The sequence below is a fragment of the Phascolarctos cinereus genome, unplaced genomic scaffold (genome assembly GCF_003287225.1).
Source record: "Phascolarctos cinereus isolate Bilbo 61053 unplaced genomic scaffold, phaCin_HiC Scaffold_9;HRSCAF=440, whole genome shotgun sequence".
In the NCBI taxonomy this organism is placed as follows: Eukaryota; Metazoa; Chordata; class Mammalia; order Diprotodontia; family Phascolarctidae; genus Phascolarctos; species Phascolarctos cinereus.
Window position 1 is genome coordinate 144,573,803 of NW_027556402.1, and position 72,089 is coordinate 144,645,891.

The 72,089-nt window shown below is 37.1% G+C and overlaps 1 protein-coding gene and 1 long non-coding RNA gene across 2 annotated transcripts; one reads left to right on the plus strand and one right to left on the minus strand.

The window, feature by feature from the left end:
* Positions 1–5,607: 5,607 nt before the first annotated feature.
* On the minus strand, positions 5,608–21,702 carry EXOC1L (exocyst complex component 1 like). The gene is made up of 3 exons (XM_078148115.1): positions 21,582–21,702; positions 8,725–8,855; positions 5,608–5,874 (listed from the first exon to the last, which is right to left on the minus strand). Exons 1-3 carry the CDS (start codon positions 21,700–21,702, stop codon positions 5,608–5,610), a joined length of 519 nt encoding a protein of 172 aa, XP_078004241.1.
* Positions 21,703–49,312: 27,610 nt separating this feature from the next.
* LOC144454139 (uncharacterized) lies at positions 49,313–58,111 on the plus strand. Its single transcript, XR_013483802.1, has 3 exons — positions 49,313–49,418; positions 50,503–50,577; positions 58,020–58,111. It is a non-coding gene; the product is annotated as an uncharacterized LOC144454139 (long non-coding RNA).
* Positions 58,112–72,089: the final 13,978 nt, after the last annotated feature.

Genomic DNA, 72,089 nt, shown 5'->3' on the forward strand with positions numbered 1-72,089 from the left:
ACTACTATAAATATTTTGGTGTATATGAGGACTTTCTTCTTATTGAAAACAGCATTGATTAAAAAAAATAACTATCACAGGCAAGGCTCTAGGATACAATACCAAAATGAAAAGCATTCATTGCTTTCATGGAGCTAACATTCTTATTAATAATATTCATGATTAAAAGTTGCCATTGGTAAATTGCATAAACCTATAGAGGGAATACAGTAGAGATACTAGAAGACGTATAATGTCCTTGAAGGTGAAAGGAAAAGGGGACAGTAGAGGATGAGATGGATATATAGTATCATGGAAACAACAAACATGAACTAGGATAGACTTTGGGAGATAGTGGAAGACAGAAGAGCCTGGTGACATGGGTGTACAACTCAACAACAACAGAATAGTTTAAATTTGTAGGCAGACTTCTGGCAACTTTACGTATCTAAAACACAGTCACAATCTTGGGAATGATCAAAAAAGGCCTATGTGTAAGAGGAAAATAGCTGTCAAAAAGTCTAAGCACTTTACATTTAGGAGAGGTACACAATTACCCTAAAGGTTTATTAGTTTAGAACTGTGGGTAAGAATTCATGTTACTGATTTTGCAAGTTTGGCTATCTGACTGGAGAGGAGATAAGAGAATCACTAACTAGAATAGCAAAGTATTTGGGGGGAGTTCTGTGAAAATGCAAGTTTAGCCCTACCTACCTCAGCAGTTGATGAAGAGAGCAGCATATTTTAGTAGCATGCTATAATTGCTATTTATGCTGATCATAAGATTAGATTGGAAGGGATCTTAGAGATCATCTGGTCCAATCCTTTTATTATGCAGATGAAGAAACAGTTCCACAGAAAGTTTATGATTTGGCCAAAGTTACACAACTAGTAAGCGGCAGAGCTAGAGTTTGAACCTTGTCCAATTTATTTAAGGTTTCTTTGCCCTCATTTCTTCATCTGTAAAGTGGGGATAATAACTTTTCCAGGGGTGGTGCAGAAGACAGAATACTGGACCAGGAGTTAGGAAGAACTGAGTTCAAATCCAGCCTCAGACACTTACTAACTGTGTGATCCTGGGCAAGTCATTTAACCCCATTTACCTGAGTTTCCTCATCTGTAGAATGAGCTGGAGAAGAAAATGGCAATTCATTCCAGTATTTTTGCCAAGAAAACCCCAAATAGGGTTACAAAGAGTTGGACATGACTAAAACAACTGAATAATAACAACAAACTGTTGTGAGGAAAAGTAGTTTGGAATAGAGTGCTATGAAAATGATAGAGTCAGAGTTATTGTTAATAATAATATTAGTAAATAGTTCACTTAACAAGGTCTCATCTTTAATTAAATACTCTGAAGAACTATTGAAGCAAGTATCTGACACTCACCATTTTCAGTTCCTTCCTTGCCTGACATGTTTCCCCTCAAAGTGACTTGTCCAGGGTCATAAGTGACCTCTAGCAACTCAGACAGGGTAGCATCCTTTGCTATAAATTCCTTGTTGCTACTGCTTTCACATGCTCTTGACTCTAATGTGTCCAAAATAGAACTTATTACTTTTTACCAAACCCTCCTTTGTCCTGGAAGAAAAGATAGAAACAAGCATTTATTAAGCAACTACTATGTATCTGGCACTGTGCTAGGACCTTTACCAATATCATCCTATTGGATCCTTACAACAACCCTGGGAAGTAGGTGCTTTTATCACCCCCATTTTACAGTTGAGAAAAATGAGATAGGGGTTAAGTGACTTGTTCAGAGTCAAACAGCTAGAAAGGGTCTAGATTTGCACCCAGGTCCTCCTGACTCCAGGCCCAGTACTCTATCTACTATGCCACTTTACTGTTACTGTTGAGAGTATATACCACTACCGTCTTTCCAGTCACACAGGCTCAGAACTGACTCAACACTCTCACTTACCCCACATATCCAATCTCTTGTCTACCTTCTTATTTCTATTTTCTCAAGATCTCCTGTAAGGATCACCACCCCAGTTCATGGCATTATCAACTCTCTCTTGGACTATTATAATAGCCTTCTCATTGGTCTCTCTGCATAATGTCTCTCTTCACCCCAACTTATTAACCACTCAGGTGCCAAAGTTATTTTCCTAAAGTGCAGGCCTGACCATGATCCAGTGGCTTCCTATTACCTCCAGGAATGAACAGAAAATCCTTTGTTTTACCTTTAAAGCTTTTCATTACTTAGCCCCTTCCTACCTTTTTAGTGGTCTTAACATTGATTCCCCTCTACACAATCTACCCAGCTATACTTGCTTACCTATTGTTCCTCACACATGACACTTTTTTTCCCAACTCCATGTCTTTTCCTGGGAAAAATCCTCTATGCTTAGAATGCTTTTTTTCCTAGCTTCCTTGGCTTCCTTCAAGACTCAGCTCAAATCCCACTTTCTTCAGGAGGCTTTTCCTATTTCTCTACACCTCCACCCCCAATGCTAGTGCCTTCCAATTTAGATTATCTTCATTTATATGGTATGTATCTTGTATGAGTCTAGTTATTTGCATATTGATTCCCTTGTTAGAATGTGAGCTTCTTAAGGGCAGGGATCTTTTTTTTTTTTTGGTATGCTCAATGCTTATCAAAGTGCCCAGCACACAGTAAGCACTTAATAAATGTTGGCTTACAGGCTGAATGAGAAACTGAGGAGAAAATAGCACCAATATGGATCAGCATTTCCCCACCTTGTATTTCTTTTGATGGGACAATAGATCACATAAATGAGCATCATTATAAAGCAATCACATATGTATTATCGCTCATAATCTGAACTTCCTTACCAAGTGGTAAATCCATAGTTTAAAAAAGATAAAATGTCCACAAAACTGAGTTCTGTTTCTTGGAGATGGCCAAGCAAGACCTTGCACAGGAGATAGGTGATTTTTCTAGCTCTTGTACAGTACAGGTTTTTATTATTTTCTTTGGAAGAAATGTTTTTAGTTGCTGCTCCCGAAAACATTTAATAATAGGCATAGTTTGTAAAATTCCCTTTACAGTATTGCTGCCTGGTATAAATTCTGACTTTATTTCCTCTCCTCCCCTTTCCACTTCTCTCCCAATGGAGGAATTCTGTACTATTTTCTCTTTATAAAACCATTATATGGTATATGCATGGGCAGCTAGGTGGCACAGTGAATAGAGTACTGGGCCAGAAATCAAGAAGGCTCATCTGGCTGAGTTTAAATTTGACCTCAGCATTTACTAGCTGTGACCATGGGCAAGTCATTTAATAATATTTGCCTCAGTAAAACGAACTGGAAAAGGAAATGGCAAGCCGCCTCAGTATCTTTGCCAAGAAAACCTCAAATGGGGTCACAAAGAGTTGGATACCTGAAACAGCTTAACAACAACAAAGAATATATGCATGCATATAAATTGCAGCATGCAATGAAATGTAGTTCTACCATTAAGCTCTGACTTTAGATCTGGGCACTAGATAGCACCTATTTCTTTGCCAGGAGAGAACAGAAGAGGAGATACTATCCAAACCCTATGTGTCTTTAGCAATCTTGACAACTGTGATTCTTTTCTAGTTCCAGCTAAAATCAGTTAATACCTTTGATCTCAGTGTATACACATAATGTATTTTAAGGAGGGATGTGTGTGTGTGTGTGTGTGTGTGTGTGTGTGTGTGTGTGTGTGTGTGTGTGTATTTCTCCCAGGTTTTGGCTAAAGATGTACCCTTTTTAGGGTTGTAAATGTCCCCTCCGTCTATAGCATAGTGGTAGGGAGGGCAAGAACTGTGCCCTGTAGTACTTTGGATCCATATGTTTTTGACATTCAGTTCTACCAACTTCCTTCCCTTTCCATGCCTTCCCCCACCTGCCTTCCACCAAAAAAACAAACAGAACAAATCTGTCAGTGGAGGGACAATCTGCAATGTCAGGTTCTAAGAAAAGCACTAACAGTAGTATCACAACTATCTTCTATGTCCTTTAAAGTATTATTGGAACTGACAAAAAAAAATTTGGATGTCAGAACAAGTGGTTGTTATTTTAGATTATTTATCTATAGTAGTTGATTATTTTATGGGTTTTGCTTCTTTGGGAAATTAATAGGTAACTTTGGTTTTAACTGATCTTTGTTTTGTTTGGTATAGCATAAAACATGATTAAATCTAAACTAAATTTCACTCAGTATAAACAAGATAGCTCTAGAACCTCATATTTATGTATACACAGGTGTCTATAACAATATTTGGAGTGTTTAGACTGACCTCCTATGAAAAAAGGTCTGAAACGTAACTGTAAACTCTGGGAATTATAGGTCTCCCTCCCAGAGAGACTTAAAATGTAGTGCTTTCTGAACAGGGTGGGAGTAAAAAGTGGGCAAAATTTCCTTCAGTTATTGAATGAGAGTGATGCTGGGAAAAGGAGATGCACAGAAGCAAATTCTGAAGGAAGAAAAAGAAAGTCAGATGGGCAGAACATGTGCATTTTGAATGAATGCACAAGAATACATTATTGAAATAGCTAAATCTTCTCTGCCTAGTCAAAACTCTTGTAAAGAAATGTGACTTGAATTGTTTCTCTCTGAAGGACTAATTAAACTGAAGTGCTTACTACCACCTCCCACTTCCAGAAAATGGCAGACATTTGCTCCCAAGTTTCTCTCTTCTTAGTCTTGTTTATAAAACCTCATTTAACTCATATCTTTGACAGTGCCTTACCCTTAACATAAAATTATGATCAATCTAAACTTCTCTATAATGCATGCCTATATATTAATTGAGGGCAGTGGAGAGAACAGTAGAAAATGCCCGTGATTATTTTGCTATAGTTGGGACAAAAATGGGTCAGAAAATTAGACATCTCTCTAGAATGCTAGACTTTTCTGGCTGGGGTAAGCCAATTGTGGTAGAATTTTAAGGTTCTGGTGTTTATTAATAGCTTTTAATAAACTCGTAAATAGCAGAGAGACAAGATCCACATGAATCAGGATCATTCCCTTAGGCTAAACTTTGTTGAATCAGATTTTGGTATAGCATAGAACATAGGCACATTGGGGAAGCCTATGTCTCAGAAGTGAGGGACTTTGGGTAGATATGTAGACTAAGAGAAGGTTATTCCTTGGTTCTATCTAGTGGGAAGAGAAAGGCATAGTTTGGAAAGAACTCCTCGCTTCTACATTACTATGGTGGGAATGAAAGCCCTCATACAGCCAAACCTCCACAGGTTGTACATATTTTCAACCACTACATACATTTCATTTAAATATTTTTAAATTACATAAGATCTACCCATTTGACAACTTTTATCAGCCTCCATTTGTCAGCACACCAAACTACAGATTGAACTGAAGGCATATCTTGATACTCTCAATACTCTTTAGTAATTAGATAATTCATTTTTCATTCAGTAAACAACTTTATTTATCATTATTAGTTGACTCCTTCAAAAGTTACTAAGGAGCAAATAGGTAGGCAGACAGAGAAACAAAATGCTGAGTAGTTAAGAGTAAATAGAGATCTCACCTCATTCAATCAATTCTTTTTCTTTTCATAAAAATATAAATACTAACAAAGGGAGAGGAATCAAGACTTAAATAACAATATTTAACCTGGAGATTTTTAAAAATAGGATACTGGTGAATGAAAGCAATATATAGTATCAAAGTGGCAGGGGACAGAGAGAGAGACACACGAGATTGAAAGCATAGAAGCATATTCTCATAAGGACTAGACAGTCCTTGTTGTTGGAAGACCAAATTGAATCATCATTTATGTAGGTAGCATCAAAGTTCACAATTTGTAGGTCCTTTTTAAGATAAGCATGATTCAACTTGTTTACGGTTCGGGCAAAGGCATATTTAGAAGCACAACTATAAGCTTCCAAACGGTAGACTTTCTTGAAATGTAGATCAAAAAATGGGTTATCCTAAAAGAGAGAGGGAGGAAAAGTCATTACTTTTGTCATAATCACTGAGACAGATGTTTCCCATTGCAGGGTCTGTCATGTTTACTAGTCATTTAAAATATCAACATTAGGGATACTTTTAAAAGCCAGAAATAATCCTTCTAAACATGTTCACTCCAAAATTAATGTTCCTATCTGATACTTCTTCCCCCCACCCCTTACCAATGAACTGTAAAGTAAAATAATTCTGGTGGTACACACTTTTCTTCCCACATATTTTCCCCCCTCCCCTCCCACAATATAAATAAAACATTATCTGGGACTATGAAATTACCAAACCTAGTCCTCCTTCCTTCTCAGTGTATGTGGATTTATTTGAAAATAGAAAGGCATGTAATATGAACCTCCCTAAAGAATCCAGGGAGGATCAAAAGGAGCATTCTCTCTTCATCCTCTGAATGGTGCAATACTTTACCCCTCCCAAGCTCAGAAATATATCCAGTGTGTCTTTAAGGCCTTTGAGAAATCCACTGGATTCAGTCAAAGGAGTTTTATGTTAACTTGGAAAAAAAGCATTGTGTTGCAACCACATATCCAATGTAGAGATAATGTAATTTATTCATTACTAGAAAAAGTTTTCATCCTGATCTAAAGAATTAAGAATGAAAACTACAAAATGAAACATAATTTAGGATTAAGTAGATGGATTGTTATACCTCAATAAAGTACACACATGATTTCATAACTATTTAGCCATTTGGATATAGCTGAGACACAAAAAAGTGGTGCTGACAAATTAGAAGGGAAATTAGTTTGCAATGTCATGGTATTGCAAATTCATTGAAGAATAAATTATTTTTTCAACAGGGATAAAAGGGACTGGTTTGTCTTCTAAAATAAAAACTTATTCATAAGATTGTCAATACCAAATTAATAATGGTTTGATTAGATCCAACAATAATGTCAAATGACAAATGAATTGGCTTGCCTTTTATGACAGGATTAGTCTTGTATCCTTCAAAGTCAGTAGATTGGTGGCGTATAATATAGAAAGCTTGATGCTCCACATTTGGGCAAGAAGATGAAGAAGGAAGGGATTGCCTGACAGATTAGGAGCAAATAATGTTCACAGATGATGGGAAGAAAATAAATTTTGAACTTTTTGCTTTTTTTTTTTAGCAAGGATAAATGATCTTTAAACTGGTAAAGATGGAGCAAATATGGTTAAAAGGATTGACACCCTTGATAAGAGGATGGGGAAGTTGCTTTAAATGACTCTATCTGAGCAAAAATTGTTTACATTTTGGATTATTGAAGGAAGTTGAGGAAGTGATAATACAATGATTGTCAGTAATGTCTGAGGAATTCTGGAGAAAGAGAGAGAAAGACTGTAGCTGAAGAAATTTATCCCAAATTTTAAAGAAAAAAAACATAGATTCTGTAAATTACAAAACAGTAACTTTGACATCAATCTCCTCCTACAAACCCTAAATTGGATTACCTAGCATTTAGAAAGAGAAATAGTGTTACTTGGAGTCAGGGTAGATTCATTATGGGACTAGTAATGCCAAATTATCCAAATTTCTCCTTTTTTAAAAAAAATAGGATTATTAGACTGGTAGAGTAAAAGAATGCTGTTAAGTATATCTTCATTTCAGTAAAGCATAAGATCACTTATTTCATAATATCTTTGGGGTCAAAAATAGAGAGTTCTGCATTGGTCCCTAGGAGAAGGTAGAAGCCAATTAAAAAGAGGAGAAATTCTTGACTGGTTCTGGGGACTTTGTATTCTTAATAGTGTAAATTAAACTTATTTTGTGTCTAATGCCTTATGAACTCTAATGCTTAAGTAGAGAGCTTGTACACTCCCTTTGGGAGGGGTACATAGGCTGATATTCCCAGGCATCCCTAAGAAGCAGATCAGCCAGACTGGCACAATGAATGAGATGTTGGATACCTTTTGGAAAGTGTCAGATACTAACATTCCCAGGTTCCATTTGTATGGGAGCAGTCAAGCCAGGGAAGAGAGAAGTCTTCAAAGCTTAGACCCAGGCCCTTTCTATCAGGAAAGAGCCTCAGATATAAGCATTATATAATCAGTTCTTGGCACTATATTCACATTGACAAACTGGGGCAAGTTTGAGGAGGGCCACCATGGTGTTTAAGAATCTAGAAACCATGTCTTATGAGACTTATTGAAGAAACTGGAAATAGATATTCTGGGGGGGGAAATGACTTAAAGGAAGCATGATAGCCATTGGATTTATTCTGTGTAGCTTCAGAGAGAAGCACTGATGGCTGGAAGGTATAGGGAAGCATATTAAAACTCAGACTGAGGAAGAACTTTCTGACAATTAGAATTTTTTTTAAAGGAAGTGATTAGAAATGTTCAAATAGAGGTTATATAATAACAAGAATGCTACAGATTCCTACATTGAATGGCAAGTTAGATTGCATGACCTCTATGGTTTCTTCCAGTTCTATGATTCTATTAATTTAGTTGTGATCCCTGCTGGAGGTAAGTGGAGGTACTGAAAGTTCATGTGGTTGTGAGGGGTGGGAATGAGGACAGGAAGCCCTATAGAGCTTACAGCAGAGGGTAGTAAACTCAGCTAACTTAAAAGTTAACCAGAGAAGACTTTGAGATTGACAGGGAGATTGATTGGGGAAATGGAGACTAGATATTATGCTTAATAGAAAAGGTTTGAATATTAATGCACAAAAAATGGAAGAAAAATACTGACAAACTCTTTTCATCAAAAGATCACCCACAAAACATAATATCTTAACAATTATTGAGTATCAGAAATATGTGTGGATACAGAAGTTTAGCAGGATATTTCAATATTTATATTATAAAACAGCACTTACAGTATCTGCTTCTTTTCCATCAATCATCTCCAGATCATTCAAAGACCATTTTTTGGTTACTTCATATTTTTCATCTAGACCTATTCTGTAGTGTTTCACGATAATTATTTTTACTTCTTCTCTTTTAGTCACTGCAAGATAAAAACTACTTAGTTTTCATAGGCTTTCACATGACAATGGAATAATTCAATATAATACTTTTCATTGATTGCACTCAAAGTGTTTTACTTTCTGTATTTTAATGTTTTTGCTGCAACTTTATGAATTATAGCAACATTATCATTTATTACAAATAGGGAAATTGAAGAATCATCAAGCTGGAAAGGACCTTAGAGATCATCTAGCCCAATCCCTTCATTTTCAGATTAGGAAACTGAGGCCCAAAGAGGAGAATGGATTTGTTCAAGTATTTGGTAGCAGCTGTCGGAGTCAGATTTTGAAACTGACTCTTAATTCAGCGAACTTTTGGGCATACCTGACTCCCTCTGAATTGAAACTTTTTTTAGTCCAACCTGATTTCATTGATGTATGGAGGTATTGGTAAGAAACTTTTTCTGCCAATACAGATAGATAATCGCTTTCTATGCAGCTTACAGTCTCAGAGATTTGCCTCATGGCACCTGAAAGTTAGATGACTTATACAGGCCTGCACCAGCTAGTATGTGAGTTGGGACCCAGATTTGGATCTTCTCAACTCTGAGAGCAGCTCTGTCTCTCCACTACTCATCTTAAATGTACTATATTATTTTTTAAATCTGGTGAGATATAACATTAGAAAATAAGAAAAACTTCAATTTCTAAGTGAACATCACCCTGGATGAAAGCTCACCAGGGGGATGAAAGCTAAGAAAAAGTCTTTGGATTTTCCCAGCAGGAAATCACTGGTCACTTATATGAAAGCCATTTTGGTATAGTATTGAGGACAGAAACTAGATTATAAGAGAAATGGAGAAGAGGAAATGAAGGTGATAGTATAGATTTAATATTGTAGAAGGCACACCAAAAGGTGAGAGTTAATGGAGTTAAAAAGGTAGATATAGGGCTTTGGATTCTTCTTTTTGCATGGAATGAATTGTGAATGTATGAAGGTGGAAGGGAAGGACTTTTTTTCCCCCAACATAATCAGTCTATTAACCAGTCAGAAGAATGGAATAAAAATAGAAATAAAAGCCATGCAACCAACTGAAATACAAAATTATAAACTGAGCTGGCTAAAATAAGTGCCTCGAAAGCAGGGACTGACTTCCTTTTCACTTTGCATCTGAAGACCTAGGATGTTGCTCACACACAATAATAAATGCTTTTTGGGTGGATTAGATTTATGAACAAGAAAACGTTTTTTTTCCACCAGGTCCTCACAAAATGTTTATCAAAAAACTCTGGTAAAAACAGAGAAACCAATATTTGGATTTTGCTGAACATAATTCCAAAGTCAGTCAATTCATCCCAACTCCATGGAAATCAGACACCATTAGAATAAGCGTGAACAGTGGGGACTGTTTTACAAGTTCCCAACAATAGGCAGTGGCTCTCAATTTACTCCTCTGATCAGGCCCTGTTGACTGCCTGTTGGGTAGCACACACTCACTTTGTCAGTGGCAACTTCTGCTCCTTTTTATCAAAAGGTGCTATTAATAGTTCAAGTGCCTTAATTGTTCATTAGGGCTCCCATGTGCCGTGTTCATCCTGCTTGTCCAGTACATGTGCTGGTGCTTCTGGTAAGCCCGCCTCACTATCTGTCTCCATTCTTGGTAGAGGTTGAGTCCTTCTATCCACTCTTGCTGTCCTCTTCTCCAGGAAGGCATAATAAGTCCTTTTGAAACCATCTCTGTCTTAATCTCAGTTTCACTGATCTCTAATATTTGGTTTTCCTCTAGTACATGGTGCTAGCTTTTAAAAAGCTGGGCCATACATGGGGAACATTCGAACTTCATCAATTTAGGTCTTTCTTTCTTGAACAGTATTGAATGCTGTCAGTCTTCTAAGTTGTCTTTGGTATTTGTGGGTTGAGAAGTCTGGAAACTACCACAGCTCCCCTTGATTCAGTCATCTGAGGCCTGCTCCAGGTTCACTGAGGCCTAGTCTTCACCCACACTGAACTGCACTCCTCTCCCAGTCTGGCACAATAGACCTTTCCAATTAACCATCCAGGTTGTCTTGGGCTGGAAATTTGTTTTACTCTGTCTTTTTGTGGGTCCTGCTGCTCTAGAATTTGTTTAGAGCCATTTTTCATAGGTATTTGGAGGGGTTTGGGAGAGAGCTCAAGCAAGTCACTGCTTTTACTCCACCATCTTGGCTCTGCCCCGCCCCCCACCAAGGAAAGGAGTTTATGGAGAAAAACACCTAAAGACCTTAAGGACCAAGAGGATAGATGAAGGGGCCACATCTTGGAGGAGATGAGAAGGGATTGGGTTCAAAGTACAGATAGCAGTGTTAGTTTTAGAAAAAAGATAAAATTGCTTTCTCTGAGATTAGCAATGCCCAGCTCACAGGCACTTAAAAAATGCCTGTTGATTTGGGTTAAAAAAAAAGTGATCAGAAGGCACAGCCAGTGACATTCTGAGATGAAAGTATGTAATAACTTTGATTAACCAATTAATTTAAGCATGCTTACTGACAAAAAGATTTTGGATTTGCTCCCAATGTGAACCAGTTAGTATTATATTTACAAAAACTATATCACATGTAGAGCTAAGTGTCTCATAAATATTTTCCCACTGGTCAAAATGGGGATAAAGCAGAAGGGTATGGATGGAATTGTTCAGAAGCACTGAAAAATGTACATGTTCAAAACACATATGCAATTAACTTTGGGTAACTGTATACCCAAAGAAAAGGATGTTATTATAAATAATTATTCAGAGACTTTTTTATTCAAAACAGTATAGTGCTTTAAGGTTTGCAAAGTACTTTCTGTATGTTATTTCATTAGTTTCACACTATAAAGAGCAAAACCAAAATAAGTTTTAAATTAGTTTTTTTCAATAAGCAGAAAACTTCTGAAATTTTAACATTTCTAAGGCATCTATTTTATTTTCCATTTTTATCTCTCAGATCTCTTTGGATAACATGTTCAGAAAACTAGTTTGCTAGTACTTAGCACAGTGTTCTTAAGCACAAAAATTACAGTTAACATTTATCTACTCTTTTAAGGTTTACAAATATTCCATATACATTATCCCACTTGGTACCATAAATATTATTGTCCACATTTTACAGATGAGGAAACTGAGATTTGATGATTAAATGACACCAATGACATAGCAGCTAGTAAGTGTTGGAGGCAGAATTTGAACCTGTCTCTTCTAATTCCATTCACTATACTGTACTACATCTATAAGTGCTTAATAAATGTTTGTTTAATTGAAATTGATCTTACATTAGTGGTTAATAGTACCACTGAGGTCAAACTAAGAAGAAACTAAATTCTGTGGCATAAAGGAAGCATAAATGCTTTAATTTGGCAAAATAGCCTCTTTGGTGCCTATGAGACTCTAAGAATATTCCTAAACCAAGAACCAAAGAGTCCACTTTAGCTGGAGTAGGCCCAATCTGTAATCTCCATGCATGCATTCTGCTGCCAACAAAATTAAATTTCAATAAGTGTATTAATGCAAGAGCAAAATGGAAATTTATCACATTGTCTTAAAACAGAAATGTGTTTAGATAGACAAAACATCATAGGATTGGTTTTAGTAGCATCAGAAGTAGAATTGCATAATAACTATCAGTGAGTAAAAGGGTATTCTCCCAGGGAATTATAGGATCAAGCTAATCTAGGTGCAATGTTTCAGTTGGCTTCTTTCTTTCTTTCTTTCTTTCTTTCTTTCTTTCTTTCTTTCTTTCTTTCTTTCTTTCTTTCTTTCTTTCTTTCTTTCTTTCTTTCTTTCTTCCTTCCTTCCTTCCTTCCTTCCTTTTTTTTGCATTATAACCTTCATTTCATGCTCATCATTTATCTTAATTTTTAATTGTAGTACAGTTTCTGCTTTAGAAATGCCTTTTGAAATGCCTATACTTTAGCATACTGAATTTAAAGGAGTTAAGTCAATTGAACAAAAAGGAGTTGACCAATTGGAGTAGAAGGTATTTCAATTTGTGGCAAGCTTTATAGAAATGCTCCTACCAAAATGAATGCCTGATATTTAACATTTAGCGGTTAGTGTGACATTGGACAAGAGTCTTTTGTGTGAATCTGACTTATAATAGAGGAATTTATATTTAGTGTTTGGACTACTAATATTGTAGTGGTTGCTGTGGTTACTTTGGTCACCAACAAATTAACCAAACCATCTGACACTAAAGTGTGAGGCATTGGGAAAATTGATGAAAGTGTTGGGGTTTATTGAAAATGTGATCACTGGAATTCTGCCAAGCAAAGCATTTTTTTAAAAAAATTTTTTCTAGAAGAGCCAACCTTGTATCTATGCTAGATTGGATCATCAAGTTGGGTTTATGGAGATTATAAACAGGATGAAAGAGAAGGGTGACTCTGTTGGGAACAGTAGCCCTAGGGGATTCAACTTGAACTTCCTGATAAGGCTTCTGAAAAGTGTGTTTCTTATATGCAGGGATCCAAAAGTGATCTTGTACTGTACTTGTTATTGTTGTAATTCACTCTAATTTAGTCCTTTATATCCACCAAAGTTAGGATAAAATTGGGCATGGTGAAGTGGGAGAAAAAATGTTGGATTTGGAATCAAGGGACATGGATTCAAATCTGCTTTGCTAGTTACTATCTATATAACCTTGGGCAAATCAATTAATTCTCTGCACCTCAGTTTTGTTATCTATGAAATGGGAGTGGAAGGAACTTGATGACCTCTGTGTTCCCTTCCAGCCCTAAGACTGTGATCTTACTGACGTGGCTTAGATTTTAGAATTGGTAGTTCATCATTACCACATGTGCTGAGGGTCCTAGTAAGTGTGTTGGTCTTTGGGAAAAGTTGGCTCATTTGTAATTAATTCATTGATAATCATGACAATGTAATCTATCAATTCTAAGATCTAAAATTATAAAAGTTAACAGGAGAAAGTAGTATATTAAAATGGAACCTTAGCCAAAATCAATGTTAATACCTATAATTTTATGTGTCAAATATATGTGTGTATTTTATAAGGATATGGGCTGGATCTGTGATTTGAATCTAGAGGGAACATTTAGGTAAGGAAACTCCTACTGATGCAGCCAGTCACTTTCTCTGAAACTTACATTGTTAGAGAGTTAGCTAGCACACTGAGAGGTTACACAATTTGTTCAGGATCATGAGGCCAATATGGGTCAGACAGAGGCTTGACAAGTCTTCCTTGTTTGGAGACTATCTGGTATGCTCTAGAGAAACATTAATATGAGCTACCCACCATTTTAAACCAAGACCCTTGCTTGACTCAGATCTGCAAGTACAAAACATTTCATTTAAACTCCCCCACAGAGACTTTTAACAATATCCCACAAATGCAGTTTGGTCTTGTAAGTGTGCATGTGTGAGTGAGTGAATCCAGACAAATACCTTTTGAAGGGGAAATTGGTCATGAGGTGCAAAATCTAGTTAAATAATAAAAATGTTTTATATAATTATTTCAAACTTTCTCTTATGAAAATGAAAGCTCTTCATGAACAGAAAGTATTATACTAAAGCTCAAGATACCTGCCTTGAGTGGTTAATGGTATTTTATTGCTATTTCATCTTTAATCTTCCCATTCTCCTGAATTTAATCTTGTTAAAAGGAGCATGACTGCTGTTGTCAAGACACACTCTGTTCTTATGTGTTTTCTTTTTGTCTGCAGAACTTCTGCGGGTTGTCAAAACTAGTCCCAATTTAAAAATTGGCCTTGGGTTAATGTTTCCAAATTTACCTAGATTCTTTTCAAATGTATTTAGTGGTCTCCTCTTATTTCTTGTTACTTGACACACAGAGACCACAGTATTAGAAATGATTTAACAAAATCATTCGTCACTGTAGTTCATGGCATTTTTGTTTGCTATCTGGGTTCTGCAGTCATCACACAGAGGGGGAGAGATAGTAAATGTGCACAGAACTGACCTGTATTGTCTTCAGAATCTTAGTGTGTGTCACTAATTTTCAATTTGGAATCTTTAGAAATATGAAATGTTTTTTAAAAAATGTTAATGTATTTCTAAAATTAAATAACCTATTTAAATGGTTTAAAAAGTTGCTCCAACTTATTATTAAAAAAAAAGTATTTTCCTCATTTTTTGGGAACTTGGCTTCCTCATTAATTAAAAAAGAAGGATTGAACTACAGTATGGTCTTGTAAGGTCCCTTCCAGTCAAACAAGCTATCTAATTTTATGTGTCAGATATGTGTGTGTTTTATAAGGATATGAACTGGATCTGTGATTTGATTGATAGAGGGAACCTCCCAAGTATGTTATACAGTATTATGTTACATATTACCGCTACAATCCTTCTCGCTATTTCCTATCCCACTTTGGATCATATTTTGTTAAGCTTTATTTCTTTTTTATTTTTTGTTGGCGAGGCAATTGGGGTTAAGTAACTTGACCAGAGTCACACAGCCAGTAGGTGTTCTGTGTCTGAGGTCACATTTGAACTCAGGTCCTCCTGACTCCAGGGTTGGTGCTCTATCCAGTGCACCACCTAGCTGTCCCTTCTTTTTCATATGTTAATTTTTTTAACAGCAAAAATAGAAACTCCTTGAGGGTCACAACTATTTCATTTTTTTATCTTTGTATTCCCAGCACAGCACCCATTATGATGTCTTGCATATAGTAGGGAGAACAGACCTATGATATCACTGGCATAAGGAACTCTTACTCCCTTTTTCAATGAGGTAGGACCTTCTCTGCATATAAAGTTGCCTACAGTATTGACAGGTTAAGTGACTTGCTGAGAGTCATAAAATCAGTGGGACTTGAACCCAGGTCTCCTCTCTCATTTCAAAGCTATTGGGCCATGCTGCACCTCAAATGCTGAATTTAATTGAATGTGACTCCATTTCACGTCTTCAGAGATAATTTTTTACTTTTTTTTGTATTTCATATCACTGTTTTAGTGATTATCCTTAGTATGGTGTTCTGTACATAAAAGATTTGAGGCGCCTGGCCTTTCCACAAAAGAGGTAGCAAAGTACTTAGTAGAAGGTAACCTCAGCAATACAGGGAGTGAATTCTGAGAAGAAACCACAAGATGAGAGTGTAGTCTGCATGTAGTTAGAAAGAGGTTGCTGCTTCCTACTATATTTCCTTTCTTCTGGGAATCCTAATAAATTGCAGAAAGTGAGGATAAAAAATAGGTGGAAGAAGTATAGGAAGTATGGGGAATATCAGGGTATATCTGACTTAGGCACTTATCAGGTAAAATTTCAATATTGTCATTCAGTCACATCTGAGTCTTTGTGAACCCATATGGGGTTTTCTTGGCAAAGATACTGGAATGGTTTGCCATTTCTTTTTCCAACAGATTAAGGGAAATGGAGGTTAAGTGAATTGCCCAAGGTCACACAGCTAGTAAGTGTCAGAGATTGGATTTGAACTCAGGTCTTCTTCACTCCATGCCCAGGTTGCTATCCACTGACCCTCCTAGCTGCCTCCAAAGTTTCAATATTCATAATTAAATTAGATTTTGATCTACTAGGTGAGGACACAAGATATATTGTTGACTACAGCTGAGCAAGTTTATACATGTGTATGTATATCTATTTATATATCTGTTTATCTACCTATCTTACAAGTACATGTGCTTTTTGGTGTATCACAGAAAAAAACTGATTACAAAAAGCAAGCAAATTTCAGAGAGGGAAAAGATAGCAGCTTGCTAAGGGAAAAGTGTACATTCCTTCTGAGGTCCCTGAAACGGAAACAAACAAATTAGCTGATTTATTCTCATGGATTTTGACAATCACAAGAGTTTTAGAGGTACAGAGATTGGGAGCTATATTAAGCAAGGGAGTATCATATAGAAACATATAATGACATTTGATTTGGAGTTAACTTCCCTTCAAAACATAAAAGAATCTCTTTTGTTACTTATGAAATTATATAGGTTTATACTGAATGAAATTTACTAATGTACAGTTTACTAAATGAGAGCTGGCCTGGTACAGCAGATACAGAGCTTGGCTTCAAGTCATACCTCAGACATATAGTGGCTATTTGACCTTGGATAACTTATTAAATTTCTCATGGCCCATAGGCAGTTCCCTAAGGGGCAGATCAGATACCTAACTTCATTGGTAGAGGGAATTTCTTTACTGAGAACTCCCTATGCCAATGAAATCACAGATCTAGTCCAAAAAATAAACCACACTAAATGTAATCATTTCAGTCATACCAACACATTTCCCTTATTCTAATTACTGTATTGTTGAACTTTAGTTGCAGTTATGCTATGTTATAGCATATTAAAACTGGAAAGAAATTGTTTCATTTTCTAGATGAGGAAAACTGAGGCCTAAAGAGGGTAGGTGAGTTTCACAAGCTGATACAGTCAATTGGTGGTGGATACAATATTGGATCTGGAGTTAGACCTAAGTTCAAATCCTGCTTAGAAAGGTACTAGCTATTGGCCCTAGGGAAATCACTTAACCTCTTTCTGCTCAGCTTCCTCATCTGTGAAATGGGGATAATAGCACAGAGTTACTGTGAGGATCAAATGAGATAACATATGTAAATGCTGGGTAAACCTTGAAGTACTATATAAATGCTAGCCATATGAGTATGGAGCTCCTCACTCCTAGCTCACTACCTTTCCCCACCTTCTTACATTTCTGAAAAAATGTTCTCAAATTGAGGGTTATGAAAGAGTTTGAAGAGAATTCAGCAGGACTAGGGAAGTGGGCTTAGATCCATTCCGTATCTAAAATCAGGATAGCTTTCCTCTCCCTCTAGGCACCTCTTTCCCACTGAAAATCCCATTGTCATCATCTCTCCATCCCATCTCTACCCGTTATCATCTGGCTCTCTGTTTTGTCTGTTCCTCTGTATCCTCAACTCCCATCCCCTCTTCCTTACATCTTAAATAGATGGACCAAGGTGAGAACCCAGTCATTTCCGAAGGGAGCCCAACACCAGCTCCTGCTGATTTCTCTCCTAAAATAGTCTGTATCATATCACTTAGCACATATTTAGTTGTAGTTTTTCCCCCTTCACTACAGTTCATTTGGGGGTGGAGGTGAAATACATTATTACTTCACAGCAGCCATTGTAGTATTTATTAGCTTCATGACCTTGGACAAGTTGCTTTCACACCCTCATCTGTAAAATGGGAAAAATAATAAATCCATTACCTATGAGTGAGGATCAAGTCAAATCACATGCATTTATTAAGTACCTACTATGTACTAGGCACTCTGATAAGCACTGAAGATATGTAAAAAGAGGCAAAAATAGTCCCTGAGCTCACAGTCTAATGGGGGAGACAACATGCAAACAACTATGTATAAACAAACTACATACAAGATAAATTGGAGATAATCAACAGAGGAAAGGCACTAGCACAACAAAGGAGCCAGAAGAACTTCTATGGGATTATATTCTGTCTTGGGTTTTTATAGAATTATTTCACGTACTGTTTCTTAAATTCCTTGAGTGCAGAGACTATGTCCTGCTCTTCTTAAATCTTTTCTCATATTGCCTAACACAGGTGTGAACATACCATGGGAGCCTGTAAATACAAACTTTCACCATGGTTTGAATCAATTCAACTAAATGTTGAGTTGAATTGACTAGCTTGATGACTTTTAAATCAGGAAAATAAGTTTTTTCTTACATTTTAAGTGAGATTTGGGAGTAGGAAGAAGGTAAAAGGAGTCCTTTTGAGTTACTGGAGACATCAAGAGACTCATGAGATGAAAAAGAATTTGAGATTTAGCTCTAAACGTTCTATCACATAAGATAGAGAACACAGATTGGGTCTGTAATTTCAGTGATACAGAGAACTCTGAGATAAGTAAATGCCTTCTAACAATGTAGATCAATACCTTATCTGCAACTTACAGTCTTAGAGATTTGTCCAGAGCACTGAGAAGTATGGGCCCTGGGTCCCATAGCTAGGGCCTGAACTCAGCTCTTTTTCAGGCTCTAGACCAATTCTCTATCTACTGTGCCACACTGCCTGTCATATGACCTAAGAATAGGTAAACCCATTCTAGGAAATAAAAGAATGTTAACTCCATCAGCTAGCATTTCATTACAAAACATATTTGGCTAATTGGATGTACAAGTTCTTATGATTCTTCCCTCACGTTATGAAAGTATATTAGTGTGCAGTGCTAGATAATGGGAGGGCCATTACCACTGTACAATCCCCTCCGTTTACCCCCTCTGGGCTTCAGTTTTATTCTTCATAAAATGGGGAGTAATAATACACTATCTACCTCACGGAGCCAGGGATACAACAGACCATTTAAAACACTTTGGATAAAGCTCCATAGAAATGGATACTATTGTTATTATGACTCAGTTTCAATAATGGAGTACTAAGTATCTAGCTGTCTTAAGATTTGGAGGGTAGTGGTTTGTGCGTGATAGTTGAACTAAGGTTCAGCGCAACTGATTATTTTATTAGGTTCCCACAATTTGCACTCATATCTCAAAAATCGTTCGTAAATGATCTTTTATTGTTTGCTGTAAAACTAATGAAGATTCCTTAGTACCTTGTTGAGAAATACATGACTATTTTTCAGTTATTCTGAAGGGTTAGCGTTGCTGTCCATGGATAACTGCTTCCCTGGTAGCAATGAACAGTTGTTCAGAGATACACATACCTCAGCTTAAACACCTTCCTGGGATGGACAGTTTATTTATCAGGACAAATTGTAGGGAACTCTTTGCTCTGACCGTTTTCCTTATTCTAACGTGCACCTCCATTTTGTTGTCTTTCACTTCGTTCACTAGAGTTTTGATTTTATCTGCTTGTTGGATCCCTTTGACTCATTATTGCTAACATCATTTCAGGACACAAACGTTCCTCTTGCCTTTGACCCCTTTCCTGTACCCTGTATTGGATAATGTGATAATCAATTTCTTTCTGTTTCCAAGACCCCCCCTTTGTCTCTAACTAACTCAGTTTGTCTGGTTCTGGACCCTATAAAAGCATGGCCCAAGAGGCCTCAGCTAGTGCATAGACATTTTTCAGCTACACCATGCTCATAGTTGGGGGTAGGAGAAGCAGAGACAGAGTAGGGGAGTCCACAGTAAGAGTATTTGAAAACTCTTAACACCTGTAGACGTTCTTCTGCTCATTCACAAACGATGATAAGCTAGCCTTTGAGAAGATTGTTGATGACTTAAGGAAGGGCCAGAGGAAAATCAGTTTCCTACATTGTTTTCTTTCCTCCTACTCCCCTGAAAAGCTAAATAGAGAAATTTTGCTATATACATAATTCAGTAATGATTAGTATTCATATCTATATGTTGCAGGTTAAGCAGATCATAATTAAGTAGTTAATGTAGTCAATATAGACTAGTTAATATAGAGCTTTAGAATTTTAATTGCTGCTCCTATTTGCACAACAATATCATAAATATGCAGTTTGGGATATAACATCCATATACAATACTGATTATCAATTTATTTTTTCTGTCAATGGGTTTTGAACTTAGGTGCCTGGTGTATTGCATATATGTATATATGCATATACGTATATATAAATTGTATTAACAGATGTACTACTGTATGCAGTTTTCTACATTTTCAAGGTCCTGTTCCATCCAGGCCATTAGATTGTTAGCTATCCATTACCCTGTGATCTGCTTGAGAGTAGGGACTGTCTTTTGTCTTTGTACCCCAGTGCTTAGCATAGTGCTTGGCACATAGTAGGTGTTTAATAAGTACTTACTGACTAAATATGCATAAAGTATAAATATTAGAGAAGCAAAACCCATTATGAACTAAGTGACTCCAGGCTGGCGGGCAATTTGCCTTCTTTTTATTATTTGCCTATTTTTTTTACTTTTCTATAATCATATTGTTTTCTTATTGTTAAAATCCCTAAAGCAATTAATGTGCAATTATAAATCATACTATACTGAAGAGAAAGTTTAATTGTCACTACTTCTCCATCTTCACAGCCTACTTACCATCAATAAAGTATCACAACAGAGAGCTCTAAGATAAAGTTTTTTTAAACAGTGTTGTTTTTAGGGGGAAAAAAAGAGAGGTAACATATCATAGTAGATAAAGAGCAAATCAGTCTTGAGGTCCTGCAGATCTCGGTTCTGCCTCTAACACGTGCTAATTCTGTAACTCTGGGCAAGTCACTTAATCTCAATGCTCCAGGAACCTCTCTACTAACGCTCTAAGTGTAGAGAAATTGAGGTCTTACTCAGGTAAAAAGTTTCCACACCTGGGAGTTCTACCAATGAAATCACAGGTTCAGTCCCTATTCCTTGAAAAAAATAATACAAAAATTAGTTCCCATCTGAAAATTAAGGTCCTATTTCTTGTTCCTTATGAGAAAGGAGCAATTCAATTCCCTAAATGGGTAGTAATTGAATGGAATAGCCCAGCCCCTCCATTACCTAAAATTGTAAGGACAATTCTTTGCTAATCTTATGTTAATATAATGACCTGAAAGGAGAATGCACAGGATAGCCCCTTGGATATTAAGTAACCCAGTACATTTTCAGATCCATTTATGAAAATTAGCTAAAAGATTTTTTCACAGCGCAAGATTACAGTGAGTTTTTTGGATTTTGATATTTAGTAGAACCTTAGTTCTCAGCACTAGCATGACTGAACTTTTGCTCATCAGTAAACCCAAGCACAGTAACTGTCAAGTACTAAGTACATTTCCCTCTGACACCCATTGTCTCACTGAATGCTCATTGCAATGGGGCTTTCTTAACACAAAGAAGAACACAATCAGTAAGTTACCTGATACACAGAGGTAGTACCTATCCTGGGCTGGGAACTCAATTTCAATAAATTCATAGAGATGCTGTGAGAGTGGTTTGAACAGTTTCTTCTCCAAGTCCTCTTTTACCAGAGATGACATTTCCTTCGGTTCAACTAAGATGGGTGTCTTGGCTCAAGCTTGTTTTCTATCTTTCTTTCTTTGGCTCTCTGGATCTCTTGTTCTGGGCTGCAGCTGGTCTGTCAGTATCACCTACTTTTTGCCCCTCAAATTCCCACACATCCAATCTCTATTTCAGCCAGAACCAGGAACCAGGATTCAGAGCGATTTCCAACTTCTCAGACCCCTCACTGTAGCATCAGCCGCAACAGTGGTGACTCTATCATCACACTTCAGCATGCAGCAGGCTTCCCTTGGCTGTTCATCTGTGGTTTGTTGATGGAGAAATATAGTGGTAAGATCAGCAGGTATAAATGTGGAGCTCCTTGGCTTTTCCAGTCCTGAAGCTTCCCTCTCCCCTTTCATATCAATATTCAGAGGAAGACCACTTCTTCAGTTTGATTCCATTACACAGAGCAGCTGTCTGGCTGTATTGATTGAAATCATCTTCCATTAAGAACTTTGCTATCACTGGCAAGAGAAAAAGCAGCATTGCTTGCTCCCAACACTCCCCACAAGTAAGGCTTTTTCTTTCCTTTCCCTGTCCTGGAGTGCTGTCAAACACTTTCCTTTCCCCGCAGGTTTGCATATAGATTGCCTCAGAGGAGAGAAACAGCCAATTCCTGGTTCAAAATCACTTCTGAAATTAGAGAGACTTCATTATTAGTCTTAATGACACTGTTTGAAAATCCACTGCAGTTCTTAAGTGGGTGAAATGATACTGTACAGGTGGTGGTTGCAAACAACGATTCCTCATTTCCACAGCGGACAGAATGAGTATTCTGCGTGTTTAGATTGTATTAAGAAGGATTTAGGTTAAATAAATGAATATATGACAGGTATATGCTTTCATCTGTGTGGGGACTCCCCCTTCTAATACAATTCATAATCTATCTGTGACTTAGTAGATAAGACCTAGGGAGTTGGTTAGCCTAGATACCAGAAAATATTTCCTGACTATAATGTTCAGTCTTCCTATCTATGCCACCACCAGAAAAAAGAACAATTTCTTAGTGAAAGTAATATTGTGGTATAAAAAGAGCCCTTTGTTTGAAGTCAGAGGAATTGGGTTCAAATCCTTCCTCTGCTACTGTCTGTGTGACTACGGGCAAGTTATTTAACTTCTCTGGGCCTCAGTTCCCTCATCTATAAAATTGGAGGGAGAGTTAATTCCTAAAATCCTTTCCAACTCTGAGTCTCTGAATTCCTAAAGTCATGTTAGGCACACATGTTCATCATTAGCTGATATTGGTCAATATAATTGTTTCATAACCTGTAGCATACTCAAATAAAGTAGACTTAGTTATAGCCAAACACACCAATCAGTTCTTCTAGGTCCATTTAGGTCCATAGATATGGCATTTGAAGTAGAAGGAAGTAAAGGAACACACATTTATTAAATGTGTACTAAGTGCCAGGGACTGAGCACTTCACAAACATTCCATTTGATCCTCACAGCAATCCTGGGAAGAAGGTGTTATCATTATTGTGATTTTACAAGTGAAAAAAACTTTAGGCAGACAAAGGATGTGACCTCACATAGTTGGTAAGGAAGGAAGATTTTGAATCTGACTCTAGGCCCAGCACTCTATGCTGTGGTATAAAATGATACTAGTATGCATTGTTGGAGTAAGGAACAGAGAGGCCCTATCCAGCATGATTAGATAGTCAAATCTAGAGGCAGAGAAATTGAGCTAATGACTTCTCAGAGTTCTAGCCTCTTGGTTGCATTTTTTTCATATTTTTACTGCCAATCAAGAAAGTTAAAAAAAAATCACTGATTTTTGTCATGTATTTTCAGTTCCTTCTTAATATTTCTGCTGTCTTTTTTCTGGTTCTACATGAGAGTAGATCAAAGGTGGGGTTGCAATTGGCATCCCTCTGCCAGTATGCCAACATGATCAGGGCAGGAAACTTTGTAGTAGTGTTCTAAATTAAATTAAAAAATCAATTACTAGGGCATCTAGCATTAAATTTCAAGCAAATGGCAGTAGCGATGGCAGGGAGGGGATAGAGACAGAAGGGACAAGATAAGTAGCTTGTCAATGCATGGGCAACAGAACCTAAAAGGCAAATAGGAAAATGAAGTTGAAAGTCAGGCTGGATGGCCAAGAACTGGGTAGGAAAACAGGTTTGAAGATAAACAAAGAATTTGTGCACAATGTTTTATGCTCAGTGGGATGCCTTGGTGGGTAATAGCTTAACCTTGTAGTCTTGATTCTCCAAGTTAACTTCAGAAGTGGACAGTTCTTGGCCACTGCCAGCATTTCCCACCTGCGAAAATATTTGTGTCTACTCTACTCTTGGAGAAAATTTTACGCTAAAATGCTATTAATCATCTTTTTTTTTTTGAGTTGTTGATTTTGTTATAAGCATAGTTTAGTTAAAATGAGAATATCAATCTGAGAATAACCTCTCCTAAAAATATTGCCATCTTTAAGAATATAATAGACTCCAGTTTAGCTAAGCAAAAGTTTTTATGACATAGGATATGTTTAGGTGACCTCTGAGCATCCTTCAAAATCCAGCACAAATGCTACCTCTTCTTTGAAGCCTTCTATGTAAGCAATCTCTCTTTCAAATTCCTATAACATTTTGTTCATATTCCTGTGCATTTATCAGATTCTATTCTGTATTATGGCTATTTATGTCAACTATCAACTCCCCTAACTCAATTATAAACTTCGAGGTGTCTAACTTTTCTTCCTTTCTCCCCCAGTGCTAAGCATAGTACCTTACACATTATAGGACTTCAATAAATGATGAAAATTGAATGAACACATTTAACTTGTGTTGAAAGCAATTCATATCTAATCAAGTAAAATGATTACTGTGCTAGTGACTTAGTTTGAAACAGATTTTAAAAATCAATACCTTACTTTGCATAGACATTGGAGTTTCTTTAAGGAAATATTTCCCCCTAAATCAGGCAACTTTCTAGTTCCCTTTTCCAAGATTTTTTCCCAAGATTTCTTATGCCCTAAATTAAAATCTTGGGCCACAAATATTTTGGAATTAGATTTTTAAATAAAATTTTATTGGTGGCTTTTGCTTTTACATAATAATTTCCAGGTATAACTTACTCCTCCTTGCTACCCAGTGAACTTTCCTTTGTAACAAAGAAAAACAAAATCAGTTAAGTAAAATCAACCAATTCAATGATTATATTAAAATAAAGCTTTAATCATTTGTATAGAAATATGTCCCATAGTAAAATATGAGATTCTGTGATTAAAAATCTAAAAAAAAAGACATGAGATGATATATCTTCAGAAGTAATGCATCCATTAATAGTTATAGTCTATCAAGAAAAATATAATATAGATATTTCATAAGTTAATGAACATATTTAGTCATAGTACATATAATTAAAATTTTCAGAGAAGTATTTGTTCTTTTTTTTAAAAAAAGTAAAATATAGAACCAAAAAGGACTTTAAGGACCATCAAATCATAGAATGATAGACTAACAACTTTATTTTTCACATAAGGAAACTAAAGTTCAGAGAGGTTAAATGATTTTTTTAAGGCCATAGAAGTCTTAAGTAATACAGCCAGGATTTAAACCCTCCAAATCCAATGTCCCTCTCACTATACTAGGGTGGCTCCAGGAATATCTTCCTAGATGTTTCTTTCTTCCAAACAGACCTATTCAAACTTATTTGGTGGGCTTGTTAAACATTATGGATCTCATTATTCATCCCCCCCTCCTTCCCTTCTTCCATTCCAGTGTTTATTGTAAGAAGATTAAGTATAGGTGGAAAGGGGCAGCAAAAGTGTTTTAGTTATTCAGATACTGGAAAGCCTGGTTATAGAGCATCACCATGGACAAGAATCTGAGTATATGAGTATATGAGAATATGAATATATGAGTATATATGAGGAGGCTCCACTATACGTTATATTAACACAAACAAGAAAAGTAGGACTTTAGCTTTGTTTTCATTTTTATACATCACTTTCCTCACAAGTTTATTTGTTTTGTTTAACAATAAAGAAAAGTGTATATTTCAAAGTCTTGAAAAAAGAGGGGTTTTGTGTCATTTTCTTTTTTAAAATTTAAAAAAGGATAGAGTAGCCATTGTGTGTGAATTGGCCTTGGGGGAGGCTTTGAAAAAATAAATAATAACAACATAAAGGAGAGGAAAAACAGTTCTAACCACCTTGGGGGGAAGGGGGAGAGGCAGGGAAGGGAGGGGAAGTACACTCTGAGCTGAGCCAGGCAGACAGGAAGGTGTGCTTACAATGTATATCCCTCTGTTGCCTCTACTATTATTGCTGCCTCCAGTAATGAAATGTGTTACTAGAGTGAACCTCCCTGTTAATAATGGTGATACAGCACTGGGTTCTGCCAAACTTGGCACTTTTTTCTTGGTATGTGCCAGGTTGAACAGTGCCAGTCTGATTGTCATATTTTTAAACTTTATTGTGAAGAGCAGGGCTGGGACTGTTAGCAAAACTCACTTAATCATTTGTTACACAAAGTTCTATGATTGGCTTCTGTAATTTCCTATTTACTTATCCCAGGCTGTGTGTGTTCTCATTTAGTGCTATACTTACTTCCTTGGTGATTCAACTTTAGTGATGTTATTTTTATTTTCTGTACTCATTCCAAGTGCCAAATGAATTTACTTGTGGGTCTTTCCTTGTGCTGTTTTTTCAATCTGGCATCAGTGTGCTTATTTCTGTTCTGCTTGCACCTTTTGGGCTTCTGTCCCAGGATTCAGAGGTGTTAGAATATTCAGATGGCAAAAGGAAATGAAGTGTGACTCCTTTCATTGTGGGCCCCTTTTCCTAAGTGTCTGCCTGTGAGTCCCTGTTGAGAACTTGCTGAGAGGCCTGCTGTCTCACTTAGACTTTGGGCTATCACCAATACTGCAGAGAGTGTCATGATGAGGATGTTTCAGTGGTTCATAGCCAGTGCCAGAGTCCTCATTAAGAAACTCTTCCTCTGACTCAGCCATATGGGGAACATTACATCTCCTGCCCGGAATATTCTAATGTTGTTTTAAAAACAATGGATTTATAGAGACAGAACAGCTTAAAAATAAACAAATAAATACATGCTTAAAGGACTTTTTGAAGAAAAAAACCTTGCTCACTAAAAACTGAGTAGACGTTAAAAAAAACTACCTCTAATATGAGGAATCTAGAATTATGTTTCTTTTCCATATTATCTTTCCTTTTCTGATAATAAGAAAAAGTTGGAACAGTTAACTTTCTAATTCTATTGAAAAATATATTTGGCATTAAATATCTGGTTTCCCAAAGTACATAATTTAACTTCCTATAGGGGCTTCTTTTTCATGTTAAAAAGTAATGAAATTTGAGAAACAACATGGCATAGTCCTATTGTCCTGCAGAGGCTAAAGAACTGGTCTTGAGTCAGGAAGACTTGGGTTGTATCTGACACATACTAATCATGTGATTCTGGCCAAGTGACTTCTTAGCACTCTACACACCTCTCTGGGATGATAAGTTACAGAATAGGACATGGTAATTATAAAGACCATTCTTGATCCCAGAGAACAGGTGATGAAACTCAGCTTCCTCCTTTCGGTGGAGAGGTGGGGGATAATGGATGTGGAATGATACTTACAATGTCAGGTGTGCTTTGTAGATCTTTGTTGTTCAGTCATTTCAGTCATGTCTGACTCTTCGCGACCCCTTTTGGGGTTTTCTTGGCAAAGATACTGGAGAGGTTTGCCATTTTCTTCTCCAGTTCATTTTACAGATGAGGAAACTAAGTTAAGTAATTTGCCCAGGGTCACACAGCTAGCAAGTGTCTGAGGTCAGATTTGAACTCAGGTCCTCCTGACTCCACACTAGGCATTCTACCCACTATGCCACCTAGCTGCTGTGTAGATTGGTTTCACTTAATTTTTTTCTTTGTTACAATAGAGTACTCAGTGAGGGAGGGAGTATATCTGGAAATGATGATGATATAAAAACAAAAGGCACTGATGATAAAATATGTTTTTTTAAATAATAAAAATGTTCTTATAAAATGCTTCTGTTGAGATTCATAAATAGCACATAGCAATAATACAATATTTAAATGTATTCAAATAAGATTTATTTTATTTTTTAATTTAAACATATTTGATTGGAAGTAAATTGTATTTCTTGACCTTTAACTAATGAACATCATTAACCTCTGCTTGTGCCTTTATTTAGTTTTTTTAAAGGCCTTATCACAAAACTGTAGACTGGCATTCTTTTGAGCTTCCCCTCCCCCATCCTGCCCTCACATAAAGATGCCCCAAAACTCCAAAACTCCAATTGTGTAAGAGCTGAAGAAGGCCTAACTTTCCACTTTTTGATGCTGATGGTCCCACTTCAGAGACAAGCAGTTTTTTTTAAATTTAAGTGGTTTTTGTCATGATGAAAATATAACTTTGGGGAAAACCACCCCTCTGATCCTAATGTAGGTTTATATCGGAACTTCTAATTATCCAAGTACTGAAATGAAATTCATTCACTTATTCATGTATTCATTCAATAGCTATTTACTGAATGCTGACTATAAATTATCAAACAAAATTAATTTTAATTGCATGTAGAAAATGAATATATATCAGGCCACACTTTTTAGGAGGAAGGGAATATTGTAAAAACACAATTGAGTTTTATGGTCTAAGGAGGTTGACTTTCATTGAGCCAAAGTTCTATATAGGAACTCAAAGAAAGCATAACAACAATAACTGACATCTGTTTAGTAATTTCAGGTTTGCTGTACTTCACACATTTTATCTCATTTGAGTGTCAGAGCCATTTTCAAGTGGATACCTCGGGGATTATTAGAAGCAGTATGGTTCTGTCAGAAGGATTTAGGATTAGGACACAGGATTCAAAGTAAAGGGACCTAGCCTCAAATTCCAGCTCCGCCATTTACAATTGATGGGACCTTAAGCACATCACGTAATATCTCTGGGCTTCAGTTTCCTCATTTGTAAAATGAAGATGTTGGAATGGATGACCTCTCAGGTGCCTTTAGGGCTAAATCGATGATCCTTATTCCACAGATAAAGAAACTAAGGCTTTTTGCTTCTATCCATACAGCTAGGTCTTCCTGACTCCAAATCTATCACCTAACTTATATGTTACACTGCCTCTAAGGAATTAGAATTAAATCTGGCAAAAATAATAATATCATTCCTGAAATCTTGGGAAGCTACATAAGTGATGACAACTGTATGGTCTTTTGGCCACTTAATCAACTGACCCACCCTTCATATCCCATTTTAATTCAGGTCATTTCCAGTTCTAAATCTAGGATGCTATGAATCTTAAAACACTTTCCTAATTTTCACCTCTCTCCCTTTGATGTTTTGATCAGAAAGTATAATCCAGATTTTAATGAATGGTAATGCAATAATTGGGCAGCAAGGTGGCAGAGTAGATAGAACTCTAGGCCTGGAATCAGGAAAACTCATCTTCCTGAGTTTGAATCCAGCCTTGGACACTTACTAGTTGTCCCTGGGCAAGTCACTTAACCCTGTTTGCCTCAGTTTTCTCATCTGTGAAATGAGTTGGAGAGTAAAATAGCAAAGCACTCTAGTATCTTTGCCAAGGAAATCTCAAATGGGGTTACAAAAAGTTGGACACACTGAACAACAACAACAACAATACGATACTAATTGCCTTTGAGGGAAGTTCATTTTTTTGCAGTCAAATAGTCCTTATGTTTTCCAGAACTCCATTTACCCTCCCTCAGAGCCAGTCTCCTACTTAGGTGCCCAGTACTTAACTAGCATTTTCTTCAAACAAAATAACATTTATCACTTCCTTCTAAGTTTGGTTCAATTATTGCTTTTTCTAGAAAGCCTTATCTAAATTCAAGCCCATTTTTAGCTGTAGCCAGCTCAGATCATGCCTTGATTTTTTGTCACTCTCAGAACTCCTGAAGTCAGTTTGCAATGCATTCATTTGCATTCATTTGTCTGTTTCTTAGTAAATATTAAGTTATATTGCAGGCATATACACCCTGTTTTCTGTTGTTTTTTCTTTTTTATAGGTTTGTCTTTGCCATGTCCTATCCAAGCCTAGAATAAGACTATACACACTGTAGGTAATCGCACAAAAGCTTGCTATCTTTAGGACACGGGAAAATGAAAAATTTGTTCTTAGCTCTGTATTTTCAATTACATGCCTGGCACATAATTAGCATTCAATAAATGCTTATTGATTATTAAATAATTGATTTTTCTCATAATAGTATGCCATTTTAGAATATTATTTTTGTCCTTTGAAAGTTTTCCTTCTTTCTTTTTGCAAAGTTTTAGTCTGGTAGGTTTGAGCTTACTGACAGGGTTTGTAAGAACAAAAGAATTTGAAAACACCTTGAGATAAAGATAGTTATGCAGGGAGAAAATTTAAAAGTGCTTTCTTCCACCTATAATTTGAGTTACAGCTAGTGATTTAGGATTATGAGGAAAAGACAGCTCACTCCCAAAGACTGAGAATTCTAGCAACTCCTTAGAGCAATATCCGATAGAGCAAGTATTATTTTCCCTACTTTATGGATGAAGAAGCTGAGGCTCAGAAAAGTTCAAGTGGCTTGCCCAAGGTTACACGAGCAAGAGTTAGAGCTGGTCTTTGATTCCTGAAACACTCTTGGAGTCCTGTGCGGTTTGCATTATACAGCAGTGCTGCTCTACATATAATGTCCAATACATTGCCCCCACTCTCAAGGTTCTGACAGTTTAGTTGAGAGATAAGACATAGATATAGATATAAATCTAGATATAGATAGATTGATAAAGATGTAGCTAACTAGCTAGCTGGAAATGGAGATAAAGAGGTTGGTAGAGGGAGGTAAATATGAGTAAATTAAAAGTTAACAATATAAGGCAGTATGTAAATGTTAAATGAATGGCATCTTAGAAGAATATATTTTATTTAGAATTCTAAGCTTTATAAATCTTAGATTACCTTCTGGGAAAAGGCAATTCATCAGTGTTAAAAGGACATACTTATGACAGACTCCCTTAACTCTTTTTTTAAAAACAGATGCCATTAGTATTGATGTTCAGCTGATAACTAATGGAGCGGCATTAGACTGACTTCATCTATAAATGCCTTATTCTGTGTTCTGGAGCACTGTGAGTTATTTGGTATTGACTACAACAGCTGCTCATGTATACGTCATTTTCCTGACAGCAGGCAATAAGATTAAAATTAATGCTGTGATAGAGTGATAGAAGTGGAGTGAAATTCTTACCATTGCCATGGAAGATGGACATGGTAAAGATTTTATAGCCCAACTCCCCAAACTATTGCAAATCCAGTGTACTCAATCTATTCAGCAAGGCAGAAAGGGAAGGAATGTTTTTTTCCTTTTTTTTTTGTTTTGTTAAGCAATGGAGTTAAGTGACTTGCCCAGGGTCACACAGCTAGTAAGTGTTATGTGTCTGAGGTTGGATTTGAACTCAGGTCCTCCTGAATCCAGGGCTGGTGCTCTATACAGTGCGCCACCTAGCTGCCCCTGAAGGAATGTTTTTTACAGTTTTTAACAGCAGACTTCCAGGGATTTAGGGAGCAATGCTGAATGAATGACTCAAAAATTCTCTTTAACTGGAAATTCTTTTTTTTTTAAGGCTACTGGGGTTAAGTGACTTGCCCAGGGTCACACAGCTAGTAAGTGTGTCAAGTGTTTGGTTTGAGACCGGATTGAACTCAGGTACTTCTGACTTCAGGGCACCACCTAGCTGCCCCTTAACTGGAAATTCTTAAAGAAACATAGCGAAAGTATGTCTCCCATGAGATAGAAATTATTATTAGAAGTAATGATAATAACTCACATTTATATAGCACTTTGCAATTTACACAGTCTTTTCCTTGCAATAATTCTGTGTAGTAGGTAACTCAAATTATCTCCATTTTATAGATTAGGAAACTGAGGCTCAGTGCAATTCACTATGAATTTATTAGTTGCTTACTAAGTGCCAGGGACTGTGTTTACCCAGGGGCACACAGCTAGTAAATGTCAGAGGGAGGATCCAAACTTAGTTCTATCTGCCAACCTAGTGCTATTTCTGCAACACTTGGATGGAAAAAGAAGAAACAAAAATGACGTCTGTAGCATTCTGATAAACTCAACAAAAGCTCTGTGTGTGTGGAGGGGGATACAGGCTGGAAGGAATCTCAGAAGTCATCTAGTCCCATCTTCTCATCCTACAGATAAAGATATCCCAGGGAGGAAAGTAATTAGGCACAGGCCCCACAAGCAGTACATGAAAGAGTGCTTTGAACCCAGGTTCTTTGATTCAAAATCCAGAACTGATGACTTCAGAAATACATCGCAGAACTTTGTGAACATGTGAGATGAGTTCTCAAAGAATCCAACATTTTATTGTTTTAGGAGGATGTTCAGAAAAGGTAAATGAAAAAAGAGAGATTCTCTTCTCATATAAGTTTTTTCCCCTTAGCTCCCTAGTCCCCTTCATTCTCTCTATAGCTAATAATAGTAGCTAACATTTATGCAGTGCCTACTATGTGCCAGGTGGTTTACAACTATAATCTTTTTTGATCCTCACAAGAATCCTGGGAGGTATTATTGTCCCTATTTTACACATGAGAAACCTGAGGCAAACATAGGATAAGTGACTAGCCCAGGTAAGCGTCTTAGGTCAGATCTGAACCTAGGTCTTCCTGACTCCCGGTACTCTATCCATGGCACCTTCCAGCTGTCCAGCATCTAACTGTAGTTGTTTGCTTTGTATTTCTATCAAAGCATCTAGAGCAGAGAGAAGTGGTTGGTAAATTCTGATGGTTTATGGCAAAATTCTCAATGAAGGAAAAAGCTGTGATTTTGTGACCAAAACTAAAAGTTTGTAATGGTTAACTGCAAAGTAAACAACCAGGGTTTTAATTATCTGTTATCTCACTACCACATTACAGTGAGACATCAGAGACACATAGCTTAAATTCTAAACTTTTAATATGTAGTCATAAAAGCATTGTTTTATTTTTGAATGTTTTAAGGAAGACTCTTGTTTTTGTAAACATTCGCTTCCCAATACCATGTATTGCCCCATAGAACGGTCCTATATAATAAATGTAATGTTCCCTTTGGGATCACTTTCCAAACTTATGCTGATACTAGTAAAGTGGGTGGCTGCTACTAATTTCAGGATTCTAGGAGTAATTCTGTGGGTGGCTATCCTCCTAACACTTGCTTATGAGTACTTACTGATGTGTTTTCCTTAGCAATCAGGCAGGAGACTAAATTCTTTAGCAAAGACATTTTGCTCAAATATCATAATGAGAGTAGTAGTTACAAAGCATTTTCTCCCCAAACCTGAGGCACACTTTCCCCTTAATCACGCACAGTATCTGTCAGGGGGAGAGTTAAGAATGAATTTAAAGTTCATTGTTAGTGAGGCACATGTGTAAGGGACAAATGTGCCCAGGGTACCTTACAACTGTGGAATGTCAGGGCCTCAATGTCTTTTCTTTCTCTGGAGTTCATTGTGTTTCTCATTAAGTTCACTGTAGGTCATGTTATCATACTGGAAGCATGTTGGCAACTTTGACAGAAGGAGAAGTTTGAAAGAGGGGTGAGAGGAGCAGAATTAATTCTGTTTTGGACATGTTGTTTGAAATGTCTGAGATAGCCGATCTGAAATGTCCACTAGGCAGCTAAGCTGATGATAAGGGATTGAAGTTATATTGATCTAGAAGTCATATGCCTAAGGATGATAATTAAATTCATGGAAGCTGATGAGATCACCTAGAGAGAGAAAATAGAGAGAAGACACAGGATAGAGCCCATCACCACACTTCTATTTCTTTTTTAACTGACCTCTTTGTTTTTCCTCCATACCAGAACAGATACTTGGGTTCTCTCTGATTGTATCATTTTCTAACCCTAAAGTCACCAATTATTTTCCCCCTGGAGACTAACACTATTTATTAACTATTTGGAAATTATCTACAAAACAGGAGGAAAATAGAACATATATATGTACATGCATAAATATATATATATATATATATATATATATATACATACAATATTAATGGTTTTGTTGTTCACCATGGCAAAAAAATTCTATTGCAGTATATTTGGATACAAATTAATTCTTTCAATATTTAATTTATTAAAAAATGTTGTCGAACATACTTGCCAGTTGTGAAAAAGGCCATATTTTCACCTAAGTATTAAGACAACTTTGCATTTTTGCCTCTCAAAGAAAAGTCTGCCTTCATCATTACCTTCTTACAAAACAACCATAGAGCTAAAGGAAGTTACAATTTTGAAAGCTCATATCATGCCTGAAAGCATCTGAAAGCATTTTGAGTGTCTTAAAATTTAATATTAGACCAAATGAAATTATTTGTTAGCAAATGCTTTGGGAATGCTTTTGGGAAATGACAATAGAGTAAGTTTCTTCAAATGTAAAATGAGGATGTTGGACTCTAAGGTTCTGTCCAGTTCTAACACGGCCTGAATCTGTGAACCTAGAGATAGATTTTCTTACAGTGAGTTCCAAAGGAAAAACAAACCACAAAATACTGCCCCTAAATTTGTTTTTTAGAATGCTATAAATGAATTAATAAAAACCACACGTACCATAAAATAAATGTATAATTTATAAGCATTTATTAAATATTATATGTTTTTAAAATGTTTATAATCATTACTGACATCTATATAGCTCTTAAGTTTACAAAGCATTTTACATATAAATCTCATTTGAGCCTCACAACAACCCTTTGAAATAGGTAGTATAGGCATATTATGCCCGTTTTACAGATGAGGAAACTGAGTTTCAGAGTGTTAAGTGACTTAACCATTGTCAGATGACTGGTGAGTGTCAGCATTAGGATTTGAACTCAGGACTCTTGACTCCAAGTTCAGAGCCCTATCTAGGCTAACTTTTCTTCCATGCTAACTCTTCTCATAAAGCATCATCTGTGTACTTTGGGTGGTGATGGTAGTAATTTATACTTGTCAATAAATAAAATGTAAAGCATCTGGAGAATATAAAAATATGTGTGTGTATTCATGTGTATATTTGTGGGTGTGTGTGTACTGCATAGGTTCTACATAATACAGTAATGTTTTAGCAGAATAGAAAGAAAATGTCTACTTTTTTAAAAGGAAAAGTAAAGCCAATGAAGAATTTGATTTAAATAAATTTAATTGATTTTAAAGGCATTAGGGACAAGGAGTTTTGCTGTAAGCCTTCCTACAAAAGCAGTTATTAGATAGCTAGGGGGCTCCATGGTTAGAGTGCTAGGCCTGGAATCAAGAAAATCTGCATTCAAATCTGACCCTAGATATTTACTAGCTGTGGGACCCTGGGCAAGTCACTTAACCTCTATTTGCCTCAATTTCCTCAGCTGTAAAATGGGGATTCTAATAATAGCATCTACTTAACCCAGAGTTGTTATGAGGATAAAATAATTTTTTGTAAAGTGCTTAGCACAGTGCCTCGTGCTATAAAAATGCTAGTTGTTATTATGTGTACTTCCCAATGTCCTTATTCCCCCTTCTGGGTTTATAATGTCTTTTTGAGGCTTATAAAAATTTCAAAGCAATTTTCATGACCTGGACATTAACTGAAGGGAGCATGATGAGCAATGAAAGAATAAATGAAAAGTGGGTGGTGTATAGCCTCAGAAAGACGCAGTTGAAGGTCTGAACTGACTGGGTATGGGATGGGGGACATGGTGTGCCCCATGAAAGCCTGTAAGGTGGGACAGGAAAAAGGTGATTGCTATTCACTCATTTTGACCCAGGCTGGAGTTATGGGTAGCATTTTAAATTGAGGAGAGCAAGTTAGCAATGTCTTTCTTTACAAATTTTACAATTACTTAAGTTAATCTTTGGCATGAGAGGCTGGCTGTGTGTTAGGCCCAAGAGCTAAAGATGTGATGGCTGATCTGAAGCATCCCATCTTTTTTTAAAAATTAATTTATTTTGAATTATCAACAATCACTTCCATAAGCTTTTGAGTTTAAAATTTTTCTCCCTCTCCTTCTCCACTTCCTTCCCCAAGACGGCATGCAATCTGATATAGGCAATACATATACATTCCTATTAAACATATTTTCGTATTAGTGATGTTGTAAGGAAGAATTAAAACTAATATGAGGAGCCAGCAGAAAGAGGAAACAAAATACCACAGAAGGAAAAAATAGCAAATAGTATGCTTCAATCTGCATTCAAACTCCATAGTTCTTTCTTCTTTGTGAACAGCATTTTCCATCATGAGGCCTTTGGAGATATCTTAGATCCTTGTATTGTTGAGAAGGGTTAAGTCTATCAATATTAGTCATTGAACAACATGGCTACTACTGTGTATAACGTTCTCCTGGTTCTGCTCACTTCACTCAGCATCAGACCACACAAGTCTTCCCAGGTTTTTCTGAAGTCAGTCTCATCATTTCTTATAGCACAATAGTATTTCATTACATTCATATACCACAACTTGCCCAGGCATTCCCCAATTGATGGGCATCCTCTCAATTTCCAATTCTTTTGAAGCACCCCATCTTAAGCTAAAAGATAAATTAACAAATGGAGTCTTCCTTAAAATAATAAGTATCATCTATCTAAAACCTTCAGCAAGCATTATATGTAATGGGGACAAACTAGAAGCATTTCTAATAAGATCAGGGGTGAAACAAGGATGTCCATTATCACCACTGTTATTCAATATTGTACTGGAAACATTAGCTTTAGCAATAAGGAAGAAAAAGAAATGGAAGGTATTAGAAAAGGTAAAGAAGAAACGAAGCTATCACTCTTTGCAGATGACATAATGATATACTTAGAGAATCCTAGAGAATCAAGTAAAAAACTACTTGAAATAATAAACAACTTTAGCAAAGTTGCAGGCCATAAAATAAGCCCACATAAATCATTGGCATTTCTATATATTGCCAACAAAGCCCAACAGCAAGAGATAGAGAAATTCCACTGTAGACATTATAAAATATTTAGGAGTCTACCTACAGAAACAAACTCAGGAACTCTATGAGCACAATTACAAAACACTTCAACTCAAATAAAATCAGATCTAAATAATTGGAAAAACAGCAGTTGCTCATGGGTAGGCCGAGCTAATATAATAAAAATGACAGATCTACCTAAGCTAATTATTCAGTGCCATACCAATAAAACTACCAAAAAATTATTGTATAGAGTTAGAAAAAAAAATAACAAGATTCATTTGGAAGAACAAAAGGTCCAGAATATCAAGGAACTAATGAAAAGAAATACAGGGGAAGGTGGCCTAGCAATTCCAGATCTTAAATTGTATTATAAAGCAGCAATCATCAAAACTGCTTGGTACTGGCTAAGAAATAGGGAGGTGGATCAGTGGAATAGGTTAAATAAATATGCAAGACACAGTAGTCAATGACTATAGTAATTTATTATTTGATAAACCCAAAGACCCCAGCTTCTGGGATAAGAACCCACTCTTTGAAAAAAACTGCTGGGAAAACTGGAAAAGAGTATGGCAGAAACTAGGCATAGACCAAATCTCACACCCAAAAATGGGTTCATGATTAGATATAAAGGCTGATACTATAAGCAAACTGGGAGAGCAAGGAATAGTTTACCTATCAGATCTATGGAGAACAGAAGAATTCATGACCAAACAGGAGATAGAGAACATTAAAAAAGCAAAATGGATAATTTTGATTACATTAAATTGAAAAGTTTTTGCACAAAAAAGCCAATGCAACTAAGATTAGAAGGAAGGTAGAAAATTGGGAAAGAATTTTTACAACCAGTCTCTCTGATAAGGCCTCATTTCTAAAATATATAGAGAATTAAGACAAATTTATAAAAATACAAGCCATTCCCCAATTGATAAATGGTCAAAGGATATGAACAGACAGTTCTCAGATGAAGAAATTAAAGCCATCTATAGTCATATGAAAAAATGCTCTAAATCATTATTGATTTGAGAAATGCAAATCAAAACAACTCTGAGGTACCACATCACACCTATCAGATTGGCCAACGTGACAAAACGGGAAAATATAAATGTTGGAGAAGATGTGGGAAAATTGGAACACTAATGCGTTATTGGTGGAGTTGTGAAATTATCCAACCATTTTGGAGAACAATTTGGAACTATGCCCAAAGGGCTATAAAAATGTGCATACCCTTTGACCCAGCAACAGCACTTCTAGGGCTATATCCCAAAGAGATCAACAAATGGGAAAAGGACCCACATGTACAAAAACATTCATAGCAGCTCTTTTTGTGGTGGAAAAGAATTGGAAATTGAGAGGATGCCCATCAATTGGGGAATGGCTGAGCAATTTGTGGTATATGAATGTAATGGAATACTATTGTGCTATAAGAAATGATGAATAGGCTCACTTCCGAAAAACCTGGAAAGACTTGTTTGGTCTGATGCTGAGTGAAGTGAGCAGAACCAAGAGAACGTTGTATACAATAACCGCCACCTTGTGCAATGACTAATATTAATAAACTTCACCCTTTTCAGCAATACAAGGATCTAAGACATCTCCAGAAGCCTCATGATGGAAAATGCTATCCACATCCAAAGAAAGAACTATGGAAGTTGAATTGCTATCTTTTTTTTCTCTTCTGTTGAGTTTTGTTTCCTCTTTCTGATGGTTCCTCCTATTGGTTTTAATTTCTACTTACAACATCACTAATGTGAAAATATGTTTAATAGGAATGTAAATGTATAGCCTGTATCAGATTGTGCACCATCTTGTGGAGGGTGGTGGAGAGGAAGGGGGAGAAAAATTTTAAACTCAAAAGCTCATGGAAGTGATTGTTGATAAATGAGAATAAATTAACAAAATAAATTAAAAAAAATAAAATAAAGCATAAATTAACATTTCCCAAAGGGAGAAGAGTAATGTCTGGGAAGATGCAGAGAAGGGAGCTTCAGCACATGACACAACTCTGCTTAGAGAAGTCTGCTTCTCTGCAGATGCATAGTGGGGTCAACAAAGCAAAAAAGTCTTTGCGTAGGAAGGAGCTTTGGTAGAGTCAGTAAAAATGTTCTAGCCTTTAAACAAGAAAATAGCTTCCCCAATCCTTTTTTCAACTAAAAATGTGAGTTTCCTGGGGATTTGTACCATTTCCCAATGGGGATGTGTTTAGAGAAGATTGTACCCATTTACATATTGGCAGAAGTTCTTGAAAATGATTTCATTTCTTGGTTTCCCACTGTTATTTACAGTGTTAGCCAAAAGGAAAAAATTTACTATTGGATTTATGGTTTGTGCCTAGTCTGTGGATAGAGAATTCTTTGGATTGAGAAACAGGCTGAATATTTATTAGCTTCCACAATGAGTAAAGTTGGATAATCCAGCCCAACCCCCAAGAAGATGTACATACACAAGTTTATTTAAAAAGAATAGATAGAAGGTAATTTTCAGGGAAAGGTCACAAGCATCTAGAGGAGGTTGGGAAAGACTCCTTGTAGATGGTGCCACTTGAACTAAGTCTTGAAGGAAACTAAGGGCTTCAGGAATCAAAACTGGAGAGGAAGTAGTTTAAGGTAGGAAGACAATTTTAGTTGTTAAACAGAGGAGTTTGTGTTTGATTCTAGAGCAAGAGGGAGGCCTCGGAGTTTGAGTAGGGGAGTGATGGTCAGACCCTTGATTTAAAAGAAAATCCTTTCGGCAGATGTTTGGAGAAGAGAGTGATTTGAGGCAGAGACAAATTAGGAGGCTGTTACAAGTTCGTAGGGGCTATGTGAGTTGAGAGAAAGGCAAATGTAGAAGAAGAAATGACTTTAAAACTGGATACACAAATATATGTAATGAGAACAAGAAGTTCAGAATGATTCTAAGGTTGTGAACCTAGGTAACTGTTGAGATGGTGGCGCTCTCAACAGATAGTCCTCATTCAGAAGACTCCTGGATGGGGTTGGGGGGCCGGGAGGGAAGATAAATTGCTTTCGACATGCTACCAACCAGTTCAAATGTCCAATTGGCAGTTGGTGGCAGGAGCTCAGGAGGAGTGGGGCTAGAGACAAATGCAGTACATCTGCGAGTCGTTTGCATAGAGATAGTAACTGAATTTATGGGAACGGTCGAGGTCATCAAATGACAGTGTGTAAGGGGAGAGGGTCTAGGACGAAATTCTGAGAAAGACATAGGTGGCAGGATGTGGAAGATGATTCAGCCAAGGAATAGGAAATTGAGAAGCAGGGACTTTCCATCCTCAGGACTCCAAGTCCTGAGACCTCCCAGTCCTGAGACCTCCCATACCTTAAGTTTCTCACATATTCTCTTTATCGTTTTTCCTGCGTTTCGGGTGAGTTCATATTTTTCCAAATATTATTTGTTGACAATTAGGAAATCCATAAACCACGCCTCCAAGCTTCCCAAGCCAAGCTAGTTTGACCTAAGGTCCGGGATTCCCCCGTGCTCTAGCAGGGACCCGGAGCCTGACCTTGGGCTTTCTACTGACTGTGCTGAGCCCGCTGTGCGCTCAGCCACCGGCCCCGGGCACTGATCGCAGCTTTGCTGGGCTAGCGCTGGGGTCTCGCAGAGTGGGCTGCTGAAGACTGGCTTCCTGCAGTCGCCTTCTTGAGCCCCTCCGGCTCGAGCGAGGAGAGGCGGTTACCTCGGAAACGCGCGCTCGGCGGGCTGCTGGCGATCTCCCTGGCAGTCGGTGCCTGGGCTCCGCTGTTCGTTAGTTCGCAGGCGGGACCTTGACCATGTCGTCCTTTTCGTCCCCCTACCCGTCTCTGAAGCCTGCGTGGTCCCTGCCATCTGACCTCTGGCTCCTCAGAGAGCTTTCTTCAGACTCCAAAGCCAGTACTTTAATTCTCTCATCCTCCCCCACTGAGGTCCTAGTGCAGGGCCGAGGGGCTGCTGACCGGTTCCGTAAGATGGCCAGAATCCTAGCGCACATCTGCGGGTTGACCCTGAGCTTGAAAAGGTAACAGCTGCGCCTTCCTGCATTGTCCTCCCCAGGGTCTGGGAGAAGAGCTTAGTCTTCCACCGAACTACTGAGGGACAGGAGAGGCTGTACCTTTCCTTACCTCTTGACTCTTTCGGAACTGAGCCCCGTCGGTGCCGCCCACTGTCGCCAGGGCTGCTCTGGCATGACAGATCATATGTCTCGAGACCAGGCTAGGAAAGCGATAAGGGACCCTTGGACAGGACAAAGGGTTGACAAGCCAGTGCTTGGCTTGCAATTAACCAGCTGGGTTTCGGTACTCTCCTCCCAAATTTACAATTCTCTTTGGACCGAAAACATAAGCCTCTGGCCAATGTATCACTGTCACTGGCCACTGATCCTTCTCACTCTTGCCAGCTGTGGAGCCTGGGCAAACACCCGGAGAAAAAGCCCGCTCTTTTTACTCTTCCTCCCCTTATCCGCCTTAAAACTGTACTGGCTGTTTTTTGTTCTTTTATCATGTCTAGAAATCTCTAGAATCAGACTGAAGAGTGATGCACAGTCCGAAATACATAAGATTCTAAAGACTGTTTCCTGTATCTATTGTAACTTGTAGAGGTTTACCAGATTACCTCAGCAAAGAATCCATTGCTATGAAAGGAAATTCTTATTCCATAGTGGTCACAGAGCAGGGGTCAAGATAGAAAAATATCCGAGGTCACTAATCTGCAGGGGAAAGAAAAATCAAGTGAGGGTCAAAAGAAATAAAAAGCATCATCATTATTATTTCATCTAGATGTGATTTTATCTGTGAAGAAACTACCTGGAGTGCCTGTAATTTATGAAGAGTTGTCTGAAATCATTGAGAAATTAAGCCACTGGTCCTCTTTACACAGCTAGTATGTACAATATTGTAAATAGGTCTTGTCACCAGGTATTTTCATCTCAAAGGCCACCCCCTTTTTTCAGACTAGGCCATGCTACTTTTCTAACTTAGTTTTCCTTTTTTTTGCCAAGCAAAATTTATATGAGGCATAAAAATAATAATAGCTAGTATTTATATAGCGCTTTAGTTGTTTGCAAAGCACTTTACAAATATTATCTCCAGTTTACAGATGAGAAAACTGACACACAGAGTAGTTAAGTGACTTCCCCAGGGTCACATCGCTAGAAGTGTCTGAAGACAGATTTGAACTCAGAAAAACCATTCTACCACTTAGCTACCTCATAATAAGAACAATAACATAAATTGAAATTTCTACGGCACTTTTAAGTTTTACAAAACACTTGGCATATATTACCATCTTTCACAACCCTGTGAGGTAGGTACTGCAGGTATTATTGACCCTATTTTACAGATAAGAAAAATGGGACTGAGGAGAAGGATTAAATGACTTGCCCTAGTAAAAGCCAGATGAAGACTTTATGCCTAGATTTCTGTGGACTCCAAGTCCAGGATTCTTTTTCACTGTATCACAGAGGTGGGGGTGGGGGGAGAAAAGGAAGGAGAAGAAAGAAGTAGCCAACCAACCTGAACCCACATCTTCTTCGCTCCAAGGCTATCCTATCCACTACTCCCTAGCCGCCTCTCTTTGGCCTTCAGAAAGCTTAAATAGGAGCATTTTTCTCTCAGTCTTGTGAAATAATTCACACATCTCCAAGGAGAAATAATTCATCATGTACCCTCAACCTTCTGGTGATAAGTCTTCCAGTAGAATTGAGCTAGATTGTCTCCAGCACAATGCTTGCAACTTCTCCAGCTTGATAAAACCTGTCTCTCAAGTTTGTGTCATGCTTTGATAGCCTTGGACAACCCAGGGTCACTTACAGTAGAACTTGAAAGAAAAAAATGAAGGATGTTGAGTCCTTAATAGGTTTATATTAAAGACATGTTCATGAAACGTTCCTGCTATACAGAGTATAAAAGAAATGCACTTACTTGGGAGTCATAGTCAAACGAAAGTAGAAATTTTGAATGATCACCCAGGAATTCAGGATGGAAAATTTAGGCAAACTTTTTTTTCCTTTTATTTGGATTTCTTAAGTAATTGCTTCTGTATAGACCTCCTCAAGCAAAATAAAATCAGTCTGCTGTAGTATGTTTGAATAAGACCAAAATTATACAAACAGGAGTTGAATGTGGATTTTAGAAAGATTACAAAATACTGACCATGTGGAGTTGGCATAAAGTGAAAATTCTGGCAGGTTATATTATTGAGAAATTCTGAGATAATTGGGGCAACAATGTATCTTGACTGTGTAAAATGGGGTTAATAATCCACTACCTACCTCACAGAGCTGTTGTGAGGAAAGCTCTTTATAAATGTCAAGACATTATGTAAATAAGAGCTATTATTGTTACTAATTCTATTATTATGTCAATCAATCTGAGATGAGTAGTTTTGCACATAGTAGGTTCTTAAGTAAATACTTGTTGATTGTTATGGCTGATCTGAAAACCAGGACCACTAACCCTACATGTATTTGTTATTCTAAACCTAGAATCCACCAAAAATTTCAATAAAAAAACATAAAACTTTCATTATTCGCAGAATTTTTTTTTTTAGGCAATTGGGATTAAGTGACTTGCCCAGGGTAAAGGTCAAGTGTTTGGTCTGAGGCTAGATTTGAATTCAGGTCCTCCTGACTTCAGGGCCTGTGCTCTATCTGCTGCACCACCTAGCTGCCCCTATTTGCAGATTTTTTAAAAATGTGCATATTAACTTTAACAAGAGTAACAAATATCCTGTTTACTTTTATGTCTCCATATTTCAGTAGTTGTCATAATGTGTGGATATTGTTGTTCTGATTTTGATTTAATCACTTTGCATCTCTTCATTTAAGTTTTCCTATAATTCTTGGTATTCTTCATGTTTGCCACTTTTCTTATGGCACAATATTCTTATGTTTCTATGCTACAAATTGGCCATTTCCCAAGGGATAAATCCATTGGTTGTTTAAACTTTTTCACTATTACAAATAAGGCTTCTAGAAAATTTTCTGCACTTGGGATTTCCCCCCATCATGTTAATGTATAGTCCTACTTGTGAACTCATTGGGTAGAAGGGATTGAGCAGTTTTGTAGCTCTTATTTTGATAATTGCTTTTTAGAATTATTTGACGTAATGCTAGTAGGTGACACTCAAGTTTGAATATAGGCTGGTACCTTTGTTGTTTTGTAGACAATTATGCTCTTGATTTCAGAAACCACAAATTACCACAGAAAGGATTAGCTATTTCATTTTCTTGTCTCCTCCTCTAGAACAGACCTTCTTGGGAGGGTAGACTTCTGAACAGAAAGAGTGACTAAGATGGCTAGTTGTTAATATCCCACAAAGAAAGACAATATGAAGAATTATTACTTTCTTGAGAAGACTTCTCTTTCATGCTACTTATATAAATTTGCAGAAAAGATGTTGCTGCCTTTCTTTTATATGACATTAGATATTATACATTGAATCAGTTTACTCTCATTCTGCCATCATTAATGTGCAAATACCATCCAACTTGTGATGGAAGCTTTTAGTTGGGTGCTAGCTATATTATTAAACATTCATTCTTCTGTTCAGATGAGTGTGTGGAGAGAGAGAGAGAAGAATGAGTCAATCTAAAGGTTTACTTAAGTTTTACTTGAAGTTTTCAAATATAATTTTATTCCGTTAAGATCAACTAGGCTTCTTTTTGGATGTTGTACCCAATGAAGAATTATATAACTATTGCCAGTATCAGGGTGGTGTAGTTGATATAGCACTGAGTTGAGGACTGATGATGAAACACTCTTCCTTATTTCAAAGAGAGATTGTGGACTATGAATAAAAAGGTAGCATATGTTACACATGATTACTGTGTCAGTTTATTTTGCATAAGTGTTTTTCTTTATCACCAAGGAGGATTCTGTGGGGTGGGGGAAACATAACTGGGAAGTGACTAGTGGTGGGGGAAGCAGCAATAACACTTAAGAGAAAGAAATCTGTTTAAAAGAACATTCTGAGTCAGTAAACTTTGGTTCAAGTCCTGGTTTTGCTATTTACTAGCTATACAATCTTGGCAAGTCATTTAAGTTCTCTGAGCCTCAGTTTCCTCAAATGTAAAATAATTAACAATACTTTGTATGCTTTTGAGGGTCACTTGAGATAATATAAAAAGAAAGCACTGTGTGAGATTTTTTTTGTCAATCATTACTTTAGGTTGGTAATTTGGTTTCAATTTAAATTCGATATATTTCCTAGAAATACCTAAACATTTAAATGTGTTAAAAAATATATGACAAGTGTGGGTCTTGATGTTCTCTAGTTATATCTCTGTGTATTCCAGAAGTGAAGAGGGTTTGAAAGGGTGGTAACCATGTGAGTGAAGAGAAGGGATCAGATGTAAGGGATGTTGTGGATACAGAACTGACCAGATTTGGCCACTGATTGGAAATGTTTAAATGTCAAAGGGACATATGGTTTGAAATGTTAAAGAGGCAGTTTGATATTGGAGGAAAACTAGAGAGAGAGATACTAGGGTTGCTTAATGTGGATCTGGTTATCATATGTGTAGAGAAGATAATTATACTCATGGTAGCAGATAAGGCTACTGAAAGAATGTAGAGAGAGAAGGTCCAGGACAGAGTCTTTGATTACTGCGTACAGACTGTAGGTTATGGGTGATAATCCAACAACACAGATTTGGAGTGGTGAGGTTGGAAGAGAAAACAAAAAAAAAAAAGAGCAGTGTGTCAAAAAAAAAAAAGCAGAGGAGAGGTTATTTAGAAGGAAAGTTTGGTCAACAGCATCAAAAGCTCCAGAGATTTCAAGAAGAATGAGAATTGAGAAGAAGCCATCACATCTGTCAATGAAAAGACTGTTGGAAACTTTGGAGAGAATAAGTTTAGTTGAGTGGTGAGGTCGGAAGCCAGGTTGCAAAAGGGCTGAGAAGTGAATAAGAGAAGAGGAAAGGGAGTTGGAAGTAGTCAGCTTAAAAAAACAGTTTTACTGTGAAAAGAGAAGAGAGATATAGGAAGATAGCTGGAGGGGATGGTAGTGTCAAGGATCTTTTTTTTTTTTTAAAGATGGAGAGATCTGTGCATGTTTGTAAGAAGCTGATAAGCCTCCAGCAGATAGTCACTCCTTATCTGTAAATTGTACATATGGGTCCCCACCCTATGTTAGGGTCCTTATAGGTAGGTCTTCTAGCTCTTAGGGCAGGAACTATTTCATTTTTGTCTTGATCTTCACCTTCAGCACCTCACACAGTGCCCTGCATACCTTAAGTATGCAGTGAATGCTTCTTTATTTGAATTAAACTGGATAACAGTGTAGCATGGACAGTCCACGTGTTATCCCTTGATGTTACTATAAGACCCTACCTCCTTTTCTGGTCATCTCTTTGATGATAACTTTTATACCACTTAGTTTGTGTAGTTTTATGTTGGTAATGTGCTGCAACCTACTATTATCCACCATGAATCTCTGCATTTTCCCTTGGAAAATCTAATTTTTTCTTCCTTGATGTTTGTGATTATTATTATTGTGGTTGTAATTATTATTTGTGAATAATCAAAGTCATATAGCATCATGGAAAGTATATTGGTGTTAATAGATTAGAGTTTTGTTTCGGGAAGAAGCTTGGGGTTCACTAAATCCACTGTGCAATTTCCCAATTGTCAATCTCACTCTCTTTGTTCCATTAAATTTGGACCAGGTTCAACCATCTAAAGTATCTTTTCAAGATATCTATATTTATATGTCTACATTTGTCTATCATATATAGCTAGCTAGCTTTCTATATACCTATCATCTATCTTTCTATCTGTCTATCAATCTATCAATCAATCTATCTATCTACCTACGTATCTACCAATGGACCATCAGCCTCTACAAGCCATCCATGCAACTACACATTATTGTCTAGATCATAGACAATCTTTATCCCCTTGGTTTTTCCTATGTGAATAAGTCTGGATGCTTTTGAGTCATTATAATTCTCATTTAGGAAGCTTTGTAACATTCCAGGGTTTGAAGCAAATACTGAGTTATATGTTAACTTATGGCAGATACTGTCAAATTCTTCATATAATTTTTTCACTTCATCTTTTGCAATGGATATTGGTGCATAAATTGTTTCTTTCTTTATAGTGGTCCCTTGTCTATGTTTATTATGAGTACTAGAAGGTGAGATGAGTGATTTTCCATAGGAAAAATGATTCTTATTGCAGAATGAAATCATTTCCTTTATTTACCTCTCTGAGGAGAAACCATGAAACAACCTTCCATTTAGTTGTAACTTCTTTATGTCTTCCGGCTTCATTTATAGTAATGGGTATAGTTAAATTCTTTAAATACTGTATCAATGCTATGCCAACCAAAATACCAAAAATCATTTTATAGAGCTAGAAAAAAATAATAACAAAATTCATCTGGAAGAACAAAAAGTACAGAATATCAAGGGAATTAATGGAAAGAAATGCAAGGGAAAGTGGCCTAGCTGTATTAGATCTTAAATTGTGTTATAGAGCAGCAATCATCAAAACTACTTGTTACTGGTTAAGAAGCAGAGTAGTGGATCAGTGGAATGGGTTAGGTATGTAAGACATATCACTCAATGACTATAGTAATCTACCATTTGATTAATCCAAAGATTCTAGCTTCTAGGATGAGAACTCACTATTTAACAAAAACTGCTGGGAAAACTGGAAAATAGTATGGCAGGAACTAGGCATAGACCAACATCTTGCACCCTATACCAAGATAAAGTCAACTGATATTATAAGCAAACTATATAGTATATATTATATAGTTATAATATTACATATTATACAATAATATATTACATATATTATATATTATAAGACTGATATTATAAGCAAATTAGGAATGCAAGGAATAGTTTACCTATCGGATCTATGGAGAAGAGGAGAATTTATGACCAAGCAAGAGATGGGGAACATTATGAAATGCAAAATGGATGACTTTTATTACATTAAATTAAAAAGTTTTTGTACAAACAAAGCCAATGCAACCAAGATCAGAAGGGAAGCAGAAAGCTGAGAAATAATTTTTACAGCCAGTGTCTCTGTTAAATGCCTCATTTCTAAAATATATAGAGAACTGAGTAGAATTTATATGAATACAAGTCATTCCCCAATTGAGAAATGGTCAAAGGATATGAATAGGCAGTTTTCAGAGGGAGAAATTAAAGCTACCCATACTCATATGAAAAAATGCTCTACATCATTATTGATTTTTTTCTTTCTTTCTTTCTTTTTTTAGGCCATTGGGGTTAAGTGACTTGCCCAGGGTCACACAGCTAGTAAGTGTGAAGTGTTTGGTCTGAGGTCGGATTTGAACTCAGGTTCTTCTGACTTCAGGGCCGGTGCTCTATCCACTGCGCCACCTAGCTGCCCCCCCCCCCTTTTTTTAAACAAAAAGTATTTATTTGGAAAATTTTCCAAACTAGCCAAAAAATGGTACTTGTTGCCCTGTCCACTCCCCTTCCCCCAGCCCCTATGGGGCAGGAACACCCCAAAACATATCTGAGGTGCCACATCACATTTGAGTTATCAGATGTTAGCCAATTTCAGAATCTTTGGTCTGCAATATGAAGAAAATGTTAGTTATTGTTTGCAAGGAGTGTATCTAATTTGTCCTTTGTCCTCATGAACACTATCTTTGCCAGCTTGGCTAGCAGATTGGCTAACATGACAAAACAGGAAAATGAGAAATGTTGGAGATGTGGGAAAATTGGAACACTAATGCATTATTGGTGGAGTTGTGAACTGATCCAACCATTCTGGAGAGCAATTTGGAATTGTGCCTAAAGGGCTATAAAGTTGTGCATACTCTTTGACTCAGCAATACCACTTCTAGGTCTGTATCCCAAAGAGATTATAAAAATGGGAAAAAGACCCACACGTACAAAAATATTTATAGCCACTTTTTTTTGTGGTGGCCAAGAATTGGAAATTGAGGGGATGTCCATCAATTGGGGAATGGCTGAACAAACTGTGGTATATGAATGTAATGGATTACTATTTTGCTGTAAGAAATGAGCAAGTGGACTTCAGAGACACATGGAAAGACTTATATGAACTAATGCTGAGTGAAATGAGCAGAACCAGGAGAACAATGTACATGGTAACAGCCACATTGTGCGATGAATGACTTTGATAGACTTAGCTCTTCTCAGCAATGGAAGGATCTAGGACAACTCCAAAAGACTCATGATGGAAAATGCTATCCGCATCTGGAGAAAGAACTATGGAGTCTGAATGCAGAACAAAGCATACTATTTGCTCTCCTTTTCTTTTGTTGTTTTGATTTGTCTCTTCTTTCTTGTGGTTCCTCCCATTAGTTCTAATTCTTCTATACAGCACGACTAATGTAAAAATATGCTTAATATGAGTGTGTAAGTAGAACTTATATCAGATGGCATGCCATCTTGGGGAGGGGGAGGAGAGGTAGGAGGAGAAATTCTAAAACTCAAAATCTTATGGAAGTGAATGTTGAAAACTAAAAATAAATAAAATAATTATTAAAAAATAAATACTATAGCAAGCCAGTTGTATAAAGTTTTTGCATCATGTGGGGAGGGATATGTTGAGAAAATTAGATGATGTAAAAACAAAAAGTATCAATAAAAAATTTTGAAGCATAACCAATGTTTGTAGATGGTCTAAAAATTGTGTCGTTTTAGTATTCATTATTACATTTTTATATTTACTTATTTTACTTTTCTTCTTCAGATATATTGGAAATAGCCCAGCAGTACAGTGGGTGGCCTTCCATTTGAAGATACAAAATAGAATAAGAAATGGAATGTTATTAAACATCTTCACTGAAGCTAAAATGAATCTGGTTTGTATTTTTTTTTAATGCTTGCATTGTAATTAATGCTTATCTGATTTTAGGAATAGCAAAGTCTTTAACTTTCTTTGGTGGAAGGATTTTTAAAAAATCACAGAATGGTTTAATACACTCAATTTTGTTGAAAATGTTTTTATGTAAGTTCCTCATATTGTGGATCATTTTAACATAATTATATCCATATGTAACAGAATAAAACATAATTCAAATAATTATAACTGAATCTGCTTAACATTAAATAGAATGAAAGCTCTTTTTTATATGCTTTTTAGTGAATGTGTTGATATCAAATGAAACTTCATATTGCTGTGTTTTTGATATGGTGCAATTACGTTTTAATTTATTTTCATTACCACAATTTGTTTCTGGGCCTAGTTTGTGGGCCCTACTAGTCCATGGGACAGATCAGTAGTATCAAACTCAAGTAGAAACTGGGACACTAAACTCTATGTAAAGATTCTTATGGGCCACATGTTGATTTAGAATACCACAAATTAATACTATCTATATATATAATTGTACTTTTACTTATTTTGTAAATACTTCTCAATTAAATTTTTATCTGGTTTGCTCTTGAAGAGTGCTATGGGCAGCATTCCTCATCTATAAATAGGGCTGCTGATATGTCTCAATCTTTTTTCTTCCCTAATATTAAAAAAAGCACTGTATCTTCCCTCCACCATTCACAGTCTCCTGCACTGTGTGTTTGATACCTCTGATGTAGATCACAGAACTGAATTGGACAGAAGCGAATTCTTTAGCACACATGGAGAGTGCCTGAATAATACCATCAAACCACTTTAAACCAATTCAGATGTTGATTCATTTACTTCATTATGATGTAGCAAATTCCCCCTATCTATCAAGACAACCAAGTTTCATCTAGGGAAAAATAGGTATCCTAAGGTATTTAAAAGAAGTTTGTAAAGCAAAATAAAAGTAGTAATATGTAATCAGAGCATCTGCTTTACCGGTGGTTTTAATTTATTTCTGTTTTAGAGCAAAGATAGTGTTCATGAGGACAAATTAGATACAGTCCATGCAAATAAATAACTAACATTTCTTCATATTGCAGACCAAGGATTCTGCCATACTTAAGAGTCTGTTATCTGTTTGCCCACATCGAAGAAGTGTAGAAGATTTCAGACAAGTAAGAAATTAAAAAAAAATAGGATTCCAATATTATTAAGTCATACTTCTATTTTTCTACAACAAATATAGGTTACCTCTCTCTATATATTTATTATATATATAGTACCTAATATGTTTATTTTGCTTGTTTTTTAAAAGAGATACTTGAATGAAAATCAATTTTTCTATGAAAACATTTTCTGAAAATTCATGTTACTTATTGAAATAATATCAAAGTCCTATTATATAAATATGGATTTTTTTGTCTCCAAGAATTTTAGTATATCTTTTCTACCCTTATTTAAACTTTAATATGCTTAGATAAATTTGCTTTATATTTCTTATGTGTTTTAATCTTATGAAGGCTACAATTTATTTTATTTTATAATGAGCTACAAAGTAAAAAAAGATTATTGATTTTTAGGCATTTTAAAGTAAAAAAACATTTTAGAGTATACTAAGAATAAAATGCTATATTATAAGTTGTCATCATTTTTGGGCACCAGACATCTTTGAAGGCCAATGCCTTTAACACATAACTGTTTATGGCTTTGTCTTGAGTCCATCTTGGACCTAACTTTTAGCTTGGGGAATCGAACATTATACTTCTAAATATTATGGCTAACTAAAATCCTATTATAAGTGCCAGACTGAGTTCTTTCTGTACAGAGACAATTGTCAAACCTGTAATGGATTATATTCCTTGAAAAGTCTCTATAGTTAAAAATTATATAAACTGAAACTGGTTTTCCAAAGATATGATGTTAAAATTAGAGGTACACATATTCCTAAGGAATCAATTTTATGCCAAACCTTTATATATTCTCCAAAAACTGACAAACAAATCTGGGTCCTTTTCTAAGTGTGTCTGAGGTTCTGCTATAGTTTTCTTGTAGGAGGTATGTTTATGTATATGTATAATGTTATTATAGGAATGATGGATGAGAGGGAGAGGGCATTCTAGATATGGGAGACATTCTGAGCAAAGGCACTCATCGCAGAAAGCACAGGACAGAGAATAGTCCAGGTTGACTGGGATCAGAGATTGTATGGAGGACAGATGAAATAAACTTGTAAAGGAGAGGCAGGACCAGATTATAAAGGGCCTTGAGTTTTACCAAAGAGGCAAAGGAGTTTAATTTTGGTAGAAAGTCCTTGAAGATTTTGAGCAGAAGAGTGACATGAGTAGATTTATAAACACTGGAAAATTTGTCTGGTAGCACTGTAAGGGGCAATTTGGAGACTGTTGATACTCTGTCTCTACTCACTACAACAATGCTGTAGCTATTTTAGCCCAGAGCTGGGATCAGGGAAAACTTTTGCTTTTGGATTAGAGCAATTAAGCTCAAGAGCTGAGCCTCAGACACCACAGGAATCAGTCAAGGACCTGAACCTCAAGCGTTGGCATCATAGCTTCATAGTCACAGGCAGCAGACTTCTAGTATCTGTCTAAGGACTAATGTGATAGGATCAACATCGACTGGGATTTCCTCTGCCCCCATCTCCATGTAGGATATACTAATTCTAAAAGTCGAGGAATCCATCTTCAAGCCTGAATTGGTCTAGAGGGCTAAGACCTTTGACTTTGGTGGCCTCTAGCCTTGTTGACATAAATTCTTAGTTTCCCAAGGGCATAAAAAGGCCTAAGTGGAACCACCATCCCTCAGTTTTGGTGTAACCATAGTCATCTCTGCTGACCAGAACTATAGAGACTTTTCAAGGAATATAATCCATCATAAGTTTGAGAATTGTCTCTGTATAGAAAGAACTCATACTAGCACTTATAATAGGATTTTAGTTAACCATAATATTTAGAAGCATAATGTTCACTTCCCCAAGCTAAATGTGGGGTCCCAGTGCTGACCAGATATGAGGGGACCCATGTATAACTGAATTGAGTGTTGTCTGAGTATCCTTTCAATGTTGTAGCTAGGAAAACCTCCTTTTGTTAACTGTTGAATGTCATATGAGTCTCATTGTGTTCTAACATCAGACTTCGACTACAAGAAATTTAGTCAGAATGAGCATAAGGAAAAAGACCATTAAAAAAATTGCAATTTATCATCCAACATTCTTTGCAGAGGTTGAAGAAGGAAGATGAAGTCTATGAAGAACTTGATAAGATTCTAAACCAAGCTAACACATATGTTGATATTTGGTGGCTTTGATCTGAAAGTGGGTATGGGGAGCCTGGTGAAATGCTCTTGGAAACTAGTGACTTAGATCAAGAAATGAATGTGGCCAAAGACTTGTAGCTTGCTCAGAAACCTCATGCTTGTACAACATAGACACTCTTTTTTTGGGGCTAGCCAGTGGGGTTAAGTGACTTGCCCAGGGTCACACAGCTAGTAAGTGTCAAGTGTTTGATCTGAGGCTGGATTTGAATTCAGGTCCTCCTGACTTCAGGGCCAGTGCTCTATCCACTGCACCACCTAGCTGCCCTTTCATAAAAAGCATGCCTTTTTTCAAGAAGAGTTAGAAGATATAGAATGATGCTAGCTCAGAGTTTAATGAAATTGACTATGTCTTAGTTAACAAGAGGATACTTGTCGTAGATATTAACCTTCTCTAATGGAAAATTAGAGACTGTTACATTTGTCTTTGTATTCCTAGTGCCTAGCACAGTGCCACGTATACAGGTAGTCAGTTGATGGTTGTTGAATTGAATAGTAGTGAATTTTAGAATCACCTGTAGATGTGAGTCAGATTATCAACTGGTCAGAGAAAAAGTTGAAATAAATATCAAATCTAAAATAAGGATAAAGATGAGAATATGCCTCTGCATGTTATTATAGCAGATACAACCACATTTGTTGAAATAAACTGTCAACTCCAAAAAAAAAGACAAATGGACAGATAGAAAGAAAATGGCTTTTCATTAGATGCAAAACAGTTGCCACAATGAAGAGATGATGAGATCCCAAGCACCTTCTCTGCCAACAAATATTTAATCTCCTTATCAGATGGAAAGATCATCACTGGTTTAGGATACAAATTCATTTACAAAACATGTTAGAGGAGAATGATGTAAGAATACAAATAGTCTTCCAGTTAACTGTGTGATGGCAAAGATGTAATACACTGTGAAATATCATTTGTCAAAACCTGCTAGTTTCCTTAACATACTCTCATAAAGGATGCCCTTGATGCATGTGAAAAGTATTCTCATAAATTTTTTTTGTAGAGGGAAAGTAGGCACATGGCTCTCTAGTTACTGATGTTTCATTGGCTGTGATTTTTAGAAATTTTAAGGTTCAAGATTTTTTTAATCTTCCTGTCCTTTGCAAACATTTACAGTTCATCTTTCAACAACCTCAGACTTGTTGCTTCCACAATGGACTTCCTCTTTATATACTTGGTTGGGTACAGCTATTATTCTCATTTTGGTTTTCTGCGGTGCCATTTGCACTTCCTCTATAAGCATACCTGAAGCTCTGGTGTTTGAGTCCAAATGTGGCTCCATTATCCTTGATGGTGAAAAGAGTTTAATATTTAAAAAAATTCTTTACTGACCTTTTTCTTCCTTTTTTTTTTTTTTTGGCTAGGCAATGGGGTTAAGTGACTTGCCCAGGGTCACACAGCTAGTAAGTGTTACGTGTCTGAGGCTGGATTTGAACTCAGATCCTCCTGAATCCAGGGCCGGTGCTCTATCCACTATGCCACCTAGCTGCACCTCTTCTCCTTTTTTGTTGATCTTCTAGTTTCATTCTTAAATGCTCTGAGGATGACCTTGCGCTTTCTTTAAGCTTTTATCCCCTCAGAGTTTCTTGCTTGTGAGGCAATGCTGCTTTTAATCTTCTACCATCCTTCTCTGGAAGATTTTTCTAATGAATTTAAGTTTTCAATGCACTCGATTGCTACATCTCTAGTTGGTAAGTAAATTGTGTTTTCTGACTAGGGCAGTTTTTAGTCTCTTTTGGTCTTCTCTTTGTGGCAATTGTTTTACGTTGGTTAAACTTCTCCACAAAATTGTTGTCATCAGCGTCAAAACAGAGATAAGAATATTGTAAGGCTATATTGGATATCAAAACACCCATAAGAGCTTATTGGATCCTCTGTAGAGTGCTTATGTATAGGAATTGCTATGTGCACCAAAGGAGGAAGCAATTGCAATCAGTGTAATGAAATTCTGTATCCATTAAAATATGAAAATAAATTATCATCTTGAGACATCAGAGTTCTGAAGAGATACTGAATTACCAAAGAAAGATTAAATTATGCTAAGTATGGTTTTAGTATTGTTTTTCCATCTTTTATTTCTTTTAAAAATTCATTGTCTATGCATGATGTATGTTAACTATTAATGAGAATGTTTAATTAGCCAGTCCCTTCTCTGAGCAGGCTGAAGAGCAGAGTTTCATGAAGTTACTAGATAGGGAAGTTTTAATTATTTAAGTAATCAGAAAAATAATTAACTTTGAATGACATGCTTTTCTGTTTTAACTAATTTTAAAATTAGCTATTATTTTGAACCTTTAAAAATCCTTTGGTAAGAAACTGATATGATAAATAACAAAATTTTAAGTGCTTGATAAAGTAGAAAGTACTCAGGTTGATATATTGGAAACAGTTAACTTGATGGAAGAAGGAACTTAAACATTGGAATGTTTCCTTCTTTACAAAACTGGACATACAACTTGAGCCAGCTAGGCCATTACTAGACCTATAGCACAAAGTGATCAAAGAAAGAGGAAAAAGGACCATCATGTACACAAACATTTATAGCAACTCTTTTGTACTGACAGAGAACTATAAATTAAGAGGGTGCCCATCAGATGGGGAATGACTGATTTATGATATATTAATATAATGGAATTGTGCTCTAAGAATTATAAAAGGGATAATTTGAGAGAAATGCAAAGGGGAGTAGAACCAAAGAACAATTTATACAGTTACAATATACTGCAAAAGACTTAAGAATTCTGATTAATGTAATAGCTAATCACAATCCCAGAGGACCACTGACAAAACACATTATCCATGTCTTGATAGAGAGGTGATAGATTTGGTATGAAGAATGAGACATATTTTTGGGATATGGCCAATATGTGAGTTTGCTTTGTTTGACTATGCATATCTAACACAAGGTGTTTTTTTTCTTTTTTTCAATAGGGAGGTAGATGGGAGGAAGAAAAAATAGATTTTATTAGTTGAAAAGATTAAATTAAAATAGAACATTTTCTGATTGCATTTCACATTTTTACTTCCTCCTCTGCTACTCAGAGGAAGGCTTCTGAGGCTTCCTTTTGAATTTTACATATTTTCATATCTTATGGGTAATTGTGATATAATGGAAAGAAAAATCCCTGGGCTTTAAGTTAAAACTAGGTTCCTCTCTCATTTCTTCTTACTAGCTCTGTTGTCTTATTTCTCTGAATTAGCAAGCATTTATTAAGAACTTTCTATATGCCAGGCATTGTACTAAGCACCAGGTATGCAAAAGAAAGGTAAAAGACAGTTCCTGCTCTCAAGGAGTTTATAGTCTAATGGAGATAGCATATAAACAACTATATACAAATAAGATTGAGGGTAATCAACAGAGGGAAAGCACTGCCAGTAAGGAAAGGCTGGGATTTTAGCTGAGACTTGAAGGATTCCAAGGAAGTTAAGAGGCAGAGATGAGGAAGGAGAGAGTTGCAAACATGAGGGGTGGCAAAAGTCAGGAGGCAGACTGTCAGGTGCAAAGGAGAGCAAAGATACTAGTGTCACTAGGTATCAAAGTATGTGTGTATATTGGGGTGGGGGGGAAAGTGTAAGGAATAAGAAGATTGTAAAGGTCAGAAGGAGCCAGGTTATGGGGGGGCTTTAAAAGAGAAGCAGAGGATTTTATATTTGATCCTGGAGCCTATAGGGAGCCACTGGATTTGACAGAATAAGGGGGTGTACTTCCTAAAGGAAGAACAGTTTGACAGTTGAGTGGAGGATGGACTGCAGTGGGGAGAGGTTTGAGGCAGGGAAACCAACCAGTAGACTATTGCAACAATCCAGGTGTGAGGTAATGAGGGGCTTGGACCAGGATGGTGGCAGTGTCAAAGGAAAGAAGGAGGTATATATGAGAAATGTTGTGAATGTAGTAATGATGGGACTTGGCAACTAATTGGATTTGGGAAGGGGGAGATGAGAGAAAAAAATGAAGAGTCAAAGATGACACCTAGGTTAACCCTGGTGACTCTGAGGGTGGTGGTGTATTCTATAGAAAAGGAAAAGTTCGAAAGATGATAGGGTTTGGTGGGAAAGATAATGAGTTCAGTTTTAAATGTGTTGAATTTAAAATGTCTACAAGATATTCAGTTTGAAATGTCCAATAGAGATGTGAGACTGGAGCTCGGTAGGGAGGTTAGAGCTAGACAAATAAATCTGAGGATATTTTGCACAGAAATGATAGTTGAATCCATGAAAGCTAATGAGATCACCAAATGAACTAGTATAGGGGGAGAAGAGTAAGGGCCCAGGATGGAACCTTGGGTAACAATCACAGTTAATGAGTGTGAACTAGATGATGATTTAGTAAAACACACTGAGAGTCAGTCAGCCAAGTAGATGGAGAAGCAGGAGAGAGCAATTTCATAAAAATCCAAAGAGAAAAGAATATTGAGGAGAAGAGAGTAGTTGACAATGTCAAAAATAGCAGAGAGGTCATTGAGGATTGAGAGAAGGCCATTAGAATTGTGGTAACTTTGGAGAGAAAAGTTTCAGTTGAGTGGTAAAGTTGGGAGCCCAGACTGCAGAGGTAAGAAGGAAGTAAGGGGAAAGAAATGGGAAGCATCAATTGTGGACAGCCTTTTCTAGAAGTTTAGCCAGAAAAAGGATGAGTTATAGGATGATGGCTAGCAGAGTTAGATGAATCAGGTGAAAGTTTTTTGAGGATGGCAGAGACATCTAGGTAGTAGCGAAGCAGCCAATAATCAGGAAAAGATTGAAGATAAGTGACAGAATAGGTAGATAGAAGATGTAGTCTGCTGGAGGAGATAGAATGGAATGGGATAATATGTACATGAAGAGGGAGTTAGTCTTGGCAAGGAGAAGGGCTATCTTTTCATATGAAACAGGTGAATGAAGAGAAAGTGGCAGAAAGCATCTTAATGATGTGAGATAATGGGGAAGGGAGAAGAGGGAGCTCTCAGAAAATAACCTCATTTTTTTTCTCAATGAAATATGAGGCAAAATTCTCGTTTTCTTTCTTACCTGTTAAAATGAGGTCAAAATACTTGTACTATGTACCTCACAAGATTGTTGCTAATATCAAATAAAGCACTATGTGAATGCGCACTGTTGCATGGATTAATTGTAAAACACTGTGTAAAAATGTAAGCTGTAGAATCAATACAGATGTGCTTTTTTAAACATCCACCAAAGGACAGGTGAGCTCAACAATGCTGAATTTGATTTTAGAGGTGCCTATGCCAAAGCAGTAGGGCAGAGATTGCAACTGACTACTTTGTCTTTTGTCGTTTTTTTAAGATTCAAGAACATTTAAAGAAGAACATCTCATTTCAGCATTTGCCAAATGAAGTCCAACTCCAACGTTGCCAAATTGTAATCTATCATGAGTGAGTAACACACCAGGCTTTTCCATTTGGGTTTTGGCAGTTTGTTTCTTATGAAAGAAATTGCAGATGTTAGACGCAGTTTAACAAAAACAGATAATTTTTCATGTGGCAAAGATATATAAAGACATATAAAGACAGAATAGAATATTGATCAGAAGAATCGGGTGTTTTTCTCAGTGTATGCTTTAAACTCACTCTAGACCACCGAGACTGACTTTTTTCACTTCAGCTGAGAAGGTAAAGAAAGCTGCAATTATCTTAGAGATCATTTCAGACAAAATAAAGAACCCATGGCAGCACTACAACATGTCATGCATGTCAAAAATGCAGAAATTTTTCACTTGTCATTTCCAGGGTCATATGCCATATTTAGGCCACAATTCCTGAATTTTGTAGTAAAAAGTGGTAGGATAGAGAAGATTTCCACTTGAAAAAGGTCAAATAATGTTACTGCTTGAATATGGAATGTGTTGTGAATATAATTCACATTTCTATGGCACTTTAAGGTTTGCAGAGAACTTTCCTTACAACTTAGTGAGGTATTTCAATTATAAAATATCAATCTTTAGAAATTGGATAGAAACTAAAATGTATTAAAACCTAATTTTATTTAATGAAGAGCAACATTGATATTTATTATAAAATTGACCCTCTCCTAGGAAAACCATATAAATTGAAAATAAGTCCACCAACCGGAAAGCCTCATGGCCGCACAGGTATTATTAGCTGTCAGAACCAAGATTCAAACCTAAGTTCTTAATTCAGTCCAGTGTCATTTCAACCTACCTTGTGGCTTCTTTTTAAAATCAGATCCATGATGTCATTGATAGCAGGAGCTTCCATATATATCAAGGATGGTGCTCATACCTGGGTAGGCATGGCTTTACCTGCTGTCCTATAGTAGCCTCATGCTCCATGCTTCTAAGAGATCTTTTTTAATAATAAGCATTATATATCTATAAAATAAATAAATATAAATTATATCTATATCATACATATATACTTTTATGGATATATTTTCATCATTAACTGTAAACAAATTGTAACCGTTTTTCTGTCCCTAGCAAAAGAGACAATAGCTTCTCTTGTCTTCATGTTGGAATAGTTGAATCCGTAGTTGACAAGAACAAAAATTTCAAGTAAAAAAAAAGTTTCCATCAAATTGAATAAAATCCTCACATGTCTATTAAAAGAGAAGTAATGTAGTAGAGTAGATAGAGGGCCCACAGGAAGTCAGGATGGTCTTAGTTTAGGTCCCACCTAGTACAATTAATAGCTTTGTGGCTAAGGGCTAGTCACTTAACCTCTCAGTGTTCCAATCAGATCTATGACTGTAAGATGATGGAGTCTGGATCCTCATGTTCCTTCCCACAAAATATACATGAAAAGTTCTGAAAGTCTAAAATTAAAAATCTAGGCATGAGAAGTAGAATATTTGATGCATGCCTTCTTTCACATTACTCACTAAGCTTTTGAAAAATCATCCTGGAGTTGTAACTCCAGCATAATATATAATTATTGCATGTGAATATTTGAAGTGTTCAGTTCATAGTAGTATTTTCAAATTTTAATGCTGCCAAAGAAATGGGTTGCCTTGGAAATATTGTGCCAGGGGGAGAAGTAGGCTATTGAGCAAGTGATGATGAACTTAGGGATGTTTAGAAACTATAATGGGCATCTGGCAGTCAACATGACGACCTGGCTGAGAATGGCTGGCCCTGATTCACGATTAGCAGTATGGAAGAGAGGAAATATGATAATGGATTACTCCTGACTTTTCTGTGATGACATTTATGTCTCTGTTACTTGAACATGAGACTTTTCTTTCAGAGCACTTACCATCCATCTTCCGTGCTATGCATATGTGTGCTACTGAATGCAACACCGGGATCTTTTATACCCTTTGGATTTTTCAGTAAGTTGATGCTTGAGGTGATTTCCAGGATAATTTATATGCAATGATAAAATTAAATCTTGCTTGTCCTGCCTTTATCTGATACTGGTAACTAGCACGTAACCTTTTCTGGTGATGAGGTTGGAATACAGCTAAAACTGAATAAATCAAGACCTGATTTGTAGTGTTTACTGATTTCCAAGGTGTAAATACTCAGCCCTGAAAATTTAATAATCAGCTCTTGGGACCCGGGTAAGCCAGCTCCAGCACACCCCTGCCACAAATGGCATGACTCCACCCTCAAGACACCAGGACCCAGACAGACTGGTGCTTTGGATGGTGGCCTAGCAGAAAGTTTGATGTCGGTCTGACAGCTAACTTGGATCCTCACTTTCTACTCTATGTCTCCCTAATCCTCCCCTTTATCCTGTCCCCAGTTATTAATTCTTTCTCCCTTCTGAAATTGCTTTTCTTTACTCTCTCTCTCTCCGCATATATGTGAGTGTGTGTGTGTGTGTGTATGTTGTATTACCCCAGGAAAATGTAAATTCCTTGAGACCAAGGACTGTGCTGTTTTTGACTTATACACCCAGTAGTAATAGTAGTAGGAATAGTAGTAGGAGTAGGAGTAGTGATGTGCCTTGTCCGTAGCAAATACTTCATGTTTGTTGAATTATTAAACAGCATTTGCTTCTCTCTTGAAGCAAACAACAGAGTGGTCCCTGGCTATTATGCTACTAGTCATCTCTGGGTTCTAAAATAAGAGATCTCTTAATACCCCTCCTTTATTGAAGACTAAGGAATTTGATAAACTGAACAACGTCCTCTAAGGCCTGGGCAGTTACTGCTACCACCAACTGACAGCCAACCATCAGCTGAGCTGAAGCGGAACGATACCCGGGGTCATACATACCCCAAAGACTCCTAAGCCACCGGCTTTGCCTCCATTCTGCAACACCCCAATCATCCAAGGAAGCAACCCTAGTGGGGACACTGCCCACCTCCTCAGCAATCACAGTTACTGAAGATTTAGAAATGAGAGCTCTCACCACCGAAGTCCTTCTCAAATGGTTCTGTGTGTGGTTTCATCAGGAAAAATGATAGTAAAGAATGATGTGTTTGTATATAGGACAGCCAGTAAGACACAAAATCCATGGAACTATCTTCATGCTGTAAGTGAGGAGAAATGAAGTAATGTAAGTGAGGAGTTTGGAGTGTTGAATGAAAGAAGGCTATAAAAGAAGTTAATGTGATTAGCCTAGTTAGAGCTCCAGTAGAAGACAGTTGCTATGCTATATACTGGACATTATTACCAATATGGCCATTATAGCTAAGGAGTAGACCTTGTTAAAATTACCATGGGGCAAGGGGGATGGGGAAATGAAGCGGAAGAATGGAGTGGTAGCAGTGAAGGATTCTATTCCCCTACTGATGCAGAGTTTGCTGAGGCTTACAGTAGGCTATAGCATTTCCTGTCTTTTTGTGTGAAATAGACCTTCAACCATTGCTCACACATTCCCCCCCCATGCCAATAGCATATACTGATGAGATGGAGGAAGATGAAGGATGGAGTCTAAGAAAGAGCACAATTCAGGTATCAGTTCACTAGAATCCCAAATATTGCCTAGAATATTAAAGAAGAACTTTGATCACATTCTACCTCAGCAACTGGAGTGGCAAAAGACAGGGAGAACCAACTTGGGGCCAGCAGCCCATACTATCTTCTTGCTGTGGTTACTTAGAAGGAATGGCAAAATGGCAAAGGGGTGGCCAAAGTGCTAACTGAAAACCCTGGTTCATCCACCAAGCAGATAAGTGCTGAGTTATATCTGTCTGGCTCTCTAGGCACCTTTACTATCATAGATATATTAAAACAAAAAACAAAACACATACACAGCAAATACAAACACATACTAACACCAAAGAAACATCCAAACAACAAAATGGAAGAATAAACTAAAAAGAGTTTTGAGAGTATCAGAATTTTTATTCTTAAATTAAAAACAAGGAAAATAAACAACAGCCTTAATAGCAAGCTAAGATTTCAGGGCTAGCTACATGAAAGATAATAGAAAGAAACAGAGAACAACCTCTCCAAAGTCAGAAAAATGGGGGAAAAAACTCCCAAAGTTCACTTTTCACCACTTATTTTTTAGCAACTTAAAATGTAGTGAAATCAATAGCCAGCTGATGGCACTGCTGATTATATAACAGAATCTGTCTCAATTTCAAAGTTTCAGGGACTTCTTAGATGACATTGTTGTCACACTTCATCACATGTTGAACATGTGTTGCTTCTGGACTGAGACAATTTTACATTTATAATAACCTACCTTCAGAGAGCCTGCCAGAGCTTGTGTTCTGTTGGCATAAATTAAAACTACTCAGTGTTACCTCTACCAGCTCATTCTCCAGTGACTCACCATGATATTGCAATTGTTGGGAATAAGGAGGTTTTAGGCTGAAAAGATGTTTGGCTAAAGAGTTACTCCCTTTCTCTGGCCCTCACTTTCATATGAGCAGAGCCACTCTTTTCCCGTATTTTGCCTTTGGGCATGCCTTTCCCCTTCATCAATACCTTCATTCCAAATTACTAGAAAAATAATCTTTTTTCTGTCTCTGTGTCCTTGGGTTACCATAGGGTACTGCTCTCCTTTTAATGCCCCTAAAGGCACACATATATACATGTATACACATATACATACAGAGAACTATAGCTTAGAGAAACCAATTTCTTTTGAGAAAACATAGATTCAGAAGGCAGAATCACTCTTAAAGAAATTAGGAATAGGGTACATGTTTAGTGCAAGAGTCAGAGTGAGGTAAGAGATGGGGAGCCAGGAGTTTCACCAGCTTTGTTCTTGGTATCAGTGACAGTCACCACCATTCTCTATTGGATTTGGGTGATCCTACATTGTTCAGCTGTGGTCTTTTCCCAGAATCTTATCCTTGTTTGGGGGCAGTGGCAATGCTAAGCACCAGTGCTCTCTCCCTCTCATTCCCCCTCTAGTCACGTGATTCACTCTTTCATGTTCTTTTATGTCCACTTTGCGGGCTTGCTTGCCTCTCACTTTAAATGAGATTTTGGCTTGCCCCTTCTTTTAGAAAGATACTGGTTTTAGACACATTATAGCCTTCCATCCTTAAGTCAGAATAAACTGAAGACTTCTGGCTCATCCTCTAGGTCTTCGTCCCAGCTGCACTCCAGTGCCTTGGGTAAAATGGATCTGTAGTGGTGTGCAGGCAATCCCGAGTTCTTGGAAGCTGTGGTACTGGAGCACAGACTCTGGCAAGTCCCACCTACTAAAAAGGCTTTGAGTATAGACCTGGTAATTACCTATAGGCCAACAAAACTGTCCATAATACCCGGATAGAGAGATCTTGCCAAGAGGTTCAGCAGGCCTCAGGAAAGGCACAGTTTGCAATACAAGTAGATCAAACCAGACATACAAACGTACAGTTACATCACTGCTCTGGGTACTGGTATAAGATTGTCAAAAAGATGATGCAAAAAGGGCCATCTTGTGAGAATATGCTATCTCACAGCCATCAAAATGAAGTCCAGAAACTGTCACAGCAGCCCATGTTGTCTGGGATCAGGTGATCTTAATTATTCACATGACAGTAAGGTCCCAGAGTTTTAATATATACAGAGAAAACAATCACATGAAGCTTTGGAATACCATAGTAACTGAAACTCCAACGAATAGTTGCAGGTGCAAGATGGAAATTGTTCTGTTCCTCTGTGCAGGATCAATCATCAATACAGTCAGCTGTCATATTTTCCCACAAGGGCCATTGCCATATTTGTTGTCATTAAAACTGCAGTGATTACCTCGCTGATATTTCTAGAAGATGCGAGCTTTGAATGATAGAAAACCTTTTCTAAGTTCATTGCTACAACGTAACACAAAAACCTCTCAGGAAGGAACTGCTTTATACTACTAGGAAAACACATCCAAGGCATTTGCATAATTATTTGGTATTTTATTTTTTCCCCAATTACGTGTAAAAAACAATTTTTAACATTTGTTTTTAAAACTTTGAGTTCTAAATTCCCTCCCTCCCACCCTTCCCACCCCTTCCCCATTGAGAAGTTAAGAAATTTGATTCAGGTTATACAAGTGTAGTCATGCAAAACACTACCATAATAATCATGTTGTGAAAGACTAACTATATTTCCCTCCATCCTATCCTGCCCCTGTTTATTCTATTCTCTCCTTTCACCCTGTCCTTCCTCAAAAATGTATGCTTCTGATTATCCCCTCTCCCAATCTGCCCTCCTTCTACCAACTCCCTCTTATTCTCTTCCCTCCTGCTTTCCTATAGGGTAAGGTAGATTTCTATACCCAATTGAGTGTGTATGTTATTGCCTCTTTAAGCCAATTCTGATGAGCGTTAGGTTCACTCATTCCCTCTCACCTTTCCCCCTTCCCCTCCACTGTAAAAGCTTTATGTTGCCTCTTTTATGTGAGATAATCTACCCCATTCTATTATCCCTTTCCTTTCTCCCAGCACATTCCTCTCTTACCCCATAACTTAATTTTTTTAATATCATTCCTTCATATTCAACTCACACCTGTGCCCCCTCTGTCTACATATACTCCTAGCTACCCTAATAATAAGAAAGGTCTTATGAGTTACAAATATCATCTTTCCATGTAGGAATGTAAATAGTTTAACTTTAATAAGTCCCTTGTGATTTCTCTTTCCTGTTTACCTTTTCATGTTTCCCTTGAGTCTTGTATTTGAAAGTCAAATTTTCTATTTAGCTCTGGTCTTTTCTCAAGAATGCATGAAATTCCTCTATCTCATTGAATATCAATTTTTCTCCCTCATGGATTATACTCAGTTTTGCTGCATAGGTGATTCTTGGTTTTACTCCTAGCTCCTTTGGCCTCTGGAATATCATATTCCAAGCCCACTGATCCTTTAATGTAGAAGCTGCTAAATCTTGTGCTATCTTGATTGTGGTTCTGCAATACTCGAATTGTTTCTTTCTGGCTGCTTGCAATATTTTCTCCGTGTCCTGGGAACTCTGGAATTTAGCTATAATATTCCTGGGAGTTTTCATTTGGGGATCTATTTCAGGAGGTGATTGGTGGATTCTTTCAATTTCTATTTTACCTTCTGGTTCTAGGATGTCAGGGCAGTTTTCCTTGTTAATTTCTTGAAAGATGATGTCTAGGCTCTTTTTTTGATCATGGCTTTCAGGTAATCCAATAATTTTTAAATTATCTCTCTTGGATCTATTTTCCAGGTCAGTTGTTTTTCCAATGAGATATTTCACATTGCCTTCTAATTTTTCATTCTTTTGGTTTTGTTTTATACTTTCTTGATTTCTCATAGAGTCATTAGCTTCCATTTGCTCCATTCTAATTTTTAATGAATTATTTTCTTCAGTGAGCTTTTGGACCTCCTTTTCCATTTGGCCAATTCTGCTTTTTAAGGCATTCTTTTCCTCATTGGCTTTTTGGACCTCTTTTGCCATTTGATCTAGTCTATTTTTTAAGGTGTTATTTTCTTCAGTATTTTTTTGGGTCTCCTTTAGCAAACTGTTGACTCGTTTTTCATGATTTTCTTGCATCACTCTCATTTATCTTCCCAATTTTTCCTCTACTTCTCTTACTTGCTTTTCAGAATCTTTTTTGAGCCCTTCCATGGCCTAAGACCAATTCACATTTTTCTTGGAAGCTTTGGGTGTAGGATCTTTGACTTTGTTGTCTTCTTCTGGTTGTATGTTTTGATCTTCCTTGTCCCCAAAGTAAGTTTCTATAATCTGAGTTTTTTTTCCATTGTTTGCTCATTTCCCCAGCTTATTACTTGACTTTTTAACCCTTTGTTAAGGTAGGGCTCTGCTTTAGGAGTTTTGTGCAGCTGTTTTCAGAGATACTTATATGGACCTGTAAGTTTTCAGTTCTTCCGAATGGTATGATAAAAGAAGAGGTGTTTACCCCTCTCCTGGACTGTGTTCTGGTCTATGAGTGACCACAAGCACTCTTTTCTGCCCTGGAACTGTGAGAAGAGTTCCTTCTCTAGTGCTGCCATAAGCTCGGCTATGCTAGTACTCCTCCTTGCCCTGGGACTGCCACCCAGGACTGCGACTTAGATCCAAGTATGGGCAAAGCAACAGAGTCCTGCTTTAGTGCTACCAAAGAGACCCCTGTAATCTCCTTCTGACCAATTGTTTGATCCCCTTACCATCTCTTGGCTGACAGCTCCATAAGCCGCTGCTGCTGCTGCCACTACTGATTCCATCACTCCTAAGGCCTGCTACTGGTTTGCTGGGGCCAGTACTTTGCTGGCACAGCCTGTGGTGGATTGTGCTCTTCCTTCACCCAAATATTTCCTGCTAACCTTCTAAATTGTCTTTGGCACGAGTAGGCTGAGAAGTCTAGAAACTGCCACAGCTGCCAGTGATTCAGTCATCCTGAGGCCGGTCTGTGCTGGCAGGTCCTGTGCTGGACTGTGCTTCTCTCTCAGCTTAGTGCCACAGACCTTTCCTGTCGACCTTCCAGGTCTTGGGCTGGAAATTTGTTTCACTCTATCTTTTGTGGTTCCAGGTCTACTGATTTTATCTCCTCCCTCCCTTCCTTCCTTCCTTCCTTCCTTCTTTCCTTCCTTCCTTCCTTCCTTCCTTCTTCCTTCCGGTCTGGTAGATTTCACTGACGGCTTGTGCTGATGACAGGTGTAAAGCCTAGGTTAGATAAGGAGCCGGAAGGGACGTTGGGGAGCATTCCTTACAAGTGCCCACATTTAACAGAGGAGCAAACAGAAGCTCAACCAGGCACGAGGGAGGATTAGAACTCACAATACAATGCTCTTTTCACTACACTCTGCTGAGTCCTTCCTTCCTTCCTTCCTTCCTTCCTTCCTTCCTTCCTTCCTTCCTTCCTTCCTTCCTTCCTTCCTTCCTTTCTCTCTTTCTTTCTCTCTTTCTTATTCTTGGAGAACCCACTGAGAAATCTGCTGGCAAGTCTATGCAGTTATCACATGAATGACAAAAATGGTGGCGTAAAGGCAAGAACTCACCTAAGCTGTCCCCCAAACGCCTCCAAATACTTTTAAAAATGACTCTAAACAAATCTAGAGCAGCAGAACCCACAAAAGCTGTGGTCTTGACATTATGATTAAGTCATGGGAGGGGGGCAATCTAAGGTCCTTAATGCACATGACCCATATATCAGTGCCATATTGATCAACTCTGAAAGCATTCATCCTAGCTTTACTTGATTACAACAAAACCATTAGAAGCATCCCCTCCAGAGCCATCTGAGGTTGATTTTTGGCTATACTTCCCAATGATTCATCAAAGCCACAAAGTGGTTCAGAGGATCATAAGATTTACACCTACAAGAAACAGGCTCATATAGTTAAATGCCCCCCACTATACAGATAAGGAAACTGAGACCCAGAGAGAGGAAGTAACTTGTCCAAGGTCGCATAGGTATTTAAGTAGCCAAGGCAGGATGAAAGAAGCAACATAAGTCTTTTCTGGCCATGGGAACTGCTGAAGTAAACACCTACGCTCAAAAGTGGTATTTTCTTGTTGGTTAAAACATTGTTAGCTATATAATGATATCATTCCCTTTGAATTCCTTAGTATTCTTATAACCTCTGAATTTCTTTACTTGATGCTACAGTGCTTCTTGAAATCAAGTAGTTTTATAGTAATAAAGTTCTGCCATGTTGAGGTTCAGATCATTCTTTTCTGTGACCAATACACAAAATCATATTCACCTGCCCACCTCCATAGGATCTCCTCCTTCTGCCACGTGGCCCAGTGTTTCATTTCCATATTTTAGGATCAGAGTTTATGCTTTCCCCATTGCAGACAGACAGGTTGAGAATCAACCATGATCTTGAGGAATTATTCTGAATTAGAAGAACTAATTAATCAATGTTGTTTCACTAATAAAAATGAGTTAAATGATATTTAAGCCTAGGTATTCCCATGGTTGCCTTAGAAATTGCTGCCTATTAATAGAGATGATGAAAATTCCAGAATCATCGCGTTTTGATCTTGTGGTCTTTGTGGTCCATTTCCACAGAAGGTAATGAAAGTAGCATTGTAAAGGTTTCTCTCCTCTTACATCAGCAAAGAGAACAACTGTACTTTAGTAAACGACTTGAGGGCAGGAACTGTTTCTATTTTGTCTTTTTATCACTGGTGCCTAGCACATGGTAGGCTTTTAATAAATGTTTATTAATTTGTAGTCATGTTACTTAGGATAAGGCATTCTTTGATCTACTAGTTTATCTTGTATAATGCTTCCTATTCGTATATTTATATAATGCAGGCTCTGGGGTTACTTTCCCAACCCCTACTTGCAATGGAAGGCATAACAATTGCTCATCGAGCTGCACTTTTTGAATATTTCTCTTCTAGGTCCCCCATCACTGACTATGTTATAATGGCAGCCAAAGAGGCATCTTTTGTCAGCAATCGTGTGACCCATCAAGACCACTCTTGATGACATACCAGGGGAGGTATTTGCAGCTTTATTACCACAGATGTGGTAATCACTAAGAGTTGTGACCCAAGAGAATTCTCATTATCATGGCACAACTGTCAGGGAGATCCCTCAAGGAGCTTACCAAGGTACAGTCATTTTCTTTTCTGGAGCAAAGCTGGAGAAATTTTTGACAATTTTATATTCATTGTCTTCAGCAGGAATGATTCTGTCATTTGCTATGTTTGACCCTGGGCAAATCTCTCTGGGTCTGAATTCCTCAGTTGGTAACATGAGACCTTCTGCTTTTATATCTGTAAGCCTATGAACCTATGTTTACAACCAGCTTCTAACTCCATCTGCTGTCTGTGTTCAATAGCGTGTTTCTGGCTCAGTTTCCATATCTACCTTTTCCCGTGCCCGCTCTATGAGCATGTCATATGTGACGTGTAAGCTCTAGGCTTGTCAGATCCAGTGACAGGAATATCCTATAACCCCTGGGCCTGTTTGTTTATTCTACATAACCCCTTCCTAGTAGATCTGCCTCCACAAATACATTTTCTTGGGCAAGATGGTGACAACCACTGTTCTCCATTCAAGGTAAGGGAATGTTTTTCATTTTGTCTCTGTATCCCCAGCACCTAGCATAATGCCTCATACGTGGAAGGGGTTTAATATTGAATTGTATGACAATAGCTTTTGTCACTGTGACTTGTCATTTATTGTTTTACTATAGGACTCATTTTTAACATTTGTCTTCTTTTTTGGGGACAGGTACGAAGCTAAAAGTGTAATTATAAAGAAAGGACGCTGGCCAATGGAATGCTACTTTGTGCTTTCTGGAAAATTAGCAGCTGTATCAAGTTTAACAGCTGAAAATTCCAACTCAGAAATTATAAGTGAATTTGAAGAAGGAGACTTTGTAGGGGTAAATACTTACTAAGAAAATTTTAGCCTAATTAATTTTAAGAATGTTTTTATGATTATATTGAAATGATTAGTAGGGGGAGTTATGATATATTCTTCCAAATGCTAGAAATTTTTGAAGTTGGAATGCTTTTTATTTTTAAAAAAATTTCTATTTTATTATTTATTTTTAATATTCTTTTTTGAAAATTTTGAGTTCCAAATTCTCTCTCTCTCTCCCTCCAGCCCCATTCACCACCCACTGAGAAGGCCAGAAATTGAAATGTTGATAAACAGCAACTAAAATATCCCTACAATTTTAGAGGAGGATGTCAGAATAAAATGCATTTACTTATCTTTTTTTAATCACGAATTGCCCAATTTCATTTTTTTAATTATCAAGCACTCATTTTTTCTCTTCCACTTCCCCCCACACACATTGAAAAAAAATAAATAGAGAACTTCTGTGTTACATAAGCACAGTCAAGCACAACATATTATTATATTGGTCATGTCAAAAAATTAATTTCTTAGTCTACGTGTTAATCACTTATTTCTTTGTCATAAGGTAGGTTGCAGTCTTCTTATTATCATTTAGTTGATCAGAGTTCTTGAGTCTTTTAAGAATGTTCACAATAGGGGCAGCTAGGTGGCGCAGTGGATAGAGCACCGGCCCTGAAGTCAGGATGGACCTGAGTTCAAATCTGCCATCAGACCAAACACTTGACACTTACTAGCTGTGTGACCCTGGGCAAGTCACTTAACCCCAATTGCCTAAAAGCAAAAAAAAAAAAAAAAAGAATGTTCACAATACTGATGTTATAGCATAAATTGTTCTTCTGGTTCTACTCACTTCATTCTGCATCAGTTCACACAGATCTTTATATGTCTTTGAAATTATTTTTTCCTCATTTCTTACAGCACAATAGTATTTCTTATATCACAGTTTTTTCAACCATACCCCAATTGATGGGAATCCCCTTATTTTAGCTTTTTTGTTACCATAAAAAGTGCTGACATAAGTATTTTTGTATGTATAGGACCATTTCCTCTTTCTTTGATCTCTTTGTGGTATGTACCTAGCAGTGGTATAGTTGGGTCAAATGGCATGCCCTATTTTGTCACTTTTTGTGCAGAATTGCTTTCCAGGATGGTTGGACCTATTCACAGTTTTACCATCAATGTGCTTATTTCTTTTAGTTCTTCCAACATTTGTCATTTTCTTTTCTTTCTTTCTTTCTCTTTTTTTAAACCATCTTTGTTAATCTGATAGGTGTGAGGTGGAACTTCAGAATTGTTTTAATTTTCATTTCTATTAATTATGAATGAATTGGAGCATTTTTCATAGGCTACAGATAGCTTGAGTTTCTTTTCTTGCCTGTTCATGTACTGAAGTCATTTATTAATTGGAGAATGACTCATAAATTTGAATCAGTTTATCACATATCTTGGAAATGAGATCTTTATCCTTTCAGACATTAGTTCAGATTTATTTAAAAACGAAAGAGAAAAAAACCATATACTTTTATATCAGAAACTATTCATCTCGAAACTCTCTTTAAATCTCTAGTATCACAGTCCAGAATATGAAAGTTCCTCAGACAGGCTTTACTCCCCAGCCAATCTTCTTTTTGTTCCTGCCCAGTGCTTAGCACAGGGCCTGGCAAAGAGTAAGCTCTTAATGTTTGGTGAGTTGACTTTACTGAACCCTAAAACTTTCTCCATGCCTGGAGATCCAACCACATTAACAATCCCTAAAAGTAAACTTCCCCTGTTCCCTGAATCTTTACACACACACACACACACACACACACACACACACACACACACTCCAATGGAGTTAAGCATCAGTATTATTTTTTGGTGGGACATTCTGCTCCTTGAATTTATAGCTGCTCTAGGAAATAAGCTATAGTATTTTATGAATAATAATAATTGTTAGCATTTATATGGTGCCTTATGGTTTGCAAAGTGCTTCACATACATTATTTCATTTGATTTCATACAATAATAATGTTTGGTAGAAGTGTCTCTGTTTTACAGGTGAGAATACTGAGGCACAAAAATGTTAAGAGACTTACCCAGCATCACACAGCTAGTAGATCATACTATCATAGATTTAGAATTGGAAGGGAACTTAGAGGTCATCTATTCCAACCCTTTCATTATACAAGGGAAGAACCTGAGTCACAGAGAGATTAAATGACCTTTCCACGGTCACGCAGCTATTAAATGTCTGAGGCACTGGTTCTTCCTGCCTCCAAGTCCAACTCTCTATCCATTGTGACATACATGCAAGAAATAGTATAAAATATGCCGGTTAGGAACTGTATAATTGGAACTTAGGTGATTATGTAATGAGAATAGATGTTGTCATAAGTAGAACAAGGTAAACGGAGCTTGCTCCAGAGTGCTAAAATTTAGAGAGTACTGATATCGCACGTACTCATTCAATAGGTAGAAACAATTAAGTTTAACACCTAATCAGAAAAGAGAATTAGTTAAAATAGGGGGCTAACAGTTGACATGCTTCCTCCACCTCACTGCCAAGCCTTAGCTGAACTGCTCCTCAGACTGTCCCCCACTCCTTGCTCCCTTTCCTTCTCTACTGGTAGCCTCCCCAGCAGTGGCTTCATGGTATCCTGGCAACACCACATACATGCATGGGTGTAATGTCACAGGGTCTCTGCATCTTTCCCATGTGGTCGATGTCCCATGGTTTTTCTTG

Bases quoted from the DNA above. Each gene is read 5' to 3' on its own strand.
- EXOC1L (XM_078148115.1), bottom strand. From the start codon at position 21,702: ATGTCATCTCTGGTAAAAGAGGACTTGGAGAAGAAACTGTTCAAACCA. The intron at 8,856-21,581 runs GTAACTTACTGA...TTTATCTTGCAG, and splicing joins GTACTACCTCTGTGTATCAG to TGACTAAAAGAGAAGAAGTA. The intron at 5,875-8,724 runs GTAAGTGCTGTT...TCTCTCTTTTAG, and splicing joins ATGGAAAAGAAGCAGATACT to GATAACCCATTTTTTGATCT.